The sequence below is a fragment of the Oncorhynchus gorbuscha genome, linkage group LG02 (assembly GCF_021184085.1).
Source record: "Oncorhynchus gorbuscha isolate QuinsamMale2020 ecotype Even-year linkage group LG02, OgorEven_v1.0, whole genome shotgun sequence".
Classification (NCBI taxonomy): domain Eukaryota; kingdom Metazoa; phylum Chordata; class Actinopteri; order Salmoniformes; family Salmonidae; genus Oncorhynchus; species Oncorhynchus gorbuscha.
In genome coordinates, this window is record NC_060174.1 from 103758113 (window position 1) to 103822947 (window position 64835).

Here is a 64835-nt window from a genome sequence, read left to right on the forward strand (position 1 = left end):
CAGAATGGTATCAAATACATCAAACACTTGGTTTCCATGGTTTCCATGGTTTCCATGGTTTCCAGGTGTTTGATGCCAGTCCATTTGCGTCGTTCCAGCCATTATTATGAGCCGTCCTCCTCTCAGCAGCCTCCACTGGTAACAGGGCCGACCAGGTAGTCTGACTGATATAAACAGTAGGGGATGCAGACAGCAAGAGGTAGAGATTAAACTTTGGCCACACATTTTGAAGTTACTACATATCTGGGAAATAAAAACAATTCTAGAGTGTTGACAGTTTCCAATAGCACAGTCTCCATCATCGGGAAAATTGAGAAAAAATATATATGGAACGACCCAGACTCTGCCTGGAGCTGGTTGTCCGACCAAACTGAGCAAACGGGCAGGAAGGACCTTGGTCAGGGAGGTGACCAAGAACCCAATGACCACTCTGACAGATCTACACAGTTCCTTGGCTGAGATGGGAGAACCTGCCAGATGTCTCTACAGCTCTTCACCAATCTGGTCTTTATGGGAGAGTGGCCAGACGGACGCCACTCCTGAGAAAAAGAGGCACTTGACAGCACGCCTGGAGTTTACAAAAATGCTTTTGAAAGACAGAGCATAATGCAATAGATTCTGTGGCCTGATGAGACAAAAATGTAACTCTTTGGCCTGAATGCACAGCTCTATGTCTGGAGAAAACCAGGCACAGCTCTCTGTCTGGAGAAAACCAGGCACAGCTCTATGTCTGGAGAAAACCAGGCACAGCTCTATGTCTGGAGAAAACCAGGCACAGCTCTATGTCTGGAGAAAACCAGGCACAGCTCTATGTCTGGAGAAAACCAGGCACAGCTCTATGTCTGGAGAAAACCAGGCACAGCTCATCACCTGTCTAACACCATCTCTACCGTGAAGCATGTTGGTGGCAGCATCATCATGCTATGGGGATGCTTTTCAGCGGCAGGGACTGGGAGACTAGTAAGGATAGAGGGAACAATAAATGGAGCCAAATACAGGCAAATCCTTGATGAGAACCTGCTTCAGAGAGCAAACGACCTTGGACTGGAGTCGAATGTCTACATTGAAACAGGACAATGACCCCAAAGCAACGCTGGAATGACTTCAGAACAAGAATGTGACAGTGGCCCAGCCAAAGTCCAGACTTGAATCCCATAACAAATCTGCGGAAGGATTTGGAGATTGCTGTTCACTGCTACTTCCCATCTAATTTAACAAGAGCTTGAAAAAATCTGCAAGAAAGAGTGGGAGAGAATCCCCAAATCCAGATGTAATTTCTGCCAAAGGTGCATCTACCAAGTATTGATTCAGGTGTGTGAATACTTGTGTATTTAATTTTCAATAACATGTTTTCACTTTTTCATTTATGGGGTATTGTGTGTAAATGGGTGAGAAAAATGTATTAAATTGAGAGAGAAAAAAAAGTCTAATTAATCGATTTTGAATTCAGGCTGTAATGCAACAGAATGTGGAAACGTCACTGTGTGTTATTGCAGAACCATGACCAAAAAGGACTTACACTGCCGCCTAGTGGACAAAGATGAAAACTGCTTGACAAAAATGAAAAATCTTGAGATAAAACGCTTTATTCAGGGCCCAGATTTTTTTGTTTTGTTTAAACGTTTAATTGTTTAATCACTTTTTTTTGCAATACAGGATCTGATGAATGTGGCTGTTTTTGAGGCGATTTCTCTGAAAATAATGGGATAGGATTATTTTGATCCAGATACAACAATATCAAGATCACAGAACACTTGTTTTCAGTGCTTTGAACAGGTCGACACATTTCCATCTAATGGACATCTTGTGCTACTGTAACAGTATAACTTTAGACCGTCCCCTCGCCCATACGCGGGCGCGAACCAGGGACCCTCTGCACACAACAACAACCGTCACCCACGAAGCATCGTTACCCATCTCTCCACAAAAGCCACGGCCCTTGCAGAGCAAAGGGGGAACTACTACTTCAAGGTCTCAGAGCAAGTGACGTCACCGATTGAAACGCCGTTACACTACCACGTCTACACTGTCAAAGGGAAACGGAGATGAATGAAATACATTAATAAAGCTACCTAAATAATCATTTAAATACTACTACTAAATACTACTGCTAAATACTATTTAGCCTACATATCAGTAAGTACGTGCATTCATTTGACATTTCTCAATATAACAACTGACCAGCTACCTATACATGTAACATAATGAACCTTTAGTTTTCAGGAAATGTAACACCTCGTTACCTTAGTTACATTCAAATGTATTGGTTGTCAGCTTATAAATCCACCCTGAATCCACATGTCCAGTGGGATCAAAATAATGCAGATTTTCACCATCAAAACACCTTTGAAAAATGAACAAATGAAATGTAATCCTCAAGGTCAGATTGGATTACCAAACCAAATCCCTATTGGGAGGATCAGAATCTAATTTTTTCAGTTTTGAAAATACTAATTCTAACATTTAATCCTATCTGATCAGATAACTTTAGAAAACCTGGGCCCTAGGGTATGACAGTGTGCCCAGACTATACCCTGTACTCACCTAACAGTGGTTCCCAACCCTGGTCCTCCAGTACCCCCAACAACCCAACCCTGGTCCTCCAGTACCCCCAACCCTGGTCCTCCAGTACCCCCAACAACCCAACCCTGGTCCTCCAGTACCCCCAACAACCCAACCCTGGTCCTCAAGTACCCCCAACAACCCACCCCTGGTCCTCCAGTACCCCCAACAACCCAACCCAACCCTGGTCCTCAAGTACCCCCAACAACCCACCCCTGGTCCTCCAGTACCCCCAACAACCCACCCCTGGTCCTCCAGTACCCCCAACAACCCACCCCTGGTCCTCCAGTACCCCCAACAACCCACCCCTGGTCCTCCAGTACCGCCAACAACCCAACTCCAGTCCTCCAGTCCCCCAACAACCCCCAACCCTGGTCCTCCAGTACCCCCAACAACCCAACCCAACCCTGGTCCTCAAGTACCCCCAACAACCCACCCCTGGTCCTCCAGTACCCCCAACAACCCAACCCAACCCTGGTCCTCAAGTACCCCCAACAACCCAACCCTGGTCCTCCAGTACCCCCAACAACCCACCCCTGGTCCTCCAGTACCCCCAACAACCCAACCCTGGTCCTCCAGTACCCCCAACAACCCACCCCTGGTCCTCCAGTACCCCCAACAACCCAACCCTGGTCCTCCAGTACCCCCAACAACCCACCCCTGGTCCTCCAGTACCCCCAACAACCCACCCCTGGTCCTCCAGTACCCCCAACAACCCAACCCTGGTCCTCCAGTACCCCCAACAACCCACCCCTGGTCCTCCAGTACCCCAACAACCCACCCCTGGTCCTCCAGGACACATTTTTATTTTAACCCAACAAGAACACCTGATTCAACTTGTCAACTAATCATCAAGCCCTCAATGATCTGAATGAGGTGTGTTTGTCCAGGGCTTACAACAATAATGTGAACTGTTGGGGAGTACTGGAGGTCTGGAGTTGGGCTGTTGGGGGTACAGACTGGAGTTGGGCTGTTGGGGGTACTGGAGGTCTGGAGTATGGGCTGTTGGGGGTACTGGGGGACTGGAATTGGGCTGTTGGGGGTACTGGAGGTCTGGAGTTGGGCTGTTGGGAAACTGGAAACTTCCATAAACACTATCGGAGAACTGCAGTTGGGCTGTTGGGGTGTACTGGAGGTCTGGAGTTGGGCTGTTGGGGGTACAAATGGAGGACTGGAGTTGAGCTGTTGGGGGTACTGGAGGTCTGGAGATGGGCTGTTGGGGGTCAGGGAAGACTGGATTTGGGCTGTTGGGGGTACTGGAATGTCTGGAGTTGGGCTGTTAGGGGTACTGGAGGTCTGGAGTTGGGCTGTTAAAAAAGTACTGGAGAACTGGAGTTGGGCTGTTGGGGGCTACTGGAACAGAACTGGAGTTGGGCTGTTGGGGGTACTGGAGGTCTGGAGTTGGGCTGTTAGGGGTACTGGAGGTCTGGAGTTGGGCTGTTAGGGGGTACTGGAGAACTGGAGTTGTGCTGTTGGGGGTACTGGAGAACTGGAGTTGGGCTGTTGGGGGTACTGGAGGTCTGGAGATGGGCTGTTGGGGGTACTGGAGAACTGCAGTTGGGCTGTTGGGGGTACTGGAGGTCTGGAGTTGGGCTGTTGGGGGTACTACTACTTCAAGTGACTAACCGATTGAAACGCTATTTAGGAGGACTGGAGTTGAGCTGTTGGGGGTACTGGAGGTCTGGAGATGGGCTGTTGGGGGTATCTGGGAGGACTGGATTTGGGCTGTTGGGGGTACTGGAGGTCTGGAGTTGGGCTGTTAGGGGGTACTGGAGGTCTGGAGTTGGGCTGTTAGGGGGTACTGGAGAACTGGAGTTGGGCTGTTGGGGGTACTGGAGAATTGGAGTTGGGCTGTTGGGGGTACTGGAGGTCTGGAGTTGGGCTGTTAGGGGGTACTGGAGGTCTGGAGTTGGGCTGTTAGGGGGTACTGGAGAACTGGAGTTGGGCTGTTGGGGGTACTGGAGGTCTGGAGTTGGGCTGTTAGGGGTACTGGAGGTCTGGAGTTGGGCTGTTAGGGGGTACTGGAGAACTGGAGTTGGGCTGTTGGGGGTACTGGAGAACTGGATTTGGGCTGTTGGGGGTACTGGAGGTGTGGAGTTGGGCTGTTAGGGGTACTGGAGGTCTGGAGTTGGGCTGTTAGGGGTACTGGAGAACTGGAGTTGGGCTGTTGGGGGTACTGGAGAACTGGAGTTGGGCTGTTGGGGGTACTGGAGGTCTGGAGATGGGCTGTTGGGGGTACTGGAGAACTGCAGTTGGGCTGTTGGGGGTACTGGAGGTCTGGAGTTGGGCTGTTGGGGGTACTGGAGGACTGGAGTTGAGCTGTTGGGGGTACTGGAGGTCTGGAGATGGGCTGTTGGGGGTCCGGGAGGACTGGATTTGGGCTGTTGGGGGTACTGGAGGTCTGGAGTTGGGCTGTTAGGGGTACTGGAGGTCTGGAGTTGGGCTGTTAGGGGGTACTGGAGAACTGGAGTTGGGCTGTTGGGGGTACTGGAGAACTGGAGTTGGGCTGTTGGGGGTACTGGAGGTCTGGAGTTGGGCTGTTAGGGGGTACTGGAGGTCTGGAGTTGGGCTGTTAGGGGGTACTGGAGAACTGGAGTTGGGCTGTTGGGGGTACTGGAGGTCTGGAGTTGGGCTGTTAGGGGGTACTGGAGGTCTGGAGTTGGGCTGTTAGGGGTACTGGAGAACTGGAGTTGGGCTGTTGGGGGTACTGGAGAACTGGAGTTGGGCTGTTGGGGGTACTGGAGGTCTGGAGATGGGCTGTTGGGGGTACTGGAGAACTGCAGTTGGGCTGTTGGGGGTACTGGAGGTCTGGAGTTGGGCTGTTGGGGGTACTGGAGGACTGGAGTTGAGCTGTTGGGGGTACTGGAGGTCTGGAGATGGGCTGTTGGGGGTACGGGAGGACTGGATTTTGGCTGTTGGGGGTACTGGAGGTCTGGAGTTGGGCTGTTAGGGGGTACTGGAGGTCTGGAGTTGGGCTGTTAGGGGTACTGGAGGTCTGGAGTTGGGCTGTTAGGGGGTACTGGAGAACTGGAGTTGGGCTGTTGGGGGTACTGGAGGTCTGGAGTTGGGCTGTTGGGGAGTACTGGAGAACTGGAGTTGGGCTGTTGGGGGTACTGGAGGTCTGGAGTTGGGCTGTTAGGGGTACTGGAGGTCTGGAGTTGGGCTGTTAGGGGTACTGGAGAACTGGAGTTGGGCTGTTGGGGGTACTGAGAACTGGAGTTGGGCTGTTGGGGGTACTGGAGGTCTGGAGTTGGGCTGTTGGGGAGTACTGGAGGACTGGAGTTGGGCTGTTGGGGGTACTGGAGAACTGGAGTTGGGCTGTTGGGGGTACTGGAGAACTGGAGTTGGGCTGTTGGGGGTACTGGAGAACTGGAGTTGGGCTGTTGGGGGTACTGGAGAACTGGAGTTGGGCTGTTGGGGGTACTGGAGGTCTGGAGTTGGGCTGTTAGGGGGTACTGGAGGTCTGGAGTTGGGCTGTTAGGGGGTACTGGAGGTCTGGAGTTGGGCTGTTAGGGGGTACTGGAGGTCTGGAGTTGGGCTGTTAGGGGGTACTGGAGAACTGGAGTTGGGCTGTTGGGGGTACTGGAGGTCTGGAGTTGGGCTGTTGGGGAGTACTGGAGAACTGGAGTTGGGCTGTTGGGGGTACTGGAGGTCTGGAGTTGGGCTGTTAGGGGGTACTGGAGGACTGGATTTGGGCTGTTGGGGGTACTGGAGGTCTGGAGATGGGCTGTTGGGGGTACTGGATGACTGGAGTTGGGCTGTTGGGGTGTACTGGAGGACTGGAGTTGGGCTGTTGAGGGTACTGGAGGACTGGAGTTGGGCTGTTGAGGGTACTGGAGGACTGGAGTTGGGCGTACTGGAGGACTAGAGTCGGGCTGTTGGGGGTACTGGAGGACTGGAGTTGGGCTGTTGGGAGTACTGGAGGACTGGAGTTGGGCTGTTGGGGGTACTGGAGGACTGGAGTTGGGCTGTTGGGAGTACTGGAGGACTGGAGTTGGGCTGTTGGGGGGTACTGGAGGACTGGAGTTGGGCTGTTGGGAGTACTGGAGGTCTGGATTTGGGCTGTTTGGGGTACTGGAGGACTAGAGTTGGGCTGTTGGGAGTACTGGAGGTCTGGAGATGGGCTATTGGGGGTACTGGAGGACTGGAGTTGGGCTGTTGGGGGTACTGGAGGTCTGGAGTTGGGCTGTTGGGGGTACTGGAGGTCTGGATTTGGGCTGTTTGGGGGTCCGGGAGGACTAGAGTTGGGCTGTTGGGAGTACTGGAGGTCTGGAGATGGGCTATTGGGGGTACTGGAGGACTGGAGTTGGGCTGTTGGGAGTACTGGAGGTCTGGATTTGGGCTGTTGGGGGTGCAATGGAGGATTAGAGTTGGGCTGTTGGGAGTACTGGAGGTCTGGAGATGGGCTGTTGGGGGTACTGGAGGACTGGAGTTGGGCTGTTGGGGGTACTGGAGGACTGGAGTTGGGCTGTTGGGAGTACTGGAGGTCTGGATTTGGGCTGTTGGGGGTACGGGAGGATTAGAGTTGGGCTGTTGGGAGTACTGGAGGTCTGGAGATGGGCTGTTGGGGGTACTGGAGGACTGGAGTTGGGCTGTTGGGGGTACTGGAGAACTGGAGTTGTGAAACACTGCAGCAAAAGAGCAATGAGATGTCATGGTTATTCTCAAACTGAGTCCATAGTTGTCAACAAGAAACAACCAGTAGTCTGACTAATTGACATATTCCTTCAGCAGTGAATGTCTGCTGTGCTGTCCAGTGCTTGTATTGTATTGAGGCACTATATTAATAGTTATTCTTCACATACATAATATATAACCAAACACACAGTCAAAGTGTGAACATAACCAGACAGATACAAACCCCCCAGCTAGTCTGAACAGACAACAGACATACAGACCTGGGTTGAGTGAGTCTGATACACTATGTGCACAAGGCCGGGTTTTACTCCTTGTAATATGACATGTGCTCTGTCTCCATCAAGTGGTGAAGATGAAACTGGAAACTTCCATAAACACTATCGGTGATAATCTTGGCGAGTACGGACAATTCAGTTAGTTACGAGAACCAAGCTATCATAAGTGCTTTATATAGGCCTATTATGCATTTTGTAGAAACAAATAGAATATTCTATAATTGTGGTACAACAAAGGTCAACAAAGGTCTCTTTCTTCAGGTTACATTTGGATATAAGAGCGTCTGCTAAATGACTTAAATGTAAATGTAAAATATTCATATTGACTAGAGGTCTAACTGTACCATTCAAAAAAGTCATGTTAGTAACATTACCTTCAATGGTGGGAGCTTTTATCCACATGTAACAGTATAATTTTAAACCGTCCCCTCGCCCATACCCGGGCGCGAACCAGGGACCTTCTGCACACAACGACAACAGTCACCCTCGAAGCATCGTTACCCATCTCTCCACAAAAGCCACGGCCCTTGCAGAGCAAAGGGGTACTACTACTTCAAGGTCTCAGAGCAAGTGACGTAACCGATTGAAACGCTATTTAGCGCACACCGCTAACTAAGCTAGCCGTTTCACATCCGTTACACACACATTTTGTGGACCATTCAAGAGTTTTCCGGCATCTAATCTATGCATACTATTGTTAAATACTGTATCGATACTGAGAGGTTTCTGTCATATGGCCATCTGCCACCTCAAAGCAGGGATTGGATGTGTCCCAACCCTGCCTGTCCCACCCCAGATTAACAGAGGCACCCTGGACCCTATCAACAGCTGTGTGTGTCTGAATGACTGACATTCCTCTTGTTTTTATGGAACATCCAGGATGCAGCAGACTGGTCCCAGATCTGTTGTCTCCTCCTATAGCCTGGTCCCAGATCTGTTGTCTCCTCCTATAGCCTGGTCCCAGATCTGTTGTCTCCTCCTATAGCCTGGTCCCAGATCTGTTGTCTCCTTCTATAGCCTGGTCCCAGATCTGTTGTCTCCTTCTATAGCCTGGTCCCAGATCTGTTGTCTCCTACTATAGCCTGGTCCCAGATCTGTTGTCTCCTTCTATAGACTAGTCCCAGATCTGTTGTCTCCTACTATAGCCTGGTCCCAGATCTGTTGTCTCCTTCTATAGCCTGATCCCAGATCTGTTGTCTCCTTCTCTAGCCTGGTCCCAGATCTGTTGTCTCCTACTATAGCCTGGTCCCAGATCTGTTGTCTCCTCCTTTAGCCAGGTCCCAGATCTGTTGTCTCCTACTATAGCCTGGTCCCAGATCTGTTGTCTCCTCCTTTAGCCTGGTCCCAGATCTGATTGTGTTTTTGCCAACTCCGCCATTATTATCACACATGACAGTTCCATAGGGAGTTATCCAGTGAGCAGAATCAGACTGGCACCCAGGTTAAGGATGCAGCTGGCACTCAAAGAATCATCACCATGTGTCTGTAACAGTATAACTTTAGACCGTCCCCTAGCCCATACCCGGGCGCCGAACCCCTCGAAGCATCGTTACCCATCGCTCCACAAAAGCCACGGCCCTTGCAGAGCAAAGGGGGAACCACTACTTCAAGGTCTCAGAGCAAGTGACGTCACCGATTGAACCGCTATTTAGCGCTGCACCACCGCTAACTAAGCTAGCTATTTCACATCCGTTACACGTCCAATGGGCAGAGCCCCTCACCATGTGTGGAGCACGGAGGCTGCAGAGTGCAGGGCCCCTCTATTGTCTTGAGCAGACATATCCAGTCGGCGTGGAACGGCGAGAATGTATCCTTGAACACTGATATTTGTCTATCTCAGCTCTCGCTGAGTCTACATTGTCTCAGTTTGTGCATATATGTCTTCTGAATTTATCACAGTATATTTCTATGGCTCTTATAACTAAATGTCTGTGAAAACTACCCCCAGTGCAGTCCGAGGGGAAAGGTAGAGTATGCAATGGAGTGATTAGATGAATCGTCCGAGGGGAGAGGTCAATGGAGTCCGTCCGAGGGGAGAGGTAGAGTATGCAATGGAGTGATTAGATGAACGGATTAGTCCGAGGGGAGAGGTAGAGTATGCAATGGAGTGATTAGATGAACGGATCAGTCCGAGGGGAGAGGTAGAGTATGCAATGGAGTGATTAGATGAACGGATCAGTCCGAGGGGAGAGGTAGAGTATGCAATGGAGTGATTAGATGAACGGATCAGTCCGAGGGGAGAGGTAGAGTATGCAATGGAGTGATTAGATGAACGGATCAGTCCGAGGGGAGAGGTAGAGTATGCAATGGAGTGATTAGATGAACGGATCAGTCCGAGGGGAGAGGTAGAGTATGCAATGGAGTGATTAGATGAACGGATCAGTCCGAGGGGAGAGGTAGAGTATGCAATGGAGTGATTAGATGAACGGATCAGTCCGAGGGGAGAGGTAGAGTATGCAATGGAGTGATTAGATGAACGGATCAGTCCGAGGGGAGAGGTAGAGTATGCAATGGAGTGATTAGATGAACGGATCAGTCCGAGGGGAGAGGTAGAGTATGCAATGGAGTGATTAGATGAACGGATCAGTCCGAGGGGAGAGGTAGAGTATGCAATGGAGTGATTAGATGAACGGATCAGTCCGAGGGGAGAGGTAGAGTATGCAATGGAGTGATTAGATGAACGGATCAGTCCGAGGGGAGAGGTAGAGAGATGCAATGGAGTGATTAGATGAACGGATCAGTCCGATTATGCAATGGAGTGATTAGATGAACGGATCAGTCCGAGGGGAGAGGTAGAGTATGCAATGGAGTGATTAGATGAACGGATCAGTCCGAGGGGAGAGGTAGAGTATGCAATGGAGTGATTAGATGAACGGATCAGTCCGAGGGGAGAGGTAGAGTATGCAATGGAGTGATTAGATGAACGGATCAGTCCGAGGGGAGAGGTAGAGTATGTGGATGCAATCCGGGGGAGTGATTAGATGATTAGATGAACGGATCAGTCCGAGGGGAGAGGTAGAGTATGCAATGGAGTGATTAGATGAACGGATCAGTCCGAGGGGAGAGGTAGAGTATGCAATGGAGTGATTAGATGAACGGATCAGTCCGAGGGGAGAGGTAGAGTATGCAATGGAGTGATTAGATGAACGGATCAGTCCGAGGGGAGAGGTAGAGTATGCAATGGAGTGATTAGATGAACGGATCAGTCCGAGGGGAGAGGTAGAGTATGCAATGGAGTGATTAGATGAACGGATCAGTCCGAGGGGAGAGGTAGAGTATGCAATGGAGTGATTAGATGAACGGATCAGTCCGAGGGGAGAGGTAGAGTATGCAATGGAGTGATTAGATGAACGGATCAGTCCGAGGGGAGAGGTAGAGTATGCAATGGAGTGATTAGATGAACGGATCAGTCCGAGGGGAGAGGTAGAGTATGCAATGGAGTGATTAGATGAACGGATCAGTCCGAGGGGAGAGGTAGAGTATGCAATGGAGTGATTAGATGAACGGATCAGTCCGAGGGGAGAGGTAGAGTATGCAATGGAGTGATTAGATGAACGGATCAGTCCGAGGGGAGAGGTAGAGTATGCAATGGAGTGATTAGATGAACGGATCAGTCCGAGGGGAGAGGTAGAGTATGCAATGGAGTGATTAGATGAACGGATCAGTCCGAGGGGAGAGGTAGAGTATGCAATGGAGTGATTAGATGAACGGATCAGTCCGAGGGGAGAGGTAGAGTATGCAATGGAGTGATTAGATGAACGGATCAGTCAGAGGTAGAGAGTGATTAGATGAACGGATCAGTCCGAGGGGAGAGGTAGAGTATGCAATGGAGTGATTAGATGAACGGATCAGTCCGAGGGGAGAGGTAGAGTATGCAATGGAGTGATTAGATGAACGGATCAGTCCGAGGGGAGAGGTAGAGTATGCAATGGAGTGATTAGATGAACGGATCAGTCCGAGGGGAGAGGTAGAGTATGCAATGGAGTGATTAGATGAACGGATCAGTCCGAGGGGAGAGGTAGAGTATGCAATGGAGTGATTAGATGAACGGATCAGTCCGAGGGGAGAGGTAGAGTATGCAATGGAGTGATTAGATGAACGGATCAGTCCGAGGGGAGAGGTAGAGTATGCAATGGAGTGATTAGATGAACGGATCAGTCCGAGGGGAGAGGTAGAGTATGCAATGGAGTGATTAGATGAACGGATCAGTCCGAGGGGAGAGGTAGAGTATGCAATGGAGTGATTAGATGAACGGATCAGTCCGAGGGGAGAGGTAGAGTATGCAATGGAGTGATTAGATGAACGGATCAGTCCGAGGGGAGAGGTAGAGTATGCAATGGAGTGATTAGATGAACGGATCAGTCCGAGGGGAGAGGTAGAGTATGCAATGGGGGAGTGATTAGATGAACGGATCAGTCCGGGGGAGAGGTAGAGTATGCAATGGAGTGATTAGATGAACGGATCAGTCGGATCAGTCCGAGGAGGGGAGAGGTAGAGTATGCAATGGAGTGATTAGATGAACGGATCAGTCCGAGGGGAGAGGTAGAGTATGCAATGGAGTGATTAGATGAACGGATCAGTCCGAGGGGAGAGGTAGAGTATGCAATGGAGTGATTAGATGAACGGATCAGTCCGAGGGGAGAGGTAGAGTATGCAATGGAGTGATTAGATGAACGGATCAGTCCGAGGGAGAGGTAGAGTATGCAATGGAGTGATTAGATGAACAGTCCGAGGGGAGAGGTAGAGTATGCAATGGAGATGATTAGATGAACGGATCAGTCCGAGGGGAGAGGTAGAGTATGCAATGGAGTGATTAGATGAACGGATCAGTCCGAGGGGAGAGGTAGAGTATGCAATGGAGTGATTAGATGAACGGATACATAAGGGCAATGGTGGAGATGTCCTGGAGAGACATAAACAGGTGGGGAGTGTCAGAGTGCCTCTGCAATTCAACAGGCATAACTAATTCATCTTTATCATTCTGGGCAGGCTACACCCCCCCTCTCCCTTCCCCCGCACCGTTTGAAGAACCCCTGTTGCTACTTCACATGGGCTCATCTGCATAATCTTCCCACTATTCAAAATCCTGATTTACATCCATGACATAATTGCCTCTCTTAACCTCGTCATGATGCAGCTTAATATACAGTGGGGTCTGAAGTGATTGACACCCTTTATAAAGATGAGCAATAATGACTGTATGAAATACATACATTCAAATACTGAGCTATATTGTATGTTAAAAACATTGGGAAATTATATTATTTTATAATTAATACTTTTGCTTAGAGAATATGATTTTGTTTAACAAGTATTTAATTTTTTTTTTTACGGTAGGGGTCAAAATTGACACTCTTTAAATATTCTTAGAAATAAAGTGGTTTGGTACTTGGTCCCATATTCCTAGCACGCAATGATCACATTAATCTTGTGACTCTACATACTTGTTGGATGCATTTGCAGTTAGTTTTGTTTGTGTTTGAGATGATTTATGAACCAATAAAAATGAATGGTAAATAATGTATTGTGACATTTTGGAGTCACTTTTAATATAAATAAGAATATAATATAATTTCTAAACACTTTTACATGAATGTGGATGCTACCATGATTACAGACAATCCTGAATGAATGGTGAATAATGTTGATGGGCTAAAGATTCCACCCTCCAGACATGCTAACATCTCACCATTACCAATAACAGGGGACGTTAGCATGTCGTGGAAGAATAACCTTTTTATCCCTCTGTAACTTTCCCACTCATCATTCAGGATCATCTGAAATGACACCAGAAATGATTTAATAACCACTCGTTTTTACTGGCCACAAAATAATATCAAACAAAAAAAACAACTGCAAAAATGCACCCAACAAGTTTGTAGAGTCACAAGCTTGATGTAGTCATTGCGTGCTAGGAATATGGGACTAAATACTAAACTTTCGACTACTTTATTTATAAGAATCTTTAGAGGTGTCAATAATGTTGACCCCTACCTTTTTGAGAAAAACAATGATTACTCATTTAAACAAAATCCATTTCTCTGAGCAATTATTACTATAAAATAATATCATTTCCCCAGTATTTTAATATTTTATTTTATAGTCATTATCTTTGTCAAGGGTGTCTTTGTCAAGGGTGCCACTGTTTTTCCTATCAGTGTGGAATCAGCGGTGTTACTCTGGGAACTGATGCTGCTGCACCTCCTACTACGTGGCATGAATATTTAATGTTGTGTCAGGATGTATGGAGGAGGATGAGATGGGCGGATCAATAGCCACCTCCCTTTCCTCCTGCCCACACCCTTCTGAAAGACACATGCAGTATCAGACGCAGCTCTGGACTCGCTAATAGAGAGACATAGACACTGGCACGTGCAGCTTCTGGAACCGGCACACCCTGCTCTAAGGTAAGACACACTCTTCATTACATCTGTGCATATATTAAATGTGTATCATATTACATATGCTACATCTATTAGCTTATGTGGGAAGTTAGCCCACGAGCCTAATATCAGTGATATGATATGAGCGAATGCCGTCATTCCCCCCCCCAGTGGGGTGGTCTTCAGGGAAACCCACGTTGTTAACAGATTGTGCGCTGAACCAATCTGTGTCAGTATAACCATATTATCTATCACGGTCCATATGCCACCCATTTACTTGGGCGATAGAGTCAGTTACTTGTAGTATCACAGCAGGCTGGCAATTAGACAGCCTTACCCAACAAGACTGAGGACATTTTAGGGGGGGGGGGGGGATATTACTAATAGACTGGACTATAACGAGACACTTTCTCTCCCTGGGTGCTGATTGATTACCTCTAACATGATACCTCTAGGAGGAGAAAGGAAGGGCTGGATTCACAGCGAGGGGTAGAAGGGGAATATAGAGAGAATGAATGAGGCGTAGAAGGAGGGGATAGACAGAATTGAGGAGGTGTTGAAGGGGGATAGACGGAATGGAGGAGGGGTAGAAGGGGATAGACAGAATGAAGGAGGGGTAGAAGGGGGATAGACGGAATGAAGGAGGGGTAGAAGGGGGATAGACAGAATGAAGGAGGGGTAGAAGGGGGATAGACAGAATAGAGGATGGTAGAAGGGGGATAGACAGAATGAAGGAGGGGTAGAAGGGGGATAGGATAGACAGAATAGAGGAGGGTAGAAGGGGGATAGACAAAATGAAGGAGGGGTAGAAGGGGGATAGACAGAATGAAGGATGGTAGAATGGAGATAGACAGAATAGAGGATGGTAGAAGGGGGATAGACAGAATGGAGGAGGGGTAGAAGGGGGATAGGATAGACAGAATAGAGGATGGTAGAAGGGGGATAGACAGAATGAAGGAGGGGTAGAAGGGGGATAGACAGAATAGAGGATGGTAGAAGGGAGATAGACTGAATGGAGGATGGTAGAAGGGGGATAGACGGAATGAAGGAGGTGTAGAAGGGGGATAGACGGAATAGAGGAGGGGTATAAGGGGGATAGACAGAATGAAGGAGGTGTAGAAGGGGGATAGACAGAATGAAGGAGGGGTAGAAGGGGATAAACGGAATGGAGGATGGTAGAAGGGGGATAAACGGAATGGAGGATGGTAGAAGGGGGATAAACGGAATGAAGGATGGTAAAAGGGGGATAGACAGAATGAAGGAGGTGTAGAAGGGGGGGATAGAGAGAGAAGGATGGTAAAGGGGAGAACAAAGACCAAGCCCAATAGTACATAGAGGATCTGAGGAGCAGACATGAGGGATGACTCAGCCAGACAGAGAGACAAACACCCATCCATGAACCTCTTAGAAGCAGCTGCCCTTCACAACCCACCTACATGCACATACAGACAGACAGACAGTGGTAGCAATCTTAAAACTCTGAGGACATGAGTCATGTTCCATTCTAAGGCGTGTCCATACTCATAGCCATTCTGATAGTAACATATTGATACTAACTACTGTCTCATTTACAGCTCTCTTTCTCCACGTACAGCCATCATGTCTGACAAACCCAACATGAGGGAAATCTCCAGCTTTGATAAGACTAAGCTGAAGAAGACGGAGACCAGAGTGAAGAACCCACTGCCAACCAAAGAAAGTGAGTGAATCTTGTTAATCTAGCTGTGTGATGAATGTACTTGAGCCAGGGCTCAGCCCTGTGAGGCGTGCCATTGGCTGCTAGACGGATCACTCTTCATACTGGCATCTCTCCCTAGCAAAATGACCAGGCAAAAAAAAGGGACATTATCTCCCATCCATGTAAGGAAACTGTGTGTGTTCAGGGGGTATTCTATATAAATAGGCTGATTCGACAACGGAAATGCAAATATGTTACGGATTAAGCAAAATCGTTAAGATTCCTTGTAAAAGACACCTTGTACTGTACCCTGTCCCAAACAAGGGGAGATGTTCTCCTAATGTACATACATTTTACATGGTGACACTGGTGATGAGTCAACATTTGTGCTTCAGCTTCAACTCAAGAGCTGCAATCTGTGAAAGTGACCTTCTGAGTCAGTGTGTCTCAGCCATCTCACTCAACCATTTAGCCTTAAACGAGGATGAGAGGTCATTGTATCATCCGTATCATTCAATAATGGAAATGGACTGTTTATTATTCATGAATATCAGAGATGGATGGCTGTCTTCATTGCAAAGGGTTCAACATTTTGCTTTGTTTCTCTGTTGTAGCGATCGATGAAGAGAGGAAACGAGAGCAATCGCATTGACCTGAGGAAGAGTTTCAGACAAGCTACTTTAATTTGATTATCAAGCCCGTCTGCCGGGAACCTCCACTATGACAAGACCTAGACTATCACACTGGTGCTCAACATGTCAAATTCTAGAGGGGTACTAGGATTGGCTTTTAGAGTCAGAGCCAGAGGAGTTTTTCCAAACACTTATGGCTCTATTTGTTTTGAATGTCTTTCTGGCTACGTTTACACAGGCAGCCCAAATAAAAAAATCTTATTTTCACCAAACAGATCAGCTCTGAAAAAAATATCTGTGTTGCTGCCAGTGTAAACACCACCTTAGTCAGAGTAATAAAGACGACATTGAAAAAAAAATGTTTGTTTTTCTTACATTGTCATGGTAACAGGATGCGTCCTCAAATTGAAGTCTAAAGATCAAAACCAGTATATTCATCTCTTCAGAGGCCTGAAGATCAAAACCAGTATATTCATCTCTTCAGAGGCCTAAAGATCAAAACCAGTATATTCATCTCTTCAGAGGCCTAAAGATCAAAACCAGTATATTCACCTCTTCTACAGGCCTAAAGATCAAAACCAGTATATTCATCTCTTCAGAGGCCTAAAGATCAAAACCAGTATATTCATCTCTTCAGAGGCCTAAAGATCAAAACCAGTATATTCATCTCTTCTACAGGCCTAAAGATCAAAACCAGTATATTCATCTCTTCAGAGGCCTAAAGATCAAAACCAGTATATTCATCTCTTCAGAGGCCTAAAGATCAAAACCAGTATATTCATCTCTTCTACAGGCCTAAAGATCAAAACCAGTATATTCATCTCTTCTACAGGCCTAAAGATCAAAACCAGTATATTCATCTCTTCTACAGGCCTAAAGATCAAAACCAGTATATTCACCTCTTGAGGCCTAAAGATCAAAACCAGTATATTCATCTCTTCAGAGGCCTAAAGATCAAAACCAGTATATTCACCTCTTCAGAGGCCTAAAGATCAAAACCAGTATATTCATCTCTTCAGAGGCCTAAAGATCAAAACCAGTATATTCATCTCTTCTACAGGCCTAAAGATCAAAACCAGTATATTCATCTCTTCTACAGGCCTAAAGATCAAAACCAGTATATTCATGTCTTCAGAGGCCTAAAGATCAAAACCAGTATATTCATGTCTTCAGAGGCCTAAAGATCAAAACCAGTATATTCATGTCTTCAGAGGCAGTCTTCCACATTTCTCAGAACCTCAGAATAGCAGCTGTAGCTCAAGAAACATTGATTAGTGGCTAGCCTGGGTGCCAGTCAGTTTCTGCAAACTTGTTAGGCTTGATAATGGAGTAGGCAAAAGCACAAACAGATCTGGGACCAGGCTAAACAGATCTGGGAAAACCAGTATATTGGAGACAGATCTGGGACCAGGCTGTCTTCAGGAGACAGATCTGGGACCAGGTCTTCAGAGACAGATCTTCCACATTTCTCAGAACAGATCTGGGCTCAAGAAACATTGATTAGTGGCTAGCCTGGAGACAGATCTGGGACCAGGCTTGTTTCTGCAAACTTGGAGACAGATCTGGGACCAGGCTATTGGAGACAGATCTGGGACCAGGCTATTGGAGACAGATCTGGGACCAGGCTATTGGAGACAGATCTGGGACCAGGCTATTGGAGACAGATCTGGGACCAGGCTATTGGAGACAGATCTGGGACCAGGCTATTGGAGACTGACCTGGGACCAGGCTATTGGAGACTGACCTGGGACCAGGCTGAAAGAACATGGGGTGGGTGCATTGGTTCGCTCTGTTGCAGAACGGTTAGTACTGAATGACAAGTTGCCCCCAAACGTTTTGGGAAGAAACTTCAGGGTACGTTTGCTGAGTGTGGCTTGAAGCAATGAGTGACATTTTTGGTATTTTTATTAGGATCCCCATTAGCTGCAGCTACGCTTCCTGGGGTTCACGCAAAACATAACACAGATTAGACAACATTTGAAAAGGGCAGTGGCCATGCTAAAAATGTTCCCCACCACTTTGTTCAACTGGTCCTTCAGTACCGTACTGTTGCAGTTCAATTGAACATTCCAGAACATAAACATGTCCAGAATGCCACCATGTTCCAACTACCAATTGATCTAGTCTGTATAATATAAGGGAGACGCTTCACAGGCAATTAGTCACTGGATTGTGTAGAACACCGTCAATACGCAACTATAGACCTCAACTTCATTTTTTCCCCATTGAGCCCTTCTAGTCAGGGACAGATTTAGACCTGGTACAGCAGTTGTGCAATTAAATCACGAAGAACAGAACACTAACAGGTGGGAATTTAGGATTAGAGGTAAGTCCCTTTGTAGAGCTGACAAGACACTCAACGAATTTTAACGCACTTCCGTCTGCCATTGCAAAGCACTGTCCACGTCGCCTACATGTAAGTTGTGTGTTCATGCGTACAGCTTCATTTACATAAGCAGCCCAAATATGATTTTAAATATTTCATTGGTTTTGACTGATAAGATCAGACCTTTCGCCAATTGGGCAAAAAGAACAAACTTGGGCTGCCGGTGTAAGTAAACCCAGCCATAAAATGAAAGCATAATGTTTTTTTTTTTTATTAATTAAACTTTAATATGCCAAAACGTGTCAGCAACCTCAGTTGGAAAAGCACAAATAGTTTACAAGAGGATAGTAAATCTGCCATTTGATGACCTTAACACCAAGGACAGTATCCACAAGTTATGCATTAAAACAGAGAGATGGACACAAAGTATAAACAAAAATGTTTATTTCTAACAATTTGCCAAAGACACTGGTGGAATGTAATTCCAGGGGGCTGCAACCCCCCCCCTGCAATATTTTAAGCATAAAACCAGATGTGTAAATGCCACTTAACACAGGTCAAAATTAAAAATGAATCCAAAATATATTGGTTGCTTCCATTTACAAGCAGACATTCTCTAGAGACAAAATCTTAAATGGGGGATTAAGATAAATCCCTTTTTTTACATGATCGCCAACCCTACACCGAATTCATTGTTGAAAGTTATTTTGCCAACTTGCAGAGTCAGAAAAGAAAGTAATCTAGAAACCAGAAAAAAATTACTCAGAATTGCTTTATTTTAAAAGCTCCGACAGCTTTCGATGCTCATGTAAATCCAGTCGCCATGTAAAATACCATACAATACATTAGATTCAAAGGTACCAAAAAGTACAGTAAAAATTACTTCCATCTCTGGAAATGTGGACGAAAAAAAAAAGAAGATAAAAATAAAAAACCGTGGAAAAGTGACATTTGCTTCCCCAGTTCCTCAGATGGTCTGTACAAGTGGAGTTCAAGTCTGTCATCCCAAAGGAAAGAATGAAGTCCTGCACACTGCCGCACCCCAGTCTCAAATCTGGATTACTTGAGTCCTTTAAGAGAGGAGAAAAAGGGAATTGTTGCCACACCACTTATGACACGACCCCCACCACCCTGCATCAAAGAGCAAACAGCTAGAGCAACAAGCATGCAAGAAGGGGATGATTAGGAAGCCAATGCTGCTGGTTAGATCGGTCATAGCATAGCATTAAGGGAAACGGCAGACATTTTGTTAAATTTGCTGTGCAGCTTTAAGCAGATAGTCTCCCATCTCCCGCTCTAGAACATGGTCCACCGCAACATCAACCCTTATTGATCCAGTAGTGTAGTTGTAGGGGTGCATCTTTGATGCAGATTATGCGGGCAAATTTGAGGGTTTGAGGTTGTGTCCTTTTAAACAAAGTTTCCTGTCCCCCAACAGAACGGTACTTTCTAAATCCAATTGATGAACAGTGGATAATTTCATTCTAATCCACAATAGCCTTCCCCCTGGGCCAGACTAAATCGTGGCAAGGAATTGTTGGCATCAATGCCACAAATCTAACAGCTATATATATAGGACCACAATGTTACAAGGCACTAAAATGCATACCTGCACTACATGAGATCAGTATGGCTTGTAGCTACCCTGGTGACCTCCACGTCTTGGAGTTTTCCCATAGCTTGTATTGCCCTGGTCTGCAGGAATAGAGAGAGAGGACTGAGTGCTTCTGTGCAAAGACAAGTCATATAAATCAGGAAGGCGCTTGCCAGAGGTCTGTATACTCACTGTAGTCGTAGCCCCCCTCCATAGCCACCGCCGTAGTATCCAGCAGAGTAGTCATAGTTGCCGTAAGCGCCATAGTTTCCATAGGCCTGCTGCCCACCATAACCATAGCCCTGGTTGCCATAGCCCTGGTTGCCATAGCCCTGGTTGCCATAGCCCTGGTTCCAGTAGTTATTATAGCCCTGGTTGCCATACTGGTTTTGGCCTGAGGGAAACAAAAAAGGTGGTTCCAAGTCAAACAGACTAAAAATTGTTTTCACAAAAAAAAAAAAAAAAAAAGATATTCATAGTCCAGAGATGCTAATTAGCAATCCAGTTTCTCTGAGCCGTCCCTGCCTAGAGTACCACACCCATCTCGCAGCCTTAGACCAGAATGTCTTCCTGCAGGTAGAACCCATTGTACACAGACCTTCTCTATGCCCTGGTCACTCATAACAAGATGTCACTGTTGAGTTAATACTCACCACCACCTCCACGGCCTCTGCCTCCCCCGGCCTCCTCCATAGCTGGCGCCACCACGGCCTCCAAATTGCTGCTGCTGGTACACCTCTTTGGGCTGGGCGATTTTGATCTCACACTGGGATGACAAACGAGGATGTTTAATTATACAGGATGCTGTAAAGAGATCGCAGCATGGAGTACAAACATGCTAGGGCTAATTCAGTCAAGTCACATCTTAAGTTGAAGCATTGACTTTAGCTTAGAGCTCACACTGGACCCCCCCCATCTCAGTCAGACACCGAATGTCAATACAATTCATTAAAAAATGTTTTTTAATTAGATCTGAACTCTAAAATGCAAACACGAAAAAAAGTGTTCAAATTGATGAAACGAAGCGGTCAAATAATTTAACGCCATGAAAACAAGTCTGAAACTCTTGCACGCAACATGAAAATGTCAGTGAGATTAGGGCTGGGAGATATGGCAAAAATACTATATCACGGTATTTAAAAAATGAAATTGTATTTTTTTAGTTAGAATAATAAAAGCTCAACATTTGCTCTAGGACCAGCGAGCGATCCCAGGGTGCTTTAGGACCAGCGAGCGATTCCAAGGCGCTTTAGGAGTAGTGAGCGATCCCAGGGTGCTTTAGGAGTAGCGAGCGATCCCAGGGTGCTTTAGGAGTAGCGAGCGATCCCAGGGTGCTTTAGGAGTAGCGAGCGATCCCAGGGTGCTTTAGGAGTAGCGAGCGATCCCAGGGTGCTTTAGGAGTAGTGAGCGATTCCAGGGTGCTTTAGGAGTAGTGAGTGATCCTAGGGTGCTTTATGGGTAGTGAGTGATCCTAGGGTGCTTTATGGGTAGTGAGTGATCCTAGGGTGCTTTATGGGTAGTGAGTGATCCTAGGGTGCTTTATGGGTAGTGAGTGATCCTAGGGTGCTTCATGGGTAGTGAGTGATCCTAGGGTGCTTCATGGGTAGTGAGTGATCCTAGGGTGCTTCATGGGTAGTGAGTGATCCCAGGGTGGCAACACATAAATGTAAATGGTTTACCATTGTAAGTCATTTAGCAGACGCTCTTATCCAGAGCGACTTCAATGAGTCTCCATTCTGATTGAACAGTAGAAAACAATTCACCTTCAACCAAAACTAATTTCAGCACTTTTATCATTTCCTGCACCCAATTGCAGTGGTGGAAAAAGTAACCAATTGTCATACTTGAGTAAAAGTAAAGAATCGTTAATAGAAAATTACTCAAGCAAGTCACCCAGTAAAATAATTTGGTTTTAAATACTACACCTAGTATCAAAAGTAATTGATAAAATGTACTTAAGGTACAATTATATATATATATAGATTAAAGATTATAGATTATTAAAGATTAAAATGACTATTTTTTACAATATATATATATATGTTTAAATGTATGGCTAGCCAGGGGCACACTCCAACACTCAGACGTAATTTAAAAACAAAGCATGTGTGTTTAGTGAGTCGGCCAGATCAGAGGCAGTAAGGATAACCAGGGATGTTCTCTGTTTAGTGAGTCCTCCAGATCTGAGGCAGTAGGGATGATCTCTGTTTAGTGAGTCCTCCAGATCTGAGGCAGTAGGGATGACCAGGGATGATCTCTGTTTAGTGAGTCCGCCAGATCAGAGGCAGTAGGGATGACCAGGGATGTTCTCTGTTTAGCGAGTCCTCCAGATCAGAGGCAGTAAGGACGACCAGGGATGTTCTCTTCAAGGGTGTGAATTGGACCATTTTCCTGTCCTGCTAAGCATTCAAAATGTAACGAGTACTTTTAGGTGTCAGGGAAAATGTATGGAGTAAAAAGTACAGTATTTTCTTGAGGAATGTCGTGAAGTAAAAGTTGAGCATAACTGTTGCAACCGTGGAAATAGAACGACTATTCTAATTCCGTTTCCTAGGGAACCCTATAAGCGTCAGATGCATTGCATGTTCTCTTAGCAACTTCATGTAGCTAACATTCTTGATTTAGAAGATAAATGACTTAAATTTAAATGTAATACTGTTGCACAAACACACTGATTTAGGTCTACACAATCACTGGTATTATCAGGTTGTATTAGCTAGCTTACGTTTGCTCATACTCAGTACATTTATTAGCTAGCTAGCTAGCTATTAGCGACTAACAAATAGCATCTCAAGATTTATGGCAACTTGCTAAGACAAACGAGCGGTTTGCTAATGTAAGAAACAAACTAATAGTGTCATTATAGAACGCTAGTGGATGTATATTAAGAAGCAAAGTGAAAACAGCATCATTGTTGAATGTGCTGCATTGATCATGCAGAGCGACTGAAAGCAAGTGTCTCGTGGTTGAGGAGCAACAATGCGCTCTTTGAGTGACAGGGGGCGGGGCTAGGTCTGTAGAAAGCGGCATGGAGAGAGAGAGATGACTCAAGTAGCCAAGTAAACTATGCAAGTGGATGTTACCCACGGCTTATCACATTTAACAAACCAAACATTCAAATACCGGTATAGAAGGTCAAGTAAAAACCCAAACCGGTCCCTGCATCAATACCGGTATATAGTAAAATATGGTATACCGCCCAGCCTTAGTGAGGATACATTATTTCAAGCCAGGGTGAGTGACCATGCCCCAAAGCATTTCAGCAGGGAATGAAGACTGGGTGAGTGACCATGCCCCAAAGCATTTCAGCAGGGAAGGAAGACTGGGTCAGACTGGGCATTTCAGCAGGAATGAAGACTGGGTGATGCCCCCCAAAGCATTTCAGCAGGGAATGAAGACTGGGTGAGTGACCATGCCCCAAAGCATTTCAGCAGGGAATGAAGACTGGGTGAGTGACCATGCCCCAAAGCATTTCAGCAGGGAATGAAGACTGGGTGAGTGACCATGCCCCAAAGCATTTCAGCAGGGAATGAAGACTGGGTGAGTGACCATGCCCCAAAGCATTTCAGCAGGGAATGAAGACTGGGTGAGTGACCATGCCCCAAAGCATTTCAGCAGGGAATGAAGACTATACACAAATAAAGTTGCAATTAGACACAAGTTAGCATTTCACACACAGATAGGATGCTTAGGCAAATTGATATAGGACCCAGCATGCACATCTCCACCAACAGTAAGTAGAAAAATAAAGAAATATACATACAAGACCTTCCTTTCCATCTGTAACTTTAGTTCCACACACATTGTGGAACTTTTTCTCAAGGCATTTTTTAACGGTGGACTCTTCTTTGAACGTGATGAAGATAAAACCCCTCCTTTTTTTGAATTTGGGGTCCACTGGGAGTTCAATGGATTCAATCTAGAAGGTTTGAGAAAGAAAGAAATTAATAACACATCAATTAACATCCGTAGCTACTGAAACACAGGAGGGTCATGCAGAGGTCATCATAGAATGATAGAAGGACAGTGACAAACCTCCCCAAACGTTCCAAAGTATTCTCTGATTGTCTCCTCCGTGGCTTCTGGATTTAGACCACCAACAAAGATCTTCTTGGCTGGTTCCTTCTTCATTGCCATTGCCTTCTTTGGGTCTATCTGTCGTCCATCTAGCCTGTGTTCTTTCTGCTCAAGAACCTTCAAGGTTGCCCCAAAAAAATAAAATAATAATAATTGTCTACAAAGCCCAACTTCCACAAATGTAAGATATCAAAATCACGTCACCTTTCCCACAGAACACACACCTTGTCTACACTTGCTGCCGTTTGGAACAAGATGAACCCAAACCCGCGTGACCTTCCTGTGTTTGAGTCCATCTTGATGGTACAATCTGTCACCTCTCCAAATTTGGAGAAGTAGTCTTTCAGGTCTTTTTTGCTAGTGTCCCAGCTAAGTCCACCAACAAACATTTTGCTGCAGAGAAACACAGATCAGTAAAGGACCGAGGACAAGGCTCATGAACTGACAATTGAGCAGGCACTTAAATTTCATTAAAGTTCGGATGGGCACACATTGTGGCTTTACAAACTTGTACAGGCCAATAAAACCGGGAGTTCACACTTCGGTTGTATCACCGCAACTCAAAAACACCGATTGCATAAGTGCAACAATACTAGTCAGTTGAAGCCCATCCCCCAAATGGGTTGGGCATGGCGCCAAAAGACTAAACAAAAGATTAAAAAATTAAAAAAATAAAAAAACGTTTGCAGCTAACGTTATTATAATACGACCATGCATAAACTTACCCAGCGTCATCCTCGCCTTTGCTTGCATTAATCTGTCCGCCTTCTGCCGCTCCGTTCTGGGCGTCCACTTCCTCCACCGCAGCCTCTTCCTCACAACTCTGTTTGTCTTGTTCCTCCGTCTCGGCCTGTAATGTGGATTCTTCTGCTCCATTCAACTCGTCTGCTTCGTTTCCATTTTCGGACGTCTCCATTAATTGCTGTTCAGCGTCGTCAGACATAGTGATCACCTACCCATGTGGATAAAAGGAAACGTTAGCTAAAAAAAATATAAAAAAATGCATGACATTTGTTGTAGACAATTCGTGCACATTCTGACGCAGGCCGTAAAGCTAACCGGCTTCTCTGGCTAGTTAGCATGTAATGTTGCTAACGCAAATCACTTTGAGTCAACGTTTCACTTCATACGCATTCATGCAAATTGTACAGAAACAATTCAAAAGCCAAAAAAAAAACATCTTAACAGATCTAGCTCGCAATTAATCTAGCTAAATTTAGTTGGTTATTCTGTTAGTGTTCGCGGCCTGCCAGTGGTGCCTGACTTGACAAAATCTAGTTAGCAATAGCTAACGTTAAGGTAACTATAATACATTATTTAGCTAGCTTAATGGCACGAGATATAAATCGTTGAATCACATAACTCAATAACGTGCGCGGTAAACAAATACAAATGGCGTTTACCGTTTAAAATTGAGCAAGGTGCCGGAGGGCTGCTTTTCAATATGGATACTCTCCGACTCGGCGAGCTAACTCGTGGCAATCTTTATACTACCGGAAGAGAGCGCTCCTGTAAGAAGTCATTTAAGATTGGGTATCTAAAACGTTGTCATCGTGATAAGTGTTTTCCTATTGGCTTCTTTGCAAAAAAAAAAATATATATATATATATATAAAATAAAGTGCCACCTTTTACTTACCGCAAAGTCACACGAGATGTTCCTCCTGGCAAGTTGAATCGGAATGTTTCTTCCGGGAAAAGTTCCCAAACCTTCAATACCCACAACATTGACCTTTCGGATAGCCAATGGGCTCTCAGCAACGCAACGCATCCGAAGGAGAAACTCACAATAGATTCATATAACACTTTGGGGGGGGGGGGGGATAAAACACAATATTCAAAAACAAATATTAATTTTCAATGAAGGACCAACATTTGATTGAACTGATTTATTTTATTGAATTTTACTCCGCGACATCCCGTTGAGATTGACCAATCGAAGTTGACTATAGTTTCCAGACCCTACTGGATTGACTGTTGATTTATATCGCTATTTAGCTTGCTTGAGGGCGAAGAAAAGCATGGCTGATCTCCGCGGGTAGTCTGCCTGCTGCATCCAAATCGCCAGCTACCGGCTGCGTCGCGAGACTGCAGAAATTCAGCCAGCTCCGATTGACTGACAGATAGGGAGCTAAATACAATGAATGCTATACGTAAACTGACAAACTAGCCAACGAATTAGATTGGATTATAAAATAGAATTGCAGGTTTTAGATACAAAAACTACAAGTATGCTGGTGATGGACTGTCTCTTCCTCTCTCCCTTTCTACTTTGTCTGTATAGTTGCATTTTGTCATGCTAAAGTTACCATGTCCCCCAAGGCAAGGGGTCAGGGCCGGTCCTTGCCTTTCTGCCCCCCTAGGCGAGACCAAAAATATGCCGCCCTTGCAAATGTAGAATAGTCCCATTAAAGCAAAATCACGTTGAAAAGACGTCTAAAATACGTATTTTCCAGATGTTGAAATGAGGTCCAATTTAGGTTCTGAATTAAAAGGTGAAAAGTCGTATTATTCCGGATGTTGAAAAGGTGTTTAAAGACATAGAAAAATATGTATTTTCCAGACTATGATATCAGGTACATTTTCAGTTCTGAATGAAAGTTGACAATGTAATTTGAATGTAATGTAATTTATAAACGTCTGTGTTTGTCTGGTCCAGACCGCACCAAATCTGAACAAAACATAGACGTCTATGATAGTTTTGGATTTGGTCGGACCAAAAATCAATGTCCGGGAATGTGATAATCAAGGCCGATTCGAATGAGAGGCCGCCTAATCCTGCCTAATGAGAGGCCGCCTAATCCTGCCTAATGAAAAACTGCCTAATCCTGCCTAATGAGAGGCCACCTAATCCTGCCTAATGAAAAACTGCCTAATCCTGCCTAATGAGAGTCTGCCTAATCCTGCCTAATGAGACGCCGCCTAATCCTACTTAATGAGAGGCTGCCTAATCCTGCCTAATGAGCGGGCCCAGCTAATCCTGCCTAATGAGCGGGCCCAGCTAATCCTGCCTAATGAGAGACCGCCTAATCCTGCCTAATGAGACACCGCATAATCCTGCCTAATGAGCGGGCCCAGTTGATCCTGCCTAATGAGCGGGCCCAGCTAATCCTGCCTAATGAGAGACCGCCTAATCCTGCCTAATGAGACGCCGCCTAATCCTGCCTAATGAGAGACCGCCTAATCCTGCCTAATGAGACGCCGCCTAATCCTGCCTAATGAGACGCCGCCTAATCCTGCCCAATGAGACACCGCCTAATCCTGCCTAATGAGAGGCTGCCTAATCCTGCCTAATGAGACGCCGCCTAATCCTGCCTAATGAGAGACCGCCTAATCCTGCCTAATGAGACGCCGCCTAATCCTGCCTAATGAGACGCCGCCTAATCCTGCCCAATGAGACACCGCCTAATCCTACCTAATGAGAGGCTGCCTAATCCTGCCTAATGAGAGACCGCCTAATCCTGCCTAATGAGAGACCAGCTAATCCTGCCTAATGAGCGGGCCCAGCTAATCCTGCCTAATGAGCGGGCCCAGCTAATCCTGCCTAATGAGAGACCAGCTAATCCTGCCTAATGAGCGGGCCCAGCTAATCCTGCCTAATGCGCGGGCCCAGCTGATCCTGCCTAATGAGCGGGCCCAGCTAATCCTGCCTAATGAGCAGGCCCAGCTAATCCTGCCTAATGAGCGGGCCCAGCTGATCCTGCCTAATGAGCGGGCCCAGCTAATCCTGCCTAATGAGCAGGCCCAGCTAATCCTGCCTAATGAGCGGGCCCAGCTAATCCTGCCTAATGAGCTGGCTGTACAAGGGGTTGATAACAATGATGTTTATCTATTTTGAATAAATCTGAATTGTTGATTATATATTCATATGGCTTGAGTTGTCTCCGATTAATAAAAATTATGAAAATGTCCTTGTAGTATAAGAGCTGTTTGAAAAGATGGCCTGAAATTTCAGCCTGTTTTGGTGGGATGGAGTTTTGGGTAAATTAGTTAATAGACCAATAAGAAAGAGTTCCAAATCTCTTTGCCAATGACATAGTTTTCAGTTAATGAATACGTAGTTATTGTATACATTACATATATAAAACATGTGAACAGGTAGGAACATGTAGGTTGAGCAAACATTTATTAACAGAGAACACACACAAAACATAAAGTACTTCTATGTACTTTGAGGCGATGTGCCTTTTTAGGGCTTTTAAGTTCCTACTTCTGCACTAATGTACCACAAATCTGTGGATTATGTCATTGTAAATACACTGGAGAAAGACTGCCACTTAAATACTGTGGTCAGTTTGTAATAACTTGTGAATTAAATGAAAGTATAGTGGCTGGTGGGGCTCTACTTGGGGAGAGTGGGTCCACAGAGAGACCGAAGTGAGGTGAGTGTAGGCACCACACATACTTCAGAGAAGTGTCTGATGCCCTCCCAGTTCTCCCGTCCCAATCCCTCGGATAGAGCCATCTCCGCTCTCTCCAATGACCACCATTGGCTCCTAAACCATAATGGGCAAACAAGGAATAATAATGACTTGGCCTCATCTCCTAATTTGGCCAGAACTCTTATTCATTTTACAGCGGGTTTGCAAGTCACAACAATAAATACAATTACATTGTAGTATTGATAAATACTTCATTCCCTCTTTCTCCAGCCAGGCCTGTCCGTCTCCAACTCCCCCTCCTAGTTAGCCTTCTCTGTTGTTTATGATTTTGTTGTCATGGAGGACTGATTGCTTCGAGTTGAAAAATAAATGCTGCTCTCATAGAACGGCATGCTTTGAGCACTACCGAGAGTGCTAAATGCCTAATGCTGAATTTGCTACAGGCCTATTGTTTACATTTTTGTCGGTGACACTTTTGATATCTTGGTAAGATATCTATCAAAAGTGTGCCAGTTTGCACATGTCCATTAGGACTATGGATAGTTTTTTATCAGCACAAATTAGATTGAGCAAGAAAAGCCCCACTCGTTGTCTTCTTAAAATAATCTTGTTTTTGACAGTATGTGGAGCACAACACCACGCAGGAGTTTAGAAGGGAGAAACTCCTCAACCTTTTATTCTATAGGCAGGGATCCACACAATGCAGCTGTTGCAAGAGCGCATTTTACACCGTCTTGTCCACTAGTCGCAAAAACAATGATTGATAGGCAGTTTACACTTATTTAATTAAACCATTATTGAGTTAAAATAAACATACATTTGTGAACAGCCATCCACAACAATCCATAAAGCGCAAATAGCTAAATGAGAGAGCAGCAGTGTGATTCACATCAACGCGCTATGTAGATGTCAATAATAAGTGAAATCCGTATCGCCCATCGGCTCCACCACTGTATCATTCTTACCCAAAGATTTTATTCAAATTGGATAATCTCTGGATGTCGACAGCAAAGATTTTGGATTCAAATTTCCTTTCCAGCGATCCATCAAACACATCATTGTGTGTCATCAGAGTGGTCTCTGATTGGTGGTCAGACTTGCTCAGGCGGAAAACTCAAACTTGTGCCTTTTCAATGTGCCTTTTCAATGTCGTGAAAACAGAAATGTGGCCCCAATTTTTTTTACACAAACATCCTTTATGAAATTACAAGTAGTCCTTTTTAATAATGATCTACTTTTTCAAAAGTATCTGTAATCAGATTACAATATTTTTGCTGGTAATTTAATGGATTACAGTTTGTTTTTTGTAATCCGTTACATGTAAGGTATTACATGAAATCTGTTACTCCCTAACCATGCCCCCTATGACCCCAAATGTACTGCATTGGTATCAGAAGTGCCATGACACTATAGTGTGGTAACATTATTCATTTAGCAGCCACTTTTACGTGAAAATTAACACTCACAAAGCACACTGGGTATTATTCTAATGATCTCTGCCCCCAAACAAGGCCAACATTGATTACAAAACAAATTATTTGGGCAGTAAGCATTTGAGCCTATTTTGATTGAAATTGGTTCAGTGGGTATTGAGAGAACATAGGGCGGAGGGGGAACATTGAGCTGAGGGGGAACATAGGGCTGAGGGGAAACATAGGGCTGAGGGGAAACATAGGGCTGAGGGGGAACATAGGGCTGAGGGGAAACATAGGGCTGAGGGGGAAACATAGGGCTGAGGGGGAACATAGGGCTGAGGGGGAACATAGGGCTGAGGGGGAACATAGGGTGGACCCAGGTCAAAACCACCATGCCAATGATGCAACTTTAGCTCTATTTTTGTATCTGAAAACAAGCTATTTTACTCGTTAACATATCTAATCCGCTAGCTAGCTTGCTAAATTTACATGGAGCGTGGTGGCATTTAGCTTGCTATCTGTCAGTAAATAATCGTACTATTGGCTGGTTGGATGTGGCACTGTGGCAGGCAGACTGCTACTCCTCGAACGCCGCTGTGAAAGCGTGGCTATCGAACGGCCAACGGTGTGAGGCGTGGGTCTTGATGGCTTGGGAGCTTCCCCGAAGGAATATTTTGGTTCGATGCGTTCCTGCTGAGATGAAATCAAATTGATTTTGCCACAACAGCAAATTTAAAACTGTAGACAGCAAAGTAACATTATCTAATACATTTTTTTTTAAAGTTAATTTACTTGTATGAACTACTAGATAATTTTCTCCTCTATTTAGTAGCTTGTTTTACATTCATAATTTAGCCTATCCCTGTTGACGTACAATACACGTTTGGATTTGTTAAATAAATGTCTTGAATTTATAATGTCACCATCTGCCACTGAGTAAGGTGTGATGTGGCATACAGTTGAAGTCGGAAGTACACACATACACTTAGGTTGGAATTATTCAAACTAATTTTATGACCACTTAACAAATTTCTTGTTCACAGACAGATTATTTCACTTATAATTCACTGTATCACAATTCCAGTGGGTCAGAAGTTTACATACACTAAGTTGACTGTGCCTTTAAACAGATTGGAAAATTCCAGAAAATGATGTCATGGCTTTAGAACTTTCTGATAGGCTAATTGACGTCATTTGAGTCAATTGGAGGTGTACCTGTGGATGTATTTCAAGGCCTACCTTCCAACTCAGTGCCTCTTTGCTTGACGTCACAGGAAAATCAAAAGCAACCAGCCAAGAGCTAAGAAACATCATTGTAGACCTCCACAAGTCTGTTTCATCCTTGGGAGCAATTTCCAAACACCTGAAGGTACCACATTCATCTGTACAAACAACAGTACACAAGGATAAACAACATGGGACCACGCAGCCATCATACTGCTCAGGAAGGAGATGGGTTCTGTCTCCTAGAGATGAACGTACTTTGGTGCGAAAAGTGCAAATCAATCCCAGAACAACAGCAATTAACCCTGTGAAGATGCTGGAGGAAACAGGTGCAAAAGTATCTATATCCACAGTAAAACGAGTCCTATATCGACATAACCTGAAAGGCTGCTCAGCAAGGAAGAAGCCACTGCTCCATAACTGCCATAAAAACAGTCAGACTACGGTTTGCAACTGCACATGGGGACAAAGATTGTACTTTTTGGAGAAATGTCCTCTGGCCTGATGAAACAAAAATAGAACTGTTTGGCCATAGTGACCATCGCTATGTTTGTAGTAAAAAGGGGGAAGCTTGCAAGCTGAAGACACCATCCTAACTGTGAAGCACGGGGTTGGCAGCATCATGTTGTGGGGGTGCTTTGCTGCAGGAGGGACTGGTGTACTTCACAAATAGATGGGATCATGAGGACAGAAAATTATGTGGATATATTAAAGCAACGTCTCAAGACATCAGTCAGGAAGTTAAATCTTGGTCGCAAATGGCTCTTCCAAATGGACAATGACCCCACGCATACTTCCAAAGTTGTGACAATATAGCTTACCGACAACAAATTCAAGGTATTGGAGTGGCCATCACAAAGCCCTGACCTCAATCCTATAGAAAATTTGTGGGCAGAACTGAAAAAGCGTGTGCAGGCAAGGAGGCCTACAAACCTGACTCAGTTACACCAGTTCTGTCAGGAGGAATGGGCCAAAATTCACCCAACTTATTGTGGGAAGCGTGTGGAAGGCTACCTGAAACATTTGACCCAAGTTAAACAATTTAAAGGCAATGCTACCAAAATCTAATTGAGTGTATGTAAACTTCTGACCCACTGGGAATGAGATGAAAGAAAAGCTGAAATAAACAATTCTCTCTGCCATTATTTTTGACATTTCACATTCTTAAAATAAAGTGGTGATCCTAACTGACCTAAGACAGGGAATTTTTTACTAGGATTAAATGTCAGGAATTGTGGAAAATCTGAGTTTAAATGTATATTTGGCTAAAGTGTATGTAAACTTCTGACTTCAACTGTTATGTGGACAGCTCTCCTATGAGATCTACTGTAAATTGCTATTCGGGCACCAGGTGGCGTCATTTAATACTTTATCGTTTTAATCCATGGTTATGGTTGTTTAGGAACAGTACCATTATGAGGAGAGCAGATGGGATAACAGCATCTTGAATGTTTATAGAGATAGATGACCTCTTACCAGCTCTGCTTATTAGTCAGGTGATGGGAGGGTACCAACACAGGGATATTAAAACCCCATACAGTCTCCACACAGCCAGTAATGCCAGCTTACTGTCAGGACAGACAATACATGTACCTAATTTCTGCTTCGAGCACAAGCAGCCTTCCGAATGGTAGACTACATTCACATTCTGCAAGATTCATAGGCATATTTCAAAGTTTCTCTGTTAAACTCTCAGAAAAATGTATTTAATTCCTGCTCAGTTTCCACTGAACTGTTCTGTAGCCAATCACTGCATTTATTGTTTTCCTGATGAAACATCGCCATTTCAAGTGAAAATGATTAGACTGAAAAATGTGTGCACCATAGGCTCAAAGAGCACTAGGCTTGACAAGACTTTAAATACACCAAATGTTTTACTTTGATAGAAACACACATTTACACTTAACAAAATATAATTGCAACATGTAAAGTGTTGGTCCCATGTTTCATGAGCTGAAAAAAAAAATCCCAGACATTTTCCATACGCACAAAAAGCTTATTTTCTCAAATTGTGTGCACAATTTTTTCTTTCATCCCTGTTAATGACCATTTCTCCTTTGCCAAGATAACCCATCCACCTGATAGGTGTGGCATACCAAGAAGCTGATTAAACAGAATGAGCAGTACACAGGTGCACCTTGTGCTGGGGAAAACATGGCGTATTTCTGTCTGTAATAAATCCCTTTTGTTGGGAAAAACTCATTCTGATTGGCTGGGTCTAGCTTCCCAGTGGGTGGGCCTGGCTGCCAAGTGGGTGGGCCTATGCCCTCCAAGGCCCACCCATGGCTGCACCCCTTCCCAGTCATGTGAAATACATAGATTACTGCCTAATTCATTTATTTCAATTTACCAATTTCTTTATAAGTAACTTAGTAAAATCTTTTCAATCTTTGCATGTTGCTTTTATATTTTTGTTCAGTGTACATATACTCAACAGCAACTAAACTCCACATTTCTTGCCACATGGTCATTATTATAATCATTTTGCAGTTATTTTAATAGGTGGATTGACCAAGCTAGAAAAAAAAGTGAGAATTGGCAGGGGATTCCTTTGCACACTGTGAGGTGGAGTGGAGAAGCCTCCATCTTAAACCCAGGACCTCCTGCTAGAGCCCCTACTGTCCTCATTAGCAAGAAGCAGCTGGCTGCTGGGTGGAAGAGGGACGCTTGGACCTGGGGAGGGAGAGGTCAATCTGGAACGTCCTAACAAAATGGATGGGTTGACAGATTCATCCGCTGGACTTAAATGTTGTTTTTTCAATTGTTGCTGGTTTGTTCCCCAGAAAATGTAGTTGTTCAGGGGCAGGTATGGTTTAGGACACTACAAGTACTATTTTTTTTTTTTACCTTTATTTAACTAGGCAAGTCCGTTACGAACAAATTCTTGCTTAAAATGACGGTCTACCGGTGAACAGTGGGTTGACTGCCTTGTTCATGGAGCAGAACAACCGATTTTTACCAATTTTGACCTTTTATCTTTCCCATCTCGGGGATTCGATCTAGCAACATTTCAATTACTGTCCCAACGTTCTAAGCACTAGGCTACCTGCCACCCCAATTAAGGTTGTGTGAGATAAAAACATTGATGTGGTCAGACAAAAAGACAGTAATTATAAAATGGGTGTACATTTTTTTTGCAATAAAAGGCACATCATTGAACAACAGTTGTGTGTATGATGGACCACAAACTCATTTTCTTTTGGATCAGTGTGCAGCTTTGGAAACCGTTTTACCCGTTGCATTATTTTCTCATATAGAGTGGTCTGGGGTACTACAGACGATCACCCCAACTCTCAGTTTAACAACATCTAACCTAACATATCTTCCTCTAGCCCGAGTGTCCTCCAAGGATCCCATTTCACCTCAGCAATCTGTGGAGCCTGCCATGGCACTAAACCGAGTAGGAGGATCTACTGGATCACACACCCCTGAAACACACAGAGAGAGGTGCAGTAAGATAGAGACCCAGGGAAACAGTATTAGACATGAAAAAGTTTTCTGTCTGGAACACAAAGGCAACTACTAGACGGTATCATGCATGTGAAACAATTGCTTTGCAGATGACTGTTGTGAGTAATACAGGTTGGAAATCAGAGAGAGATTACAGAAAAGCTTATCAGGAAGGAAGGAACCAACTCTTATCTTCTGAGGTGGTGGGTCTTCTATCACGACTCATAAACACAGGCCCACAGACTGAAGAGGATTGTGAGGTATCTGAGAAACTACACTTACAAGATACTAAACTTAAAACACAATGTTGTCTTTGTCTGTGGAGGGAGCCTTGCCCTCTCACCGTCTGTTTCCTTTTTAACCTAATCAAGGACCTGTACTGATTGTGTGTGTGTGTGTTGTCTATCTGGGTTGTGAGGAAGAGCAGTTTCTGAGAGGAAGCGTGTTGGGATGGTTCAGAAGAGTTATGAAGGGGACAAAGAGAGCCTCTGTCCAGGCAAGGCCTTGAGTAAGCATCACGATCATGTGTCATGACTCTGTTCGGCACCAACGCTAGCGAACACAACGACCAAACACACTCCAAGAGCTCTTAGTCCACTGCCAGCCTCAAACCCGCATGTGCACAAGAATGCGCACACACACACACACACACACACACACACACACACACACACACACACACACACACACACACACACACACACACACACACACACACACACACACACACACACACACACACACACACACACACACACACACACACACACACACACACACACACACACACACTTACTTATTTGGCTTTGCATCATACTTCCAGAACATTCTAACCTTGGCGCCAATAATCAAATCTCACGTGCCATTAACAAAACATGTATTTAACCGTATCACAAGAGACTAACTCAAACCTACCCCTCACAGTTCTGGCATGGTTAGTCAAAAAACATACAAGCAGAACACATATCAACCATATACCCATATGAAACCATACATCAACCATATACCCATATGAAACCATACATCAACCATATACCCATATGAAACCATACATCAACCATATACCCATATGAAACCATACATCAACCATATACCCATATGAAACCATACATCAACCATATACCCATATGTAGCCATACATCAACCATATACCCATATGAAACCATACATCAACCATATACCCATATGTAGCCATACATCAACCATATACCCATATGTAGCCATACATCAACCATATACCCATATGTAGCCATACATCAACCATATACCCATATGAAACCATACATCAACCATATACCCATATGTAGCCATACATCAACCATATACCCATATGAAACCATACATCAACCATATACCCATATGAAACCATACATCAACCATATACCCATATGAAACCATACATCAACCATATACCCATATGTAGCCATACATCAACCATATACCCATATGAAACCATACATCAACCATATACCCATATGTAGCCATACATCAACCATATACCCATATGAAACCATACATCAACCATATACCCATATGAAACCATACATCAACCATATACCCATATGAAACCATACATCAACCATATACCCATATGAAACCATACATCAACCATATACCCATATGTAGCCATACATCAACCATATACCCATATGAAACCATACATCAACCATATACCCATATGTAGCCATACATCAACCATATACCCATATGAAACCATACATCAACCATATACCCATATGTAGCCATACATCAACCATATACCCATATGTAGCCATACATCAACCATATACCCATATGTAGCCATACATCAACCATATACCCATATGAAACCATACGTCCCTATAGTACCTGCAGTGAGTAGCTCTGCGTTCTTCCTGTCCTTTGTGATGTAGAGGGCTGTCATGAGGAAGAAGAGCCCACCCAGGACCCCTACGAAAGGGCACAGCAGGAAACTGTACTCCAGACTACGGAAACTCCGCGTATGAGAGTCAGGCTGGTATGTACGCAGAGCGTCTGAGATCTACAGACCGATAGGGGCAAGAAAAGAGGCCGTAGTCACTGGGGTCTGACTCAATTCCATATTAAATTTGGTCAAATCAATGATAATTTAATGAGAACATTTTTTAAATTGAAATTGACCTCAACCTTGATGGTCACTGGTTACTGACGTACATGCACGCAGGTTAGCATTTTTGGCATGAATGTTGTTCTGGAGGCAAACCTCCTGAGTGGTCACTAGCTGGCATAACCACAAAGTCATCAAATCTGACCCTAACCACACTGCTAACCCTAACCACACTGCTAACCCTACTAATTTACCCTTACCTTAAATTAAGACCAAAAAGCTCACTTACAATATAGTCAATTTCGACTTTGCAGCTGGCCCATCTAGCAAAAATCGCTCAGTTCTGCCTCAAGGATAAGACTCATCCCAATAAATGTCAATCTGCGACATACACACCATACTGTAGGCCTAAGAGTTTTGATTCAACCATGAATGACAGTCTTACAGATCCTAGCAGGTAAGGGCTTCCGGCATCTCCTAGGAGATGACAGACCATGATTTGCAGAGCTTCAGCTGTAGCTCTTCTGGTTGGCACCACCACATACTGAGAAGAGAAGGAATATATATATATATATATATATCAGGCTTTGTCACATAAATAGAATCAAGAACTAGCTTGCTCAACTCAATTCTTTAGATGCAGGGTTGGAAAGGTATACAGAAACATATGCCTAACTCACTGAAACTGCTTGGTTAATGCCATTTGCCATCTGAAGAGTCAAAAGATATCAGTGAATCAGACTCACCAGTAGGATATCAGCTAGAACGGCCCAGTTCAGTGACAATAGAGTCTCCCCAATGCCGATGAACACCTGAGCAGAGTGAGACATTCACAGGTATCCAAAACAACATCTGGTCAACGTAACATTTGTTCAAAAGCATTTTAGCAGCTCCTAGTGAGAGCAGGACCTCAAATCAAATTAATTTCTGAAGTATTTTTTCCATCAGCACTTGTCACAGAGTGATTTTTACAGTAACCTGGCAACCCCAAAGAGCAAGCAGGAAAAGCTAAAGAGCTGATGTCATACATAAGTGGCAGGGATGCTTGTAGACGCCAGTACGATGGCGGCGAAGAAGCAGGGGGCGGAGCCGAGCATGCCCACAGCACAGATGAGGGGGTCTGCGTTGGGCACCCTGTCCCTCAGTTTCCTGGAGATGGTGCTGCCCAACGAAACACCTAAAATACCCGTCACCACCGTCACGACCCCAAAGATGTAACTGGACAGAAAGATATATTTTTTTAAACAGTTGAAACATGTAACTAAAGTGTTATTGTTTTAAGCAATTCAAGCAAAGAGAATAAAAATATCAGAGTTCAAGGCAAAAAAAAGGCTTTCGTTAATTTGTTCATTAATCCATCCACTCATTAATTTATTCGTTCATACCTGTCGGAGGTGTCGCAGGGTTCAGTGTTGCAGGGTGGCTGGATGCCCTGAGCGACCTGAGCTCGGCTCAGGAAGATGGGTGTCCAGAAGGCCAGAGCTCCAGTCAGAAAAGCCATGGCAGTAACTCCCAGTGATGACCACACAAAACTCTTACTGGCATGGAGAAACAAACAGACATATTAAACAAACAGCATTCACTAAATTGGTGAGTTATATTTTGGAGAATGTTTCACAGCTTTATCATTCTTTTTTTATTTTTAATGATTTTATATATTTGACATGTTATAAAAATTCCATAAAATCCTGAAAGTTTCCAAAATTCCGGTAGTTTACTGGTCAACTTTGAAAGTTACCGGTAATATATCCTTCCCTTGTAACCCTACCCTTCCCCTGTAACCCTACCCCTCACTTTTTTGTTTTTGTTTAAAGGAACTCAGTCGGGGTCTTAACTTAGTTAGACAAAGGTGCAATTTTGAAATGTGGTTGTTGCATCAGCAGTTTTCCTCTTGTTGTGTCAGTCACTGACAGTTACTCAATTAGCCCATGTCAGCTAAAATGTTTTAGATTGCGAGGTAAGTTAGTCTAGCCAGCTATCTAAACCTGGTAGTAAGCCTGGCTGAATTACCGACCGGGCAGGCAGGCTCCGGACCTCCTGAGGGCCCCCATTGATTTTGTTAGTCCCTCTCATCATATTAACATGGCATATATCATGATAAAATGTGTATAATTGCAGAAATAATCTTAAAACTGCAAAATGTGAAAATACACTACACGACCAAAAGTATATGGACACCTGCTTGTCAAACATCTCATTCCAAAATCATGGGCATTAATATGGAGTTGGTTCCCCCTTTGCTGCTACAACAGCCTCCACTCTTCTGGGAAGGCTTTCTGCAGATACTTGATTCCATACAGCCACAAAAGCATTAGTGAGGTCGGGCACTGATGTTAGGCGTTTAGGCCCGACTTGCAGTCGGCATTCCAATTCATCCCAAATGTGTTAGATGGGGTTGAAGTCAGAGCTCTGTGCAGGCCAGTCAAGTTCTTCCACACCAATCTCAACAAACCATTTCTGCATGGACCTTGTTTTATGCACAAGTGAACTGTCATGCTGAAACAGGAAGGGGCCTTGCCCAAACTGTTGCCACAAAGTTGGAAGCACAGAATTGTTTAGAATGTCATTGTATGCTGCAGCATTAAGATTTCCCTTCACTGGAACTAAGGGGCTTAACCCGAACAATGACAAACAGCCCCAGACCATTATTCCTCCTCCACCGAACTTTACAGTTGTCACTATGCAGTCGGGCAAATAGCATTCTCTTGGCATCCAGCAAACATAGATTCATCCTTCAGACTGCCAGATGGTGAAGCATGATTCAACACTCCAGCGAACGCGTTTCCACTGCTCCAGAGTCCAATCGTTGCGAGCTTTCCATCACTCCAGCCGTAGCTTGGCATTGCGCATGGTGATCTTAGGCTTGTGTGTGTCTGCTCGGCCACGGAAACCCACAATTGGCCCATTGTCATCAGGGTTAGGGTTTGGCCGGGGTAGGCTGTCATTGTAAATAAGAATATCATAACTGACTTGCCTAGTTAAATAATGGTTAAATAAAAAATACAAACCATTTAAATGAAGCTCCCAACAAACAGTTCTTGTGTTGATGGTGCATCCACAGGCCGTTTGTAACACTCACTACCGAGGACTGACTATTTTTACACGCTACGCGCTTCAGCGGTCCCATTCTGTGAGCTTGTTTGGCCTACCACTTCACGGCTAAGCCGTTGTTTCTCCTAGACATTTCCATTCCACAATGACAGCACTTACAGTTGACCAGGGCAGCTGTAGTAGGGCCAAAATTTTCCGAACTGGCTTGTTGGAAAGGTGGCATCCTATGACGGTCACTGAGCTCCTCAGTAAGGCCATTCTGCTGCCAATATTTGTCTATGAAGATTGCATGACTGTGTGATCGATTTTATACACCTGTCAGCAACGGGTGTGGCTGAAATAGCTGAATCCACTAATTTGAAGGGGTGTCCACATACTTTTGTAATATAGTGTAGCTGTAAAATTGCTATCTTCTCTCTCCACCGCCTGGAGATGGACACTAAATGTTTTGCCCACGAGGTGGGTAGGCCCCGAAAAGGCTACTGCCGGACCTGAGTCGGAGACACAGTATTCAATCAAGGAGACAAGATGCATTATGTGTTCTCATTCTGTCCCACTTCTTCAGAAGATACTTGACGTCCTCCAGGTAAGAGGTGTGCTCTATGGTACTTCCTCCATGGCCGTCAGAGGCCCCTCGTGGGGGGTTGGGGCAAAACACAGCCAGCAGGAGCAGACCCAAGGAACCCAGGATGGGATTGAGCTGAGACAGACCAACAGACAGACAGTGAGAACGGCAGACAAATATGAGTCATCAAACCAAGAGAGAATGTCTACTGCTCTTGCGCTCTGTCGCCAGGAAACAGGACTCAAGGAGGGATGACATGATTTCATCTGCTTCTTCAGATAGAACAACTACTGTCCGATCTCAAATGACATTATTTCATGACAGACCCTGCTTGTGAACAGGAAGGTGCAAGAACACATCAGGGGTCTAAACATTATGCCGGTTCTGTGGCAAAAAGTTTTGTCTGTTCTCTCCAAATGGAAAACACAAACAAAAGTTCCCATTGGACAAATGAAGGTTTTTGATGGTCCCGCCCCGTTTCATTCCGATTGGTTCTTACACAGTAAATGGTTTTCGGAATGAATACACACCTGATGAAATATTGAGAAGATAATGTGCCACGGTGTGTGGATTAGAGGTGTGTTATAAAGATGTGCGTGTCAGAACATGAGAACTGGAGGTGTGCTGCTTTATTTCAATACAATAGGTTGTGTTTCTGGGACTTACCCGTAAGGCCCAACGCCAGTCTCCAGTGGCATTGGCAACAGAGGATCCTATTATGTATCCCAGACCACTGAAAAACACAAACAGGAGGACATTGACATTGGAATGTGAACTAGCCTAATGCCCAAAAGGAATGCTAGTGCCCAACGTTCTGTTTGGTTGCAGAGAGACTGATTTTAGACTTTGTTTGTTTGCTTTCTCCAGTGTGATTCCCCTTGCCTGTGACTTGATTACGAGATTTCTGCTATTTTGCAAAACCACTAGAGCAAGATACGAGTCTGAAAGCTCCCCTATTCCATGTGGATCTGGTCAAATGTTGTAGAAAACTAAATAGGAACAGGGTGCTATAGTAGTGCACTAAATATGGAATAGGGTGATATAGTAGTGCACTAAATAGGGAATAGGGTGCTATAGTAGTGCACTAAATAGGGAATAGGGTGATATAGTAGTGCACTAAATAGGGAATAGGGTGATATAGTAGTGCACTAAATAGGGAATAGGGTGCTATAGTAGTGCACTAAATAGGGAATAGGGTGCTATAGTAGTGCACTAAATAGGGAATAGGGTGCTATAGTAGTGCACTAAATAGGGAATAGGGTGCTATAGTAGTGCACTAAATAGGGAATAGGGTGCTATAGTAGTGCACTAAATAGGGAATAGGTTGCTCTAGTAGTGCACTAAATAGGGAATAGGTTGCTCTAGTAGTGCACTAAATAGGGAATAGTGTGCTATAGTAGTGCACTAAATAGGGAATAGGGTGCCATTTCAGCCACACACCATTAGTAGTGTGTTGAGGGCACCATGAGGATTACTAAGCTACGGTGTGGAATCTGACCTTCCAACAGGGATGAAGATGTAGAAGGCAGAGATCATGACTGTCCTCTTGGCTCCAGAGAACAGGTCTCCTATGATGGTAGGGGCGATGGTGGAGTAGCTGGCCTCTCCTGTCCCCACCAGGGCTCTCAACAGCACCAGCAGCCAGAAATACTGACAATGCAAAAATACTGAAACTTTACCAGTCCATTCCAGGGGAGAATGACTGCCCCATCTCAGTGAAGCCATGAAGTTAAAAGACCAACCACTCCACAAATTTATTGTCAACAAACTATAGTTTTGGCATGTCGGTTAGGACATCTACTTTGTGCATAAATGACACAAGTAATTTTTCCAACAGTTGTTTACAGACAGATTATTTCACTTATATTTCACTGGATCACAATTCCAGTGGGTCAGAAGTTAACTGTGCCTTTAAACAGCTTGGACAAATCCAGAAAATTGTCATGGCTTTAGAACCTTCTTAAACGCTAATTCACATCATTTGAGTCAATTGGAGGTGTAACTGGGATGTATTTCAAGGCCTACTTTCAAACTTAAACCTACTATTATTCTGACATTTCACATTCTTAAAATAAAGTGGTGATCCAAACTGACATAATACAGGGATTTTTTTACTAGGATTAAATGTCAGGAATTGTGAAAAACTGAATTTAAATGTTTTTGGCTAAGGTGTATGTAAAGGTGTGTTGAGTCTGACTGATCTACAAATCATCTTGCATCATAAATAACTACTAAATATTATTTGAATACCATTCAGTCACAATTTACCCATGATACACCACGATTTTGATGCTCTCGAACACGGCCAATGTCTTACTTACCGATTCTGTGACAAAAGAGCTGCTCAGGGTCATCACCACCCACACACTCAGCCCGCCAATCATGATGAACTTCCTGTTGTAGCGGTCGCCAAGGTACCCAAAGATTGGAGCCAAAATAATGAAACTGCAGATGAAAACTGTAAACGCATGAACAATGTAAGTGTGTTTACAGATTTGTAAAATATCACGAGACAAGTTTCTACTTCTCACAGGAATAATCCTAAGTATTGGTGGAGGTAGAAGCCTTATTGTTGCCCATTAGTTTACTCGAATTAGGGTTAAGGGGGAAATAATACACAGTATTATTCAAAAGTTTAGACACACCTACACATTCAAGGGTTATTCTTTTTTAAAACTATTTACTACATTGTAGAAAATCAGTGAAGACATCAAAACTATGAAATATCACATATGGAACCATGTAGTAACCAAAAACAAGTAAACAAGTCAAAACATGTTTTATATTTGAGATTCTTCAAAGTAGCCACCCTTTGTGCACTCTTGGCATTCTGTCAACCAGCTTCATGAGGTAATCGCCTGGAATGCATTTCAATTAACAGGTGTGCCTTGTTAATTTGTGGAATTTATTTCCTTCTTAATGTGTTTGAGCCAATCAGCTGTGTTGTGACAAGGTAGGGGTGGTATACAGAAGATAGCTCTATTTGGTAAAATACCAAGTCCATATTATGGCAAGAACTGCTCAAATAGGCAAAGAGAAACGACAGTCCATCATTACTTTAAGACATGAATGTCAGTCGATACGTACCATCTCAAAAACTTTGAAAGTGCAGTCGCAAAAAACATCAAGCGCTACGACGAAACTGTCTCTCATGAGGACCGCCACAGGAAAGGAAGACCCAGAGTTACCTCTGCTGCAGAGGATAAGTTCCTTAGAGTTACCAGCCTCAGAAATTGCAGCCCAAATAAATGCTTCACAGAGTTCAAGTAACAGACACATCTCAACATGGGGATTCCCGAGTGGCGCAGCGGTCTAAGGCACCACATCTCACTCCTAGAGACATCACTACAAACCCTGGTTCGATTCCGGGCTGTATCACAACCGTTCGTGATTGGGAGTACCATAGGGTGGCGCACAATTGGCCCAGCGTCCTTCGGGTTTGCCCGGGGTAGGCAGTCATTGTAAATAAGAATTTGTTCTTAAAACTGACATGCCTAATTAAAATATAGGTTACATAACAATAACAACATCTGTTCAGAGGAGACTGTGTGAATCAGGCCTTCATGGTCAAACTGCTGCAAAGAAACCACTACTAAAGGACACCAATAAGAAGAAGAGACTTGCTTGGGCCAAGAAACACAAACAATGGACATTAGACCGGTAGAAATCTGACCTTTGGTCTGATGAGTCCAAATTTGAGATTTTTGGTTCCAACCGTTGTGTCTCTGTGAGATGCAGAGTAGGTGAACGGATGATCTCCACATGTGTGGTTTCCACCGTGAAGCATGGAGGAGGAGGTGTGATGGTGCTTTGCTGGTGACACTGTCTGTAATTTATTTAGAATTCAAGGCACTCTTAACTAGCATATCTACCACAACATTCAGCAGTGATATACCACCCATTCTGGTTTGCGCTGTGGGACTATCATTGGTTTTTCAACAGGACAATGATCCAACACCCCTCCAGGCTGTGTAAGGGCTATTTGACCAAGAAGAAGTGTGATGGAATGCTGCATCAGATGACCTGGCCTCAATGATAGCCCGACCTTAACCCAATTGAGATGGTTTGGGATGAGTTGGACCGCAGAGTGAAGGAAAAGCAGCCAACTAGTGCTCAGCATATGTGGGAACTTCTTCAAGAGTGTTGGAAAAGTATTCCAGGTGAAGCTGGTTGAAAGAATGCCAAAGAGTGTGCAAAGCTGTCATCAAGGCAAAGGGTGGCTACTTTGAAGAATCTCAAACATTAAATATAGTTTGATTTAACACTTTTTTGGGGTTACTACATGATTCAATGTGTTAATTCATAGTTTTTTATGTCTTCACCATTATTTTTACAATGTACAAAATAGTAAAAAGAAAAACCCTTGAATGAGTAGATGTGTCCAAACTTCTGTCTGGTACTGTATGTACAGGAAAAAAATATATATGGGGATTGGAAATAATCCCAACTACTACATTGATAGAAACCACAATCTGCAATATTACAGTTTATCTACCCCCTAAAAAATGTTTAAATTAAAATAATGTTTCACAGTATACAACATCATGAGACTGGATGATTCATTTTGTCAGAGTGAGGAACTGAGTGGGTAGTAAAGCACACTACCATCTCCTCATGAAGGCATTCAAAACAAAATGCCTGCCATCATGACACTGCAGGTTTTTTTTGTTTTGTTTTACCAATAACTGCAGCCACAATGCAAGTGAAATGTTTATGTTGATAATGCAATACACCACAGTCAGGAAAGCATCGTTAAAACTTTTGACAAATACTGCTGCACTATGCTTCTGACTGAAAAGCCTAGGGGTGAAAACAAAAGAGTCTCTGAGATAGTCTGATCTTGTTGCCTAAATCAGTTTGTATTGGTTAAGTCTACCTCGGTGGTGCATCTCCACAATGCCTTCATTAAATGGCCCAGTCAGTGTTAGAGTAAGAGGTGCTCTGTTTTCCGACACTCGTGCTGGTCCACAGGAGCAGATGGTCATTAGGATTCAGTCGGAGTAGATAAAGTATGAATGTCGCCAGAATACTTGATGTCCGTGAAGAACACTGGACAATATGTTACATGTGAAAACACAATCAGGACCAACAGACCCAGAACTAAATGGACATGATTAGGAGATGTGGTAAAAAACACACATGAACAGACCCTTCAGAACGTATTCACACCCCTTGACTCATTCCACATTTTGTTGTGTTACAGCCTGAATTCCAAATGGATTAAATAGATTTTGTTTCTATCACCCATCTACACATAATACACCATAAAGTGAAAACATGTTTTTAGACATTATTGCTAATTTATTGAAAATTAAATACAGAAATATCTCATTAACATTAGTAGTCACACCCCTGAGTTAATACATTGTAGAAGCACCTTTACAGCTGTGAAACTTTTGGGGTAAGTATATAAGAGATGTCCAACACCTGAGATGTGTTCAAATACCTATCCTAACATACTGTATACTACATACTATTAGTTAATTTTAGTATAGCACTTCACCGGTCTACCGGAAGTTGATGCCGTTGCTATGCAACTTCTTGCTAGCGTGTTAGCATAACAAACTACTAGCTAGACATCTTATGACTTCAATAACAATGTCCATTGAGAAAGCACAACGACTATACCACTTCGCTATGCTAAGAAAGACACGGATAATCAAGTTAATAAACGTTTGGTAGTTAGCATATAGGTAGCTTGCTAACATAAGGGTACATACAAGCAACAGCTGTAATGATATACTATGCAGTTCATAAAGCTAGCAAAGCTAACAAATTGTCAGCCAACGTAACATAGAACGTACAGTAACATATTTGGAAAGTCATTACTTTTTATATTACATTGCGCAACATTTTCTTAACATTTGTCATAATTAGTTAAAGCATTGAATTTGTTTCCAATCTCGTCGGACTTCGAACGCATATTTTCCGCCATTTTCTTCAAATCTGAAAAAGGTGTGAAGCCATGCATTATGGGCCCTAAAAGTACAGAAATAGTGTCCACTGCTTGTATACTTCAAATGTTTGCATTTAATCCTAGTAAAAATTCCCTGTCTTGGGTCAGTTAGGATCACCACTTCATTTTAAGAATGTGAAATGTCAGAATAATAGTAGAGAGAATGATTTATTTCAGCTTTCACTTCTTTCATCACATTCCCAGTGGGTCAGAAGTTTACATACACTCAATTGGTGTTTGGTAACATTGCCTTTAAATTAGATGATGCCATCTATTTTGTGAAGTGCACCGGTCCCTCCTGCAGCAAAGCACCGCCACAACATGATGCTGCCACCCCTGTGCTCCGCGGTTGGGATGATGTTCTTCGGCTTGCAAGCCTCCCCCCTTTTTCCTCCAAACATAACGATGGTCATTATGGCCAAACAGATCTATTTTTGTTTCATCAGACCAGAGGACATTTCTCCAAAAGGTACCATCTTTATCCCCATGTGCAGACGCAAACCGTAGTCTGGCTTTTGTATGGAGGTTTTGGAGCAGTGGCTTCTTCCTTGCTGAGCGGCCTTTCAGGTTATGTCGATATAGGACTCGTTTTACTGTGGCTATAGATGCTTTTGTACCTGTTTTCTCAATCATCTTCATAAAGGTCCTTTGCTTTTGTTAGCATTTTTTGCACCAAAGTACTTTCATCTCTAGGAGAATGAATACATCCCCTTCCTGAGCGGTATGCCAGCTGTGTGGTCCCATGGTGTTTATACTTGCGTACCATTGTTTGTATACAGTTGTGGCCAAAGGTTTTGACGATGACACAAATATTAATTTTCACAAAGTCTGCTGCCTCAGTTTGTATGATGGCAATTTGCATATACTCCAGAATGTTATGAAGAGGGATCAGATGAATTGCATTTAATTGCATTTAATTAAGTCCCTCTTTACCATGCAAATTAACTGAAGCCCCCCCCAAAAAAAAAATTCCACTGCATTTCAGCCCTAACACAAAAGGACCAGCTGATATTCTGCAAAAGGTACAGGGATTGGACTGGTGAAGACTGAGGTAAAGTCATTTTCTCTGATGAATCCCCTTTCCAATTGTTTGGGGCATTTGGAAAAAAGCTTGTCCGGAGAAGACAAGGTGAGCGCTACCATCAGTCCTGTGTCATGCCAACAGTAAAGCATCCTGAGACCATTCATGTGTGGGGTTGCTTCTCAGCCAAGGGAGTGGGCTCACTCACTATTTTGCCTAAGAACACAGCCATGCATAAAGAATGGTACCAACACATCCTCCAAGAGCAACTTCTCCCAACCATCCAGGAACAGTTTGGTGACGAACAATGCCTTTTCCAGCATGATGGGGCCCCTTGCCATAAGGCAAAAGTGATAACTAAGTGACTCGGGGAACATCAATATATTTTTTTTATATCGATATTTTGAGTCCATGGCCAGGAAACTCCCCAGACCTTAATCCCATTGAGAACTTGTGATCAGTCCTCAAGAGGCGGGTGGACAAAAAAAAACACACAAATTCTGACAAACTCCAAGCATTGATTATGCAAGAATGGGCTGCCATCAGGATGTGGCCCAGAAGTGAATTGACAACATGCCAGGGCAGATTGCAGAGGTCTTGAAGAAGAAGGGTCAACACCTGCAAATATTGACTCTTTGCATCCACTTCATGTAATTGTCAATAAAAGCCTTTGACACTTATGAAATGCTTGTAATTATACTTCAATATTCCATAGTAACATCTGACAACAATATCTAAAGACACTGAGGCAGCAGACATTGTGAAAATGAATATTTGTGTCATTCTCAAAACTTTTGGCCACGACTGTAGATGAATGTGGTACCTTCAGGCATTTGGAAAATGCTCCCAATGATGAACCAGACTTATGGAGGTCTAGAATTTTTTTTCTGAGGTCTTGGCTGATATATTTTGATTTTCCCATGATGTCAAGCAAAGGCACTGAGTTTGAAGGTAGGCCTTGAAATACATCCACAGGTACACTTCCAATTGACTCAAATGATGTCAATTAGCCTATCAGAAGCTTCTAAAGCCATGACATAATTTTCTGGAATTTTCCAAGCTGTTTAAAGGCATAGTCAACTTAGTGTTTGTAAACTTCTGACCCACTGGAATTGTGAATTTTAAGTGGAATAATCTGTCTGTAAACAATTGTTGGAAAAATTACTTGTGTAATTCACAAAGTAGATGTCCTAACCGACTTACCAAAACTATAATTTGTTAACAAGAAATTTAAGGAGTGGTTGAAAAACTAGTTTTAATGACTCCAACCTAAGTGTATGTAAACTTCCGACTTCAACTGTATATCCACACTATTACCAATAAGCATACTCCATAGTCAATTTACATTAAAAAATCATACGGTTAGTGTGAGTATTCGAACACAACTCTGGATTGTTCAACATTTTCCAGGCAAGCTCTTTCCAATTGGTTAATGATCATTGCTAGAGAACCATTTTAAGGTCTCTCCATATATTTTCAAGTTGATTTAAGTGAAAACTGTAACTCGGCCACTCAGGAACATTCACGTTCTTCTTGGTAAGCAACTCCAGGGTAGATTTGGCCTTATATTTTAGGTTTTTGTCCTGCTGAAAGATGAATTCATCTCCTAGTGTCTGGTGGAAAGCAGACTGAACCAGGTTTTCCTTTAGGATTCCGTATATTTTTTTATCCTGAAAAACTCCCCAGTCCTTAACGATAACAAGCATACCCATAACATGATGCAGCCACAACTACGCTTGAAAATAGAGAGAGTAGTACTCAGTAATGTGTTGTGTATTGGATTTGCCCCAAACATAACACTTTGTATTCAGGACAAAAAGTGAATTGCTTTGCCATATTTTTATAGTTTTACTTTAGTGCCTTGTTTGAAAATAGGATGTGTGTTTTTGGAATATTTTTATTCTGCACAGGCTTCCTTCTTTTCACTCTGTCAATTAGGTTAGTATTGTGGAGTAACTACAATGTTGTTGATCCATCCTCAGTTTACTCTCATCACAGCCATTAAACTCTGTAACTGTTTTAAAGTCACCATTGGCCTCAATCCCTGAGCGGTTTCCTTTCTCTCTGGCAACTGAGTTAGGAAGGACACCTGTATCTTTGTAGTGACTGGGTGTATTGATACACCATCTAAAGTGTAATTAATAACTTCATGTTTAAAAGGGATATACAATGTCCGCTTCTTTTTTTTTTACCCATCTACTAATAGGTGCCCTACTTTGCGAGACATTGGAAAACCTTCCTGGCCTTTGTGGATAAATATGGGTGTGAAATTCATTGCTTGATATTTGTATGTGTGGGGTACAGAACTTTTGTTATAAAAACAATAATGTTAAACCCTATTATTGCACACTTACAGTGGCTTGCGAAAGTATTCACCCCCCCTTGGAATTGTTTCCTATTTTGTTGCTTTACAACCTGCAATTAAAATTTGATTTTGGGGCGGTTTGTGTCATTTGATTTACACAACATGCCAGCAATCTTTAAGTCATACCACATATTCTCAATTGGATTGAGGTCTGGGCTTTGACTAAGCCATTCCAAGACATTTAAGTGTTTCCCCTTAAACCACTCGAGTGTTGCTTTAGTAGTATTCTTAGGGTCATTGTCCTGCTGGAAAGTGAACCTCTATTCCATTCTCAAATCTATGGAAGACTAAAACTGGTTTCCCTCAATAATTTCAGTTTTTAGCGCCATCCATCATTCCTTCAATTCTGACCAGTTTCCCAGTCCCTGCTGATGAAAAACATTCCCACAGCATGATGCTGCCACCACCATGCTTCACTGTGGGGATGGTGTTCCCGGGGTGATGTGAGGGGTTGGGTTTGCGCCAGACATAGAGTTTTCCTTGATGGCCAATAAGATCCATTTTAGTCTCATCTGACCAGAGTACCTTCTTCTATATGTTTGGGGAGTCTCCCACATGCCTTTTGGCAAACATCAAATGTGTTTGTAAAAAATTTCTGGCCACTCTTCCGTAAAGCCCAGCTCTGTGGAATGTACGGCTTAAGGTTGTCCTATGGACAGATACTCCAATCTCCGCTGTGGAGCTTTGCAGCTCCTTCAGGGTTATCTTTGGTCTCTTTTTTACCTCTCTGATTAACGCCCTCCTTGCCTGGTCCGTGAGTTTTGGTGGACGGCCCTCTCTTTGCAGGTTTGTTGCGGTGCCATATTCTTTCCATTTTTTAATAATGGATTTAATGTTCAAAGTTTCTGATATTTTTTTTTATAACCCAACCCAGATCTGTACTTCTCCACAACTTTGTCCCTGACCTGTTTGGAGAGCTCCTTGGTCTTCATGGTGACGCTTGCTTGGTGGTGCCCCTTGCTTAGTGGTGTTGTAGACTCTGGGGCCTTTCAGAACAGGTGTATATATACTAAGATCATGTGAAATATCATGTGAGTAAGTATTTCACATCACCAATTTGGACTATTGAGTCCATGCAACTTATTATGTGAGTTGTTACGCACATTTTTTACTCTAGAGCTTATTTAGGCTTGCCATAACAAAAGGGGTGGAATACTTGTTGACTCAAGACATTTCATTTTTTAATTAGTTTGTAAAAATGTACACTTTGACATGATGGGGTATTTTGTGTAGGCCAATAACCAAACATTCTCAATGTAATCTATTTTAAATTCAAGTTGTAACACAACATGTGGAGAGTCGTATGAATAGTTTATGAAGGCACTGTAAAACAGATTATCTGAGATGGTATCAATGCATATTGCACAGGAAGTAAAGTAATCGTTGATCTATTTTCTTCCCGTCTTCTTGTAATGTGAGGGTATCTGTAGTCTGCACCCTCAGCATAATGTGGTTGTGGTTGTAAACACATTAACAGAAAAGGGGGTGAAATGAATGTCAATTTTAATCATCATATACCTGTCTGTAGTAGTCCAGACGTGCTGTCAGTTATATCAAAAAACTTCTGGATACTGAGAAGGACCCCTGTGAGATAAAAAGAGAAACAGTATTGCATTAGTTAGTACAAAAGGGACCCTCCAATACTTATCAGCATCAGAAATGCCCAGTGGTGACCAGTCATTCAGGGCAGGTGAGGCAACTCCAAAATGCAGGTGTTTCAGCCTAACTCTTTTTGTGATGGTTAGGCAGCCATTGGAAAATAAGGAGCTTAGGTGTTGGTAATGTGCTCTAATAATTTGGTCTATTTACCACTCTTAATTTCTCCTACTGTTCTGACTTGGTGGTGCACATGTAGCCTATAACCTGTTTCAGAGAAATGTAATCATTGAATTTTGTAAGAGCTTTCATTGTCTGTGTATAAGCCCCCTTTATATATATCCTAAGGTTCTGACTTGGTGTACAGGGAGAACACTGTAAGAACAGACCATTTTCGGAATTGTGCCGCTGTACATTTTAAAAGCACTAAACAAATAGTTATATTGACAACATCCATCCTAGCTCACTCATTAATATCCTAATCGAAATTACAGATGGCCTCTTATCCGCTTGTCGTCCCCTTATGCCAGAGTTTGTAGATCTGAATTGTCATTAGAAACCACATTTGTTCAGCCATATCAGCTATGTCTTTTTTTAAAGGCAGTAAATTAGGCTGAATTAACTGTTCCATTGCCAGACAAGGCTCTGCTGACAGCCAGGTGTAGCAGTGGTAAGATGTTGGGACTGCTATTGGGACAGCTTTATGTAGGCCCTAACAGTTTGTGGACACCATTTGTCACCGCTGTAGTGTAATTAATGTTTAGTGTTGTGTTGTGTAGTGGCTTTGCTAGCATGCGTCCCACTTTATTACATTTGTTTGCCCCACCAAGATTTACATGCTAAAATCGCCACTGGAAATGCCTATGCATTATCTTAAAACAAAACAAACTGCAAATGATTCCAACAAATTTATAGAGTCACAAGCTTGATGTAGGTTAGTGGCAGGAAACATAGCAGTTATGAGCGTTTTGGTCAGTAAGTGAAAGGTTGCTGGTTCGAATCCCTGATGTGCCGTTGTGCAAGCGCTTGACTGAAAAGTGGCCCGTGCCACCACAAAAAGGGGACGTTGCAAGCTTGACTGCAGGTGTTAGCTGTTTTCAAGAGAAGTGTTGAAAGACTCTCACCTGCGATTGTGTATCGGTCCATGTAATTGATTAAGTTGACATAACAGAGCACAGCTACTGTTATATAGGAGCGTCGTGGAGAGAGGACTGTTGTCTCCACTGTGGATGGTTCATCAGTAGGAAGGCTGTCAGCTATGGAACCGTAGCGTGTGGAAGTTTCATTGGAAACTGAACTCAGACGAGTCTTCTCTTCATCCTTCAGAGACATCACTGACCCATTCGTCTCCATGGCTCCCAACCCTGAGATCTGAACAAGGAAGGTAACATATGAAGAGGGTGACACAATTTGAGGGGTGGACCAAACTGTATCAACTCCCAAATTCATATATGGAACTATAGATATAACTACATGTATTGCAGATTGCACCGTTAAGGTTGACATAAAGCCTGTGACTAAGAGTGACATGCTCCTCAGAGTTCCGGTGATGAGAAAGACTATTGTTTTATCACATTTATTCATAGATATCACTGGTAAAAATCAAGAGTGTGGATGTGACGTCTACAGCTTTGAGTCTAGCTAATCTCAGTTAACCCAGGCCGAATGTCCCCTCCCCTTCCAAAATTCGAAAGATGCTAACACCGGCGAAATCATGATTTGTCCAAATAACCAGTGACAGAAAAACCAAACATTAAGATGAAATCTCAGTCATAATTGAGTTACTGGAAATAGAGTGAGAAAGTAAACAGCAACATCTTGGAGACTGATTCAGGGGGTGTGGCTTCTCATTATGCCCGGATTACTTTACAATTTGTATGATATACAATATGTTACGATTAAAATTTGTTGTCGCTAACGTTAGCTAGGTTGCTAATGCTAATGTTAGCTAGCTCTAGGGGTTAGGGGTTAAGGTTTGGAGTTAGGTTAAAGGGTTATGGTAAGGGTTAGCCAACATGCTAAGTAGTTGCAAAGTAGCTGGAAAGTAGTAAGTAGTTGTAAAGTTGCTAATGAACTAAAATGCTAAAGGCTAAATACAGTGGGGCAAAAAAGTATTTAGTCAGCCACCAATTGTGCAAGTTCTCCCACTTAAAAAGATGAGAGGCCTGTAATTTTCATGATAGGTACACTTCAACTATGACAGACAAAATGAGAAGAAAAAAAATCCAGAAAATCACATTGTAGGATTTTTTATGAATTTATTTGCAAATTATGGTGGAAAATAAGTATTGTCTGTGATGAGATTTGAACTCGCCAGCTTTGGGTTGCTAGAAATTCGTCTGACCAACCACCCTACTTTTCATTTTTTCCTTAACCGCCTATCTTATGTAACCATATATTTAAAGTAGGTTGCTAGCTACACACACTGGACCGGTGAACGCAGGCTAGCCTAGTGGTTAGAGTGTTGGACTAGTAACCGGAAGGTTGCAAGTTCAAACCCCCGAGCTGACAAGGTACAAATCTGTCGTTCTGCCCCTGAACAGGCAGTTAACCCTCTAGGCCGTCATTGAAAATAAGAATTGGTTCTTAACTAAATAAAGGTAAAATAAATAAAAAAATCTCTCAAGCATGTTTGGGATAACGGTGCAATCTCCATACATGGTAGACTTGTACAGGACAGATCAACCAGTGCAACCAACGGATGGGGTGGTGAACTTCACAATGACTTGTGGACAGCCAGTGGGTTCCCAAACAACAATTACAAAAAAAATGTATACCAAAAAAACACTTTTGGAGGGAAATTACACCACCACCTACCCAAAAAGGGCACTTTGGAGACTGGAAAGACAAAGAGGCATGTGCTCTGGCGAAGGCAGTTGACTCACCCTACTTGTAGAGAAACGCCATCCTCCTCTCTTTCATGTTGACAAAACGGTCGCACCATACATGCTTTAATTCTTTGTTGTCCAAGACTACTTGGCTAAAATGCTTTGCTCGCTAGCCTAACTTCCATTCATGGGCAACATTAGCTAGTTAACATAAGCTTTCTTACATCTAGCTTCTGTACAAATCCTCTCAGGCTAGGGGCACAACAATGTATGAAATAATGGTTGGATCAGAATCATGTTGTAATCACTGGCCAGTATGGAGAATGAAGGAAAACCACAAGTCTATATCTCTATCTCCATCCATGGCTAATTGAGGAAAGGGATAATTTTAGCTAGCCAGCCACCGGAGGACAACAACACAACGAGATGCAACAACTCAAGTTGTTTCTGTCCTTGACATATGCCCTGAAAGCGATTTGATAGGAGAGACGCCAAATAAAAACAGACTTCCCTTGACATTTTTAAAATTTTCGCCAGGACCATTTACAGTTGATTTGCTCAGTTCAGCTCAACGCTGATTGGCACATCGTTATACTTTTTTTGTTGTCAAGACAGTATCAGATAGATGGCCTACATGTAGAGAGAAAGAGGGGCGCTGTTTAGCTCGCTATGATGCTTTCTCCTATGAGATACTTTACCCTGCCTTCATGTACATATCTACCTCAAATACCTTATTATTATCTATCCTGATGTCTAGTCACTTTACCCTGCCTTCATGTACATATCTACCTCAAATACCTTATTATTATCTATCCTGATGTCTAGTCACTTTACTCTGCCTTCATGTGTGGTCCTGTGTAGCTCAGTTGGTAGAGCATGGCACTTGTAACGCCAGGGTAGTGGGTTCGATCCCCGGGACCACCCATACGTAGAATGTATGCACACATGACTGTAAGTCGCTTTGGATAAAAGCGTCTGCTAAATGGCATATATTATTATTATTATTATTATGTACATATCTACCTCAAATACCTTATTATTATCTATCCTGATGCCTAGTCACTTTACCATGCCTTCATGTACATATCTACCTCAAATACCTTATTATTATCTACACTGATGCCTAGTCACTTTACCCTGCCTTCGTCCTCAAATACATCTTACTCCTGCACATTGATCTCAAATCAAATTATTAGTCACGTGCCGAATACAACAGCTGTAGACCTTACAGTGAAATGCTTACTTATGAGCCCCTAACCAACAATCCAATTTAAATAAAATGAATAAGAAATTACATTAAATGAAAGTAACAAGTAATTAAAGAGCAGCAGTAAAATAACAATAGTGAGACTATACACAGTAGGGTACCAGTACAGAGTCAATGTGCGGGGGCACCGGTTAGTCAAGGTAATCGAGGTTATATGTACATGTAGGTAGAATTATTAAAGTGACTATGCATAGATGATAACAACAGAGAGTAGCAGTGGTGTAAAATGGAAATAGTGGGTAGCCATTTGATTAGATGTTCAGGAGTCTTATGGCTTGGGGGTAGAAGCTGTTTAGAAGCCTCTTGGACCTAGACTTGGCGCTCCAATACCGCTTGCTGTGCAGTAGCAAAGAGAACAGTCTATGACTGACATCGCCTGGTATAGAGGTCCTGGATGGCAGGAAGCTTTGCCCCAGTGATGTACTGGGCCGTACACACTACCCTCTCTAGTGCCTTGTGGTCAGTTGCCATACCAGGCAGGGATGCTCTCGATGGTGCAGCTGTAGAACCTTTTGAGGATCTGAGGACCCATGCCAAATCTTTTCAGTCTCCAGAGAGGGAATAGGTTTTGTCATGCCCTCTTCACGATGGTCTTGGTGTGCTTGGACCATGTTAGTTTGTTGGTGATGTGGACAGCAAGGAACTTGAAGCTCTCAACCTGCTCCACTACAGCCCCGTTGATGAGAATGGGGGTGTGCTCGGTCCTCTTTTTCCTGTAGTCCACAATCATCTCCTTTGTCTTGATCACTTTGAGGGAGAGGTTGTTGTCCTGGCACCACATGGACAGGTCTCTGACCTCTTCCGTATAGGCTGTCTCATCGTTGTCGGTTGAACAGGGAGTACAGGCAGGTTACCTTTGTGTTCTTGGGCACAGGGACTATGGTGGTCTGCTTAAAACATGTTGGTATTACAGACTCGAAACCGAGAGAGGATGAAAATGTCAGTGAAGACACTTGCCAGTTGGTCAGCGCATGCTCATAGTACACGTCCTGGTAATCTGTCTGGCCCTGCGGCCTTGCGATTGTTGACCTGTTTAAAGGTCTTACCCACATCGGCTGTGGAGAGCGTGATCACACAGTCTTCCGGGACAGCTGGTGCTCTCATGCATGTTTCAGTGTTATTTGCATTAAAGCGAGCATAGAAGTAGTTTAGCTCGTCTGGTAGGCTTGCTTAACTGGGAAGCTCTCGGTTTGGGCTTCCCTTTGTAGTCTGTAATGGTTTGCAAGCCCTGCCACATCCTACGGGCGTCAGAGCCGGTGTAGTATGATTCGATCTTAGTCCTGTATTGATGCTTTGCCTGTATGATGGTTCGTCGGCGGGCATAGCGGGATTTCTTATAAGCTTCCGGGTTAGAGTCCCGTTCCTTGAAAGCGGCACCTGTAGCCTTTAGCTCAGTGCGGATGTTGCCTGTAGTCCATGGCTTCTGGTTGGGGTATGTACGTACAGTCACTATGGGGACGACATCATCGATGCACTTATTGATGAAGCCAATGACTGATGTGGTGTACTCCTCAATGCCATCGGAGTAACATATTCCGGAACATATTCCAGTCTGTGCTAGCAAAACAGTCCTGTAGCTTAGCATCTGCTTCATCTGACCACTTTTTTATTGATTGAGTCACTGGTGCTTCCCATTTTAATTTTAGCTTGTAAGCAGGGATCAGGAGGACAGAATTATGGTCAGATTTGCCAAATGGAGGGCGAGGGAGAGCTTTGTTTGCGTCTCTGTGTGTGGAGTAAAGGTGGTCCAGAGTTTTTTTCCCCTTCTGGTTGCACATTTAACATGCTGATAGAAATTTAGTAAATATTTAAGTTTCCTTGCATTTAAGTCCCCAGCCACTAGGAGCGCCACCTCCGGTTGAGCGCTTTCCTGTTTTCTGGATACCTTTTCCACAACTTTTTCCATCTACCGGGGTGGCAGGGTAGCCTAGTGGTTAGAGTGTAGAGGAGGTAGTTAGCCTAGTGGTTAGAGTGTAGAGGAGGTAGGTAGCCTAGTGGTTAGAGTGTAGAGGAGGTAGGTAGCCTAGTGGTTAGAGTGTAGAGGAGGTAGGTAGCCTAGTGGTTAGAGCATTGGACTAGTAACCGGAATGTTGCAAGTTCAAACCCCCGAGCTGACAAGGTATAAATCTGTTGTTCTGCCCCTGAACAGGCAGTTAACCCACTGTTCCTAGGCCGTCTTTGAAAATAAGAAATTGTTCTTAACTGACTTGCCTGGAAAAATAAAATAAAAAAGCTCCATTCTTGTATCTTTTATTTCTTGTGTTACTATTTTTATTTGGATGATTATTTTTTAAAACTCAGCATCGTTAGGAAGGTCTTAGACCCGTTGTATTTGGGTCATGTGACAAATAAAATGTTTCACCGCCCCCAAAAAATGTCATTGGACATTTCTATTTTATTCAATGCCAAAATATGTTAATCTTGTTTGAGGAAACACTGCAAATCACCCTTGCGATACAGACCAATCAGAATAGTGGGAACTAATTTTAAAACGCTGTAAACCGGATAAATGTGGTTGTTAGATGAAGAGGAAGGAAAAAGAGTTTAGCAATCCTCTACAATGTGTCTCATACGTACATTAGTATTTGTCTGCGTCAACGTTCTACAGATACACCAGCCTCCTCCTCCTGGGTTTCTGGCAAAGAAGTAACCATAGTTACATCACTATGTCATTCAGAACACAAGGTGTGTTGTTAAACAGGCAATTTATGGTGTAACAATGGTGGCCAGAGTTCACAAGGGTTTATCTTTATCAAAAATGTTTATGTTTAACTTTCCTGTGTTTGTTATAGACTTTTTCTGGGCTGATAACCTCTGAATACAGTAGGAGATCTGATTGATGGGATGTCCTCTGTGTTTCAAGCTATTGATTTAGAGCATGTAAACAGAAGGCCCCGTTAGGCCTAATGGTAGGATGTAGTTAGAACTTGATTCAATCAAAGGTGGTATTCAAAATAATCTGGGGCAAGATATAATAATTTGAATCTTGTTGTCCTCGACGTATCAGCTATTGCAACACCTCAGTGATTTGCAAATTAAGTACATTGACATTTTGACTAATATTGACATAGTTCACTAATATCACACTGTATGTTATAAATATGCAATGTAATCACGCATTTTGATGCTTTTTAAAACGATAGCTTGCGGTGGTTGTTTACATCAACAGTAGCAGTAAAGTCTGAGAGAATCTGTCAGGTAGGTCCATCGCAACAATACAACAAGTATGTGTGCAGCTTCTTCTTCCCAGAGCAACAGACCACAATACAATGGCATTGTTCAGACATAAACACACCAACAACTGGGCAGTTGTAGAAAAAGTAACCAATTGTCATACTTGAGTAAAATTAAAAGATACCTTAATAGAAAATGACTCAAGTAAAAGTGAATGTCAACCAGTAAAATACTACTTGAGTAAAAGTCTAAAAGTATTTTGTTTTAAATACACTTATGTATCAGCAGTAAATGTAATTACTTCAATATACTTAAGTATCAAAAGTAAAATTGAAAGTATAAATAATTTCATATTCCTTATATTAAGCAAACCAGATGGCACACTTTTCTTGTGTTTGTATGTTACGGATAGCCAGTGGCACACTCCAACACGTAGCATTTGTGTTAAGTGAGTCCACCAGATCAGAGACAGTAGGGATGACCAGAGATATTCTCTGTTTCGTGAGTCCACCAGATCAGAGACAGTAGGGATGACCAGAGATATTCTCTGTTTCGTGAGTCCACCAGATCAGAGATAGTAGGGATGACCAGAGATATTCTCTGTTTCGTGAGTCCACCAGATCAGAGGCAGTAGGGATGACCAGAGATATTCTCTGTATCGTGAGTCCACCAGATCAGAGAAAGTTACAAGACCATGGTGCTTGCCTACGGAGCTGTGAGGGGAACGGCACCTCAGTACCTCCAGGCTCTGATCAGGCCCTACACCCAAATAAGGGCACTGCGTTCATCCACCTCTGGCCTGCTCGCTTCCCTACCACTGAGGAAGTACAGTTCCCGCTCAGCCCAGTCAAAACTGTTCGCTGCTCTGGCTCCCCAATGGTGGAACAAACTCCCTCATGACGCCAGGACAGCGGAGTCAATCACCACCTTCCGGAGACACCTGAAACCCCACCTCTTTAAGGAATACCTAGGATAGGATAAAGTACTCCTTCTCACCCCCCCCCCTTAAAATATTTAGATGCACTATTGTAAAGTGGCTGTTCCACTGGATGTCATAAGGTGAATGCACCAATTTGTAAGTCGCTCTGGATAAGAGCGTCTGCTAAATGACTTAAATGTAAATGTAAAATGTAAAGTAGGGATGACCAGGGATATTCTCTGTTTCGTGAGCCCACCAGATCAGAGGCAGTAGGAATGACCAGGGATATTCTCTTGATAACTGCATGAATTGGACCATTGTCCTGTTCTGCTAAGCATTCAAAATGTAACGACGACTACTGATTGTCTGTGAAAATGTTATGGAGTAAAAAAGTACATGATTTGTCTTTAGGAATGTAGTGAAGTAAAAGTCAAAATGGTAAGAAATAGTAAATAGTAAAGTACAGATACCCCCCCAAAATACTATGTAAATAGTACTTTAAAGTATGTTTTACTTATGTACTTTACACCACTGCAACTAGGTATGTTTTTTAAACATGATGTAGCCTACACACATGGACATGGGTTCTATAGTTAGAATATAACTGGAGTTTGTTTGACATGACAGGTCAGAAACGCAGTTGTAGAACTCAGCGTAATGGCAACATCAACAGTAGGCTACTTTAACCCATACGATCAGACTGAATTAAAAAATAAATATATATCTTACATTTTGGTTAATGAAGTCTTGAAATCTTGAACATGTTGTTTCTAGATGATGATGATGGGAAGTCACAGTGTGTTGTCTCCAAAGCTGAGACAGAGACAGAGAGCATGCAGGAAATCCTCCTCAGGCTCAAACGGTAATATGCTGCGGGGATATTAAGTTAACAGTTAGCACAGGGGCCAGCCCCCTCTGGGTTGGGCATATGCAATCACACAGTTCTTCACTGTGATGCAATGTTGAAAACAAGCCAATGGCCACATTGGAAACTAACACATTTGCTATCTCTTACTGCACTCTACATACAATACTAAATGTTCGGATCCAACAGCTCAATAAATGAGCCAAATACAAGGTAACTTTGAAGTACAAAAAAAGCCTGTCGTCATTCAACTGCTTTAGGTTACTTCAACATATAAGTCGAGTGGACTACTTGTGCATTCAAAATGTTAGGATTTCAAAGCTCTCAAAATACAGAATGGACTTGGAGTAAGTGAGTGACACAACAGTGACACTAAGTGACACAACACTAAGTGACACAACAGAATTTGGGATACCTCTTCACAACCCAGATATCCTAACAGATTTAACTTTATGTATCCTGCAAAGCAGTTACCAGGACAACATAACAGGCCATTATGCAACTTTGAAATTAAATAACACAGAGAGACAGTGCTGCTGTTTGTCTGTAGCCTTTGGACACAACCGTGAAGATGTCTAAATTATATTGCATGTGGTTCACAACAATAAGCATGGATAATATGTGATGGCTCCTCTAAATTTCCATTTGGCAGTCAGTTAAATGTCTTGCACTCAAACAATATCCTTCATTGCCTTCAACTATAAAAAAATGAAAAAAATATTACCTTACCAAAAAGACTATTAGAAACACCCATGTCTCTGCTATCTGCAAAATCTTGTTTGTTATTTGTCTGTCTTCTTAACACTTTTGGCTGTAGAGGAGTAAAGAAACAAAAGTAGAAACATGATCTGTTATGGAGAACATGTTTAACGTCTGTTTAACGTCTGTTTAACGTCTGTTTAACACCAGTATATCATGTCCCCTCAAGAGGCTTTTTCTAAGTCATACCTACAGTACATTCAAGTGTGACAATGTATCATGAACATACTCAAGCTTGTTTTGGAGATATGACCACTGACCGGTATCTTCTGCTCCCATCTACTGGTGAAAATAGATGCACTACATTTCTGGGTACTCCTATCCTGGGCTCTGTGGACAGACATACAAGAGGAATAAGAATATGCTTGGATTAATGCACCCTTATGAAGAGGACTGGCCAGCCATCAGAGCATGGTTCCTCTCTAGGTTTCTTCCTTCTCTGGAGTTTTTACCAATGCTCCTGCATTGTTTGTTCTTTAGGGGTTTAGGTTGGGTATCTGTAAAGTTCTTTAGGGGTTTAGGTTGGGTATCTGTAAAGTTATTTAGGGGGTTAGGTTGGGTATCTGTAAAGTTCTTTAGGGGTTTAGGCTGGGTATCTATAAAGTTCTTTAGGGGTTTAGGCTGGGTATCTGTAAAGTTCTTTAGGGGTTTAGGTTGGGTATCTGTAAAGTTCTTTAGGGGTTTAGGTTGGGTATCTGTAAAGTTATTTAGGGGTTTAGGTTGGGTATCTGTAAAGTTATTTAGGGGTTTAGGTTGGGTATCTGTAAAGTTCTTTAGGGGTTTAGGCTGGGTATCTGTAAAGTTCTTTAGGGGTTTAGGCTGGGTATCTGTAAAGTTCTTTAGGGGTTTAGGTTGGGTATCTGTAAAGTTATTTAGGGGTTTAGGTTGGGTATCTGTAAAGTTCTTTAGGGGTTTAGGCTGGGTATCTGTAAAGTTCTTTAGGGGTTTAGGCTGGGTATCTGTAAAGTTCTTTAGGGGTTTAGGCTGGGTATCTGTAAAGTTCTTTAGGGGTTGGGTATCTGTAAAGCTCTTTAGGGGTTTAGGTTGGGTATCTGTAAAGTTCTTTAGGGGTTTAGGCTGGGTATCTGTAAAGTTCTTTAGGGGTTTAGGCTGGGTATCTATAAAGTTCTTTAGGGGTTGGGTATCTGTAAAGCTCTTTAGGGGTTTAGGTTGGGTATCTGTAAAGTTCTTTAGGGGTTTAGGCTGGGTATCTGTAAAGTTCTTTAGGGGTTTAGGTTGGGTATCTGTAAAGTTCTTTAGGGGTTTAGGCTGGGTATCTGTAAAGTTCTTTAGGGGTTTAGGTTGGGTATCTGTAAAGCTCTTTAGGGGTTTAGGTTGGGTATCTGTAAAGTTCTTTAGGGGTTTAGGCTGGGTATCTGTAAAGTTCTTTAGGGGTTTAGGCTGGGTATCTGTAAAGTTCGTTTGGGGTTGGGTATCTGTAAAGTTCTTTAGGGGTTTAGACTGGGTATCTGTAAAGTTATTTAGGGGTTTAGGCTGGGTATCTGTAAAGCACTTTGGGGTTTAGGTTGGGTATCTGTAAAGCACTTTGGGGTTTAGGTTGGGTATCTGTAAAGTTATTTAGGGGTTTAGACTGGGTATCTGTAAAGTTATTTAGGGGTTTAGGTTGGGTATCTGTAAAGTTATTTAGGGGTTTAGACTGGGTATCTGTAAAGTTATTTTGGGGTTTAGGTTGGGTATCTGTAAAGTTATTTAGGGGTTTAGACTGGGTATCTGTAAAGTTATTTAGGGGTTTAGGCTGGGTATCTGTAAAGCACTTTGGGGTTTAGGTTGGGTATCTGTAAAGCACTTTGGGGTTTAGGTTGGGTATCTGTAAAGTTATTTAGGGGTTTAGACTGGGTATCTGTAAAGTTATTTTGGGGTTTAGGTTGGGTATCTGTAAAGCACTTTGGGGTTTAGGTTGGGTATCTGTAAAGGTATTTAGGGGTTTAGACTGGGTATCTGTAAAGGTATTTAGGGGTTTGGACTGGGTATCTGTAAAGTTATTTAGGGATTTAGGCTGGGTATCTGTAAAGCACGTTGGGGTTTAGGTTGGGTATCTGTAAAGCACTTTGGGGTTTAGGTTGGGTATCTGTAAAGCACTTTGGGGTTTAGGTTGGGTATCTGTAAAGTTATTTAGGGGTTTATACTGGGTATCTGTAAAGTTATTTAGGGGTTTAGACTGGGTATCTGTAAAGTTATTTAGGGGTTTAGACTGGGTATCTGTAAAGTTATTTAGGGGTTTAGGCTGGGTATCTGTAAAGTTCTTTAGGGGTTTAGGCTGGGTATCTGTAAAGTTATTTAGGGGTTTAGGCTGGGTATCTGTAAAGTTATTTAGGGATTTAGGCTGGGTATCTGTAAATTTCTTTAGGGATTTAGGATGGGTATCTGTAAAGTTCTTGAGGGATTTAGGCTGGGTATCTGTAAAGTTATTTAGGGATTTAGGCTGGGTATCTGTAAAGTTCTTTAGGGATTTAGGCTGGGTATCTGTAAAGCACTTTGTGACAACTGATGATATAAAAAAAGGCTCTATAAAATACATTTGATTGATATGGCTAGAAAAGTCTTTTAAAAACAGTGAATTCTCACAAAATTCCTAAAATGCTGGATAATCAAGGTGAAATAAATAATAATAATAATAATAAATAAAACACAATTACTGCATGTTTATTTAGAGAAACAGTATAATCAAAACCGACCAAAGTTCATTACATGATTCCGGTTTACTAATTTGAAACAGGTTTAGGCCTGCAGTAAAACATATTGACTAAGTTGTACACAAATATCTCAGTTGTCACTTTCTAAAGTGCTACGGTGTTTCCACAGAGCTTATAGTCGCTGACTGATTTAAAAAATAAAATAAAAAAAGTTGTTGAAAATGTGTTAGGAGGGCACTCTCAATAAACTGCTTAGTCCTAGAAGCCGTCAAATCCTCGACAAACACAACATGAATACTTACATTTGAAAAGTTATTATTGCAGATTAAATCAGTGTGGTCATCGGAATGGAATCCGTGGTTGTGGTCCTGAGAGTATGGAGGATCAAACCTGCCATATTTATAAATAAATACATGCACCCATAAATACATGAATAAATAAATGCACATATAAATAGATACATAAATAAATGAATGAATGAATACAAACATAAATACATAATTAATAATTTAAATAATAAATCCCATTTTCATTCATTTATATTATTTCTTCATTTATTCCTCTGATATGATAATGAGGGGGTGTCAAGCAAACATATATGGGTGGTATCCAACACACCATTGAGTAGAACCCTTTCCTGAAGTCAAATGACCAAATCGCCCTCTAGTGGCCTCATGGGTGGAATGTTATTCATATTTTTCATAATTAATCAGCAAAAAAAGAAAAAGAAAATGTTTTGTTATATTTCAGTCTTCTGTTTTTGCTTTGTCATTATGGGGTATTGCGTGTATATTGATGAGGGAGGAAAAATTATTTAAACAATTTTAGAATAAGGCTGTAACGTTGCAAAATGTGGAAAAAGTCAAGGGGTCTGAATACTTTCTGAATGCACTGTATGTCTTAACGATGAATGTGGTACAAGAGTTGATGTATATGTGTGAATGTAATGAATGATTCTACTGTTGGAAGTGATCATTTCCCGATTTCGTGTACCATGAACTTTGATGTTACTATTCCAGATTTTGATTTAACCTTTATTAAACTAGGCAAGTCAGTTAAGAACAAATTCTTATTTAAAATGAAGGCCTAGAAACAGTGGGTTAAACTGCCTTGTT

At 43.1% G+C, this 64835-nt stretch overlaps 2 protein-coding genes and 1 pseudogene across 3 annotated transcripts; 1 reads left to right on the plus strand and 2 right to left on the minus strand.

Moving 5' to 3' along the window:
- Positions 1 to 13743: 13743 nt before the first annotated feature.
- On the plus strand, positions 13744 to 16527 carry LOC123995165 (thymosin beta-11-like). The gene is made up of 3 exons (XM_046298577.1): positions 13744 to 13882; positions 15433 to 15557; positions 16151 to 16527. Exons 2-3 carry the CDS (start codon positions 15458 to 15460, stop codon positions 16186 to 16188), a joined length of 138 nt encoding a protein of 45 aa, XP_046154533.1. The 5' UTR covers positions 13744 to 13882; positions 15433 to 15457; the 3' UTR covers positions 16189 to 16527.
- A 2899-nt stretch (positions 16528 to 19426) lies between these two features.
- Positions 19427 to 25922, minus strand: LOC124014560 (annotated as a pseudogene).
- An 8373-nt stretch (positions 25923 to 34295) lies between these two features.
- On the minus strand, positions 34296 to 60313 carry spns3 (spinster homolog 3 (Drosophila)). 2 transcript variants are annotated; one of them, XM_046329730.1, is made up of 14 exons: positions 60172 to 60276; positions 57927 to 57984; positions 52379 to 52625; positions 51177 to 51242; positions 42638 to 42774; positions 41815 to 41966; positions 40983 to 41049; positions 40309 to 40451; positions 38086 to 38238; positions 37729 to 37918; positions 37447 to 37512; positions 37146 to 37244; positions 36484 to 36655; positions 34296 to 34613 (listed from the first exon to the last, which is right to left on the minus strand). In XM_046329730.1, the coding sequence occupies exons 3-14, from the start codon at positions 52605 to 52607 to the stop codon at positions 34549 to 34551; spliced, it is 1539 nt and encodes a 512-aa protein (XP_046185686.1). In that variant the 5' UTR covers positions 52608 to 52625; positions 57927 to 57984; positions 60172 to 60276; the 3' UTR covers positions 34296 to 34548. The 2 variants fall into 2 exon arrangements, with proteins under 2 accessions (XP_046185686.1, XP_046185680.1); XM_046329724.1 differs by lacking the exon at positions 57927 to 57984 and having other exon boundaries at positions 60172 to 60313.
- Between the last annotated feature and the right edge of the window lie 4522 nt (positions 60314 to 64835).

What these genes read in the sequence shown, in the direction of transcription:
- LOC123995165 (XM_046298577.1), top strand. Translation starts at nt 15,458, where the DNA reads ATGTCTGACAAACCCAACATGAGGGAAATCTCCAGCTTTGATAAGACT. An exon ending in CCCACTGCCAACCAAAGAAA is followed by an intron (nt 15,558 to 16,150) that starts GTGAGTGAATCT and finishes TCTCTGTTGTAG; the next exon opens with CGATCGATGAAGAGAGGAAA.
- spns3 (XM_046329724.1), bottom strand. Translation starts at nt 52,607, where the DNA reads ATGGAGACGAATGGGTCAGTGATGTCTCTGAAGGATGAAGAGAAGACT. An exon ending in TTCTAGCTGATATCCTACTG is followed by an intron (nt 37,245 to 37,446) that starts GTGAGTCTGATT and finishes TTCTCTTCTCAG; the next exon opens with TATGTGGTGGTGCCAACCAG. An exon ending in GCCCTTACCTGCTAGGATCT is followed by an intron (nt 36,656 to 37,145) that starts GTAAGACTGTCA and finishes ATCGGTCTGTAG; the next exon opens with ATCTCAGACGCTCTGCGTAC.